General features: G+C 35.4%; 1 protein-coding gene across 2 annotated transcripts; it reads right to left on the bottom strand.

Moving 5' to 3' along the window:
* Positions 1 to 1,995: 1,995 nt before the first annotated feature.
* LOC129243000 (phosphatase and actin regulator 4-like) lies at positions 1,996 to 42,620 on the bottom strand. 2 transcript variants are annotated; one of them, XM_054880004.1, is made up of 6 exons: positions 42,311 to 42,620; positions 37,293 to 37,580; positions 32,999 to 33,347; positions 15,532 to 15,878; positions 15,105 to 15,381; positions 1,996 to 3,695 (listed from the first exon to the last, which is right to left on the bottom strand). In XM_054880004.1, the coding sequence occupies exons 1-6, from the start codon at positions 42,537 to 42,539 to the stop codon at positions 3,680 to 3,682; spliced, it is 1,506 nt and encodes a 501-aa protein (XP_054735979.1). In that variant the 5' UTR covers positions 42,540 to 42,620; the 3' UTR covers positions 1,996 to 3,679. The 2 variants fall into 2 exon arrangements, with proteins under 2 accessions (XP_054735979.1, XP_054735980.1); XM_054880005.1 differs by having other exon boundaries at positions 15,532 to 15,875.
* Between the last annotated feature and the right edge of the window lie 18,328 nt (positions 42,621 to 60,948).

Raw genomic sequence — 60,948 nt, 5'->3', positions numbered from 1 at the left:
AGTATCAGTGAACTTTTCCTTATTCAGGGAGTTTATTTTTATTTTTAAAATTCCACTGTGATGTATAAGGTGGCGCAAAATTAATCACCTAATTACGTTTTCAAATAATTTTATTACTAATTCCCAAGTGTCAAATATGATTGATGTTGGGCACCATTTGCAAAAATTATGAATCTTGGGATTGGGTGATTAATTTTGCAACACTTTGTTGATTACTCACACAGTCAACAACAATTTCATATTTCCTGCTTTTAATTCATTTCACCTTATAAACTCTTAGTTTTCTCTGAGCACTTGTCTGCCTTTTATCGCGCATATACATACATATAATATATATATATTATTTTCCAACAAAATAAGTGCGAGGATCTTCTAGAAAATCAACCAAAAAAGTGTTTTCCAGCAGTTACCAATATTTTCTTTTCACTAATAATGTAATTCAGATTTTAAAACTCAAAGACCAACCAATCTCACACACGTTTTTTAGATTAACGGCTTGTGCGCAAAAGTGCAGACCTTAAATTGGCTTTGATAGGCTAAAAATTACCATTAAAGTGCCAAGCGGAATCAAGTGTGGGGTGACGACAATACGAGTATAATAAAATTGCAATTAATCATGGTGTTGTTATTGTTGTTATTCTAACGGCAAAAAATATTTCTCCGTTTTGTTTTTTGGGATACCGCTAATAGATAGTCCTTGGCGGGATTTATCCATCTCGTTTCGATAATGCAGACCCGACTGTCGCGGGAAATGCGGCTCTTAATTACCACCAAACATAACTACCTGAAGAGGATATAACTAATCTCAAAACTTACTTCAATTAAAGCGAAGAGTAAAAATAAAATAAAAATCAAAATAAGAGGCAGCATCGAAATGCATTGCACGATGTGAAGTAAAATTCTCTGGCAACTTGCGTATTGCCGGGAAGTGATTTCATCATGTTCCATGAAGAGGTGAGGCACATACTTATGTATGTTGTTGTTGTAACTGTATACAAATTTCCCATCAATATTTGGTAAATACCGCCGAGGTTTCAGCCATACATACATAAATTATTGTCATTCTGGTAAAGTAGAACCGACTACTATGAGAATGCTTTAGATTTGCTTGGAGACTGCTGGAGTGGTTGTGACAATTTGTCTCAAATAATAAAAATAATACTTATAGAATGATTTATTTTTTTCTCGTAATTTTTTTGTTAAGAAAAATTTAAATAAAAAAATTTTTTATAAAGTTAAAGTACTAAAAACAATGTATACAATTTTTTTATATTTATTTCTATTGTTATACCTTCTAAAAAAAGTTTTTCTTTTAGCGCATTTTTGGTAAATGCGCATTTTGGTAATTGTAAAAAATTCCGCCAAAATACGTACAGCCTACACAGTGAGCCAGCCATTGACAACACGCTTATTAAACAATTAGTATGTGAAGTATGTAGTGGCTGTTTGCTTCCAGTAATGGAAATTTCTTCTATTACGCTTAATGATAACTTTCAACCAATACATTGAAACTAATTGTCAAATAAGGTGTATACATTTTCTTTGTTTTGGCTACTTGGCTCATTGTATACACTACGAAAATATTTATGGATGTATATTACTTTTTAAAGTCAGCATTTAAAGTCAAGTTAAATATTTATTTAAAACAGCGAAAGGATATTTCTTAACAACGAACCTACATCCCTCGATCATAACCTAAGAAACTTCAGAAATTCGCGAAGAAGGGCTTCAGCGTTTTCAATTTACTATATCTCTCTAAGTAAAAGCAAAGACACATTTACATTTAATTAGATGCTGCTAATAGAAATTGCTGTGAAGTTTTAACGCAACGGAAGAGGGAAAAGCTGGTGGGTTGGTTATGACGTTCTGCTAGCCGATGTACTTTGTATAAATTTAGCTTAAAAGATTTACGCATAAGTTTCTCTTGTTTTGTTCAAATTCTCCTTCCTCTTGGTGAATTCAAGAAAGTAAGCATTTGTGAAACTGTTTTCCCCATTTCATTTCATATGCGGTCATTGTTTTATTTCGACTATGAAACTTTCAACGATTACAAAACAAATTTATTGTATGAATTACAATTACGTTAGCTAGTTACAGATTATATTTAAAAATACTTGCATCTTCAACTTTTTAGAGCAGCTACCATTTTGCGGAAGATGTAAACAAGCGTTACAAAAGATAAACAACAATAAATACGGCTTTAACACACGCAAAGTGGAAAAGTAGAAAATTCTTTTCAAAGTCTTTTGTAGACAAGGAGAAAACTTTGTATTTAGATTTAATGGGCGAGTTGAGTTATTGAATGGATGAATGAATGAATGAAAGTACGTTTGTCGGAAGCCTTTGTTATACACATTTACATAATAAATAACAATAATGAGCTTAAAGGTACTTTAAATGACCGAAAGTGTGCGCCATTCAAGCTTACAGTTATAATGGACAAATTAAAATGTACGGCTATTTGCTTTGTTGCTATTATTTTTGCTGTTGCTGTTGCATTGAACATGGCTATTGCGGACAATATTGTTTTCTGCTGTGGTTGTTGTTGCTTTAGTTTTGCCACCGCTGCTGCTAGCGGGATTTATCGTCATGGCGAATCTTGCAAGCCATTCGCGTATTATAATTATTGTTGTTGTTGTAGTTGTTTTGTAATGGAATGAATATTTTGGCGGCTTTGACTCTTTGAACGAGTTTCGAAGAAATTTTGAAAGTCACAGTTCGCTGCTTATCATCACACACTCTCATTGCAGCTTTTCTATCTACCTGCAGCTGATTGTTGATGTCCTGTTGGTGGCACAAATAGTTTATTTGTTGGCATTTTTGTTCAAAGTGACAAATATGTATGTATTTAAGCGCGCCGGGAATCGTACACTCAATGCCAACAGTCAGAATGGCCGCGTTGCCGAGTTGCCAGGCTACGGTTACTCAATGCTGCTTGTTAGCCTTGCTGTTTCTTATTTTCTTTCTGTTGTTGGTGGTGGTGCTCCACGTACCATGTTGTTACAAATTGCTTGCTGCTTTTAATTTGCTGTTGTTCTTGTTGTTGATGTTGTAATTATCGCTGTATGGTAACGTATGCCGCTTCTGCTGTCGTCAACTTTATTTATTGGCTTGCTTCAATTTACTTCAGTTTTCTATGTTTCTTGTTTTTTTTTTGCTTTTGGTAAACTTCTCTGCTGCTAATTTCTTGCTTTATTCTTTAACTTATTTTCAATTCTTATCAACTTTTTATTTTATATACTTTTATTGTAGAAATAGAAATTTATTTGCCATTTTTTACAATTTGTCTTTATTTTCTCATTTAACTTTCGTTTTTGTTTTTTAGTTTGCCTCCATCCTTTCAACAATCTAATTCGCATTTGTGTATGCGTGTGTGTGTCTGTTTGTTTTTGTATTTTTTTTTTTACTTTACCGCCTTTGAGCTATTATTTTTCAATTTTTTTATTACATTTTTTGATGAAGTTTTGAAGTTTTTTTGTAAATTTTTTTATTTTTATTTTTTTAAATCTCATTTTCTCGTTTTTATGCCATCACGCTCAAACTTTTGCTGCTGCTGCTGCTGCCGCTTTTGCTGTTCAAGCACAAAATTGTATTGGTTGCATTTAGAAAATGAGTTTTTCGCTGATGTTGCTGCTGATGTGGCTGCTGTTGCAAGTGTCGTTTGCTGCCCTTGCATTTGTCATGGCCGATGGAACCTGCCGCAAGCAGAACAAGCAAGAAGACAAAGAAGAGGGTTAGGTTAATATTTTATTGATATGAGAAAAAAACGACAAAAAAGAAAAACAACGAAAATTTGCGAGTGTTCTAAAATACCTACAGTCAGTGTCAAAAGAAAGTGTACAGCATGAAGCAATAATAAAAGACTGTGTAAAGTTTGACAACTGATCTCGGACGTTACCTAACTTATGATGCAATTTAAAAGTAAGGGAAAAGGGGCATAAGTTTATCCCCTAAGGTAGTACAAATTGAAAAAAGGTCGTTGTAAGCCATAAAATAACTTTATGTTATGCGCAGTATAAATAACTTTATGTTATTTTATGAATGACACTTAATTATTTATATATTTAACTTTACCAATCCTGCGGATTTGTTCCATATATATTGACGATGGATGTGACTGGCATCTATATATATATTATAGTTTGGAAAGCTTTAATTTCGTAATGCTGAATATCCTTAATCCGAAAGCTCGTAGTTCGACAAACAATTGTGATAACCAAAACCATAAAATTAAACAAATAAAAAATTGGCACTTACACCCTTATTGGTTGTTTGGTCGAACTATAGGAGGACTATTTATCGTGTGCGTCTTGACGTTGTTCCACAAATAGACGGATTTATAGTTTTAAGCCCACTCTGAATGGCAAATGTGTTTTATGGGGAACGTTTTGATGGCAGAAATACACTCATATGTTTGTCAATACCTGTCGAGGAGCGACCGCTATTAGAAACCACCGAAAACCATACGCAAATAAAATACAAGTTAACTTTGTATTTTCAACTTAATTGTTGGATTTTAACAATTTCTGCAACTTTCGGTATATTTCACAAAAGCTTTGACTACTATAAGTTTCCCACAAAAAATGTATTTTACTCATTCTCAGAAGACCTATATGAATCCACGTACGAATCTTCCAATGTTTTACTCTGCCCCTTAGCAATGATTTGACTGAATTCGTTTAAATAAAACTACACTTCTGAAATACAAAAGGATTTATTCTCTTTGCGCAATATCGTCAACTCAAGCAATGCAAAATTACTATAGTCCTCGGAAGAGCGTCAGTAGAAAAGTGATACTCGCAGACTTTTTCGCCTGGTTTCAGTGAAGTGCCGCCCGATTTTACGCAATCTATTATTTTCATTGCGTCTGTTGAGACATGAACAAACTTAAAGCTCTCTTTTACCTACGTTTTGTGGTACAACAAAAACAGTATTGCCTGCCAACTTTTCTAGCAAAAATTTTCATTTCTATGCTTTTAAGTACTTTTTCTTTAGAATGTGCTCTGAAATAAGATGTAGTTTTTCCGAGATGACTTAACGGATTTATCATATTCAGTAGTTCAAGATGGCCGACACAGGATTAAAATTAGACATCTTACATCACCTTTAATTATTGATTCATGATGTACACCACATATTGGAAAATTTTAACAATGTGCTTATTAATTTAATTTTTAATATCAATTTCTTTTTATAAAAATGTAGATCGTACTATAACAAGACCCATTTTGTATGGCTAAAGTTTCAAACTTTGTAGAAAATTTATAAAATTTCGGCAAATTTTCATCGAAATTTCAAACTTTTAAATCAGATTTTTCGGTAAAATTTGGAGTACGCAATTTTATAGTCCATTGAATTGTGATATAATAAAGTGCAAGTTTAAAGAGGCGCAAAAATCGCGTTGATTTTTGACAATTTTTTCTGCCGACGGTGCTTGAAACGTCGAATGTTTGATATTTTTTTCAGGAGAGGAGGAAGAAAACATTATGACTGCTATGAAATAAAAAATCACGTTGTTTATTTTCCTCACTCGTCGCACATTAATGAATAGCGTGGGGTTGAAAAAATAAAATGGACATCTGTAAAAACACAGTCAGTTTGGTTTTAAAGCTCAAAAAGTTTCCAACAAATGATGTGTGGCTTTGTGGACTAATATCTCTTAAAATAATAGTTTGACGAGAAAAAAACACCACCAACACTTTTATGTAGAATGAAACCACTAATATTTCTTTCATCCGAACTGTTGGTCTACGAGTGTCCGTTCTTGATTCTTAAAGGGTCAATGTAAAGTTTTTAAAAACTAATTTTGTTGAACAGCGAAAATAAATACTTGCAAAAATTATGAGTTATATAAGTTTTATCTTTCTAAATGGAAATATTTAATGCACTTTCATTCGACATACTGATTTCTAAAAGATATGCCTTTTTACAGCTGTGGAAGAGTCTCAAGGAGAAAAAACCATTAATTTAATTTTTTTCCTTTGCAAGTTCCGGAAATAATTTAAATCAGCAAAAATTACAACTAAAAATAATACATGCAAAACATTAAAAAGATTTGCAGTCATCTTGTTGTGGAAAAACTTAAGCATTATAACCAATTTTTTTTTCAAAAACAAAAAGAGTTTGAAGGTTAATATTTCTTAAAATAGTTATTTCAGGACAAATCGAAACTAAAATACTTTCACGTAATGTGAAATAAGCAATATTTATTTTAGATAAACTAGAAGAATTAAAAGTAAAATACTTTCTTTTGAGTATTTGGCTTGGAAAAACTCCGTGGTTTTTAAAATTTTCTTGATTGCTATGACCAAAAAAACTAGTTACCCTTATTTTTAGTTTTTATTTAATATTTACCCATGCGTAAATTTGGTAGAAATGTGTACAGCTTTAAATTTCCCTTAAAAAATGTCTCATAAATTATGCCCTATTCTTTATTAAAAAAAAAAAAACAAAAACAAACAAACAAAAAAATTCAATTGTTTTTACAGAGACCTCGAAAACCCTCAAATCTAAAATAAAAATTAAAAACAAATATATTTTTCTCGTATTTTTTTTTTTATTTTCGGTATGCTATGCTTGTTCTAGTTCTTATCTGTCGAATTTCAAACTAGTTCCAAACACGGTTTGCACATTAACGTTAATTTGATCAATAAACAAAAAGATATTTCTTTTTTATTTCCCTTATCAGTAATGCGAACGGTGAAATGTCCTTAACAAAAAAGGAATCGTTTTGCTGAATATCAAAAAAATGTGAAAAAAAAATTTATTACGCTCTAATTAGCCTTGTAAAAATGGGTCGCAGAAGAAAATACCAAGTGGTTGGATCATGCTTTCGAGTTGATAAGGGGCAATGTGTGTGCAAATTTTGCTGTGGAAAATTTTCAAGGAATCATTTGGATAGCTATAAAAGCCATTTATATAGAAAGCACATGTATGTTTAGCTCTAGCTTCTCCAATGACAAAAAAAAATATCCTCATAATTGAGGGGCACAAAACAGGTACATATATAATCAAGCATATTATGTTGAAATAAATAATAGTTTACAAATCTGGCACTAAATATCTACAGGGTGCACACAATGCGGCGCATTTTAAAGGATGATTTGAATTTGTTTCAATTTGATTCAATTGGCACAAAGAATATTCCCGACAGACATTCACGTCGGAATACGGCCAAACAGTCGCTCGAATGGTTGAAACTGAACCCAATTTTTGGAAGCAAATTTTAATGACTGACATTTTAACCTCTGGAAGAGTGAATAAACAAAATTGCCGCATTTGCGGAACTGAGAATCCACACGAGATCCATGAAACGCCATTGCATGACCGGAAAGTAACTGTTTGGGCCGGCATTTGCGCTAAAACCATCATTGGGCCATATTTTTACCAAGAAAATGAAACGGTCGATGGAAACCGATATCGATGGATGTTGGCTCATTATGCCTGCCCGCAAATGCGCGAGGAAGCTTTAGACGGTTACTGGTTTCAACAAGACGGTGCGCCACGCCACACTGCGAATGCAACAATTGAATTTCTGCAACGACGTCCCGGGACGTCTAGTGTCAAAAAGAGGCGACATCGACTGGCCCCCCAGATCACCTGTCTTAACCCCCCCGGACTTATTTTTGTGGGGTTATCTGAAAGTAAGGTTTACAAACATTCGAGCCGAAATCGATGCTATAAAACCCGAAATGATTGACAAAGTGATGACAAACGCAAAAAAAATCGCAGTTTATGATTGCTAATAAAGGTGGACACATTTTTATGATATTGTATTCAAAAAATAGTTTTAATAAATTGTAAACAACCAAATCAAATAAAAATACCTCACTTACACAAATCAGTTTGTTTTTCAAAGTTATTCAATGTTTTCATAACGACATAAAAGATGGCGCACCCTTTACTCTCTACATTACATCCGTTTACCTTCTATGAATAATATGAAAGCTTTTAGATATTGAGGAAACTAAATTTTTAAAACTAATATGTTTTAGTAATTATTGGCATGCTTTTTTGTTTATAAATTTAATTTATAATTTCATTATTTTATTTTAAATATTAAAACAATTATTGTTTGTTTATTTCGTCCATAGAAAAAGTGATGCAGCAGTGGCTAATTGACACTTCTTACTGCAATGGTTGCTGATGTTGAAAAGTTAATAAACGCCATGGTTATGGTTCTTAATTCATTACAAGTGCACATGTCCTATACTAGTGGATTTTCCTGCAGGCCTTTAAACATATTCTCACACATTCGTATACACAGTCCCTTTTCAAATATAAATTGAGTGCGCTCAGTTGAAAAATTACTTGGTAACTCAACCAAAATGAAAGCTAGGAGTAAATCGAAAAACTACACAATTTTCAAGACCAAAATTGAATAATACATAGATATTAGCAAAAAAAAAAAAAAAAAACAAAAAACAAAAAAAACAAGGTACATAAATAAATGAGTAATGTTTGACTGAAATAGCCGACTCAGAATGTGTTCAACAGAGCCAACTAGAAAACTGCTGTGTCCATTCTATTCGTAGGCGGCGGCAAGGCAGCGAAGAAGTTTTAAGGGCAAGTAATTCACTTATGGTTTATGTAACTCAAAAGGTTCGTATTTTCTATTTCTAAAATAAAAAGTCCTAGCTCAGTGATGACAAATGAAAGGAAAAAAGTTCATACGGTTCATTGCTGCTCTTGCTTTGTCACTTCTGGGTGGGTAGCAGACCAATTAATGAAAATTTAAAATTGAACTATTGACAAACTCAAACGAAATAATATAGGGTTTTTCAGTAAGAGCGCTTCAACTTTTGAACTTTTTTGAATAAAACTCAAACGGTTTGACTTTTTTAACTAATTTTTTTTTTATTATCGAGTTTGAACATATACATTTAAGTACGAAATTCGATTTCTTTTGCATGACCACCGCGTGCACGTTTTACGAAGTCCAATCGTTGAACCCAATTTTCGACTACTCTTTTGCATAAATCGGCCGAAATTCCAGCAATTTCGCGTTCAATATTGGCTCTGAGCTCACAAATCGTCGCCGGCTTGTTATGGTAGACCAATGACTTCACATAACCCCAAAACGGCTTGTTAAATGGACCGTAAAATGGCCGTAATGCTCTTAAAGTAGCAGCAACAGAACGATTATTTTCATAAAAAATTTGCACAATTTGCAATCGTTGCTCAAGTGTGTAGCGTTCCATGATGAAATGTATACTAATGAAGTTTACAAATGACAAGCGAAAAATAAAAAATATTGCGTCGTTCGCCCTCCCTATCGGAAAAAAGTTGAAGCGCACCTATTGAACAACCCTATATATTTATAGGAAAATATACTATATGGAGTTGTATATGAAATGTTAAAATATTGTTCATGAACTGCACACCAAATAGCAGGGGCAGAGGGCAGTTGGTGCTGGGGTTAGTGGCTGCTAAGAAAATATTTTTTTTCATGTAGACCTTCTTTTATTAGTGTTTAGATTCCTAATACTTTTTACGTTAGTTTTCTTTCTAATGCTACATGTAAATATGATCACTACAGTTTCTATACATTGGCGCTTTTGGGACACTTAATCTACCACATTTGAGCACATACATATGTATGCTAGGTGCAAGTAGTATGTGCTGTAAGCGCCAGTTTTGCTTGAAAAATGCATTTTACAACATACACTGGGTGTGGTATACATATTAGCATAGTAGTTAGTAATCAATATTTCATATTCATACTGATGTGGTACGTAGCAACATTTGTGATGATTTGGATCATAAAACCTTAAAAAATAATTATCATCTCGTAGAATTTAAAAAAAAAATCGGTCTACAAAATTTGAAAACTGCTTGATATTTTTTTCAAATTTTGTGTAAAATATGAAACCTGTGTTTAAAAAAAACGGGAGCGCAAGGTTTTTACTATTTTTTAATTAAAAAAAACGTAGTTTACTTCCTGCCAAAAAACTATCGGGAATTATTCATTTAAAAAGCGCGCGTTACACATACATACACTCGAAACTGAAATTGCGCTTAAAGTTGTTTTACTAAAATGGTTAAAAACTTGTGAAACGTACTTTGTCTAAGTGTGTGAGTTTAGGTTAGGGCTCGTCTTAAAAAAAGTTCAGCTTCGCCTAAATCAGAAAAGGCTTCTTTCCTAGAATACCCGATTGTAGTCTATTTTGTATGGGAATGAAGCATTGTTAGATAGACTACAATTGGAGTTTCTTTTCATTTAGAAGAAAAAGTGCTAATTTGAATTATAGTCCTTTTCTTAGAGAAATCTAGACTTTTCCCAGCAAAACTAATTAAAGATTTACATACTACTGTGGGCAAAAGGTAAGGTGAATTTGGTTGTAAAATGAAAAATCTTTATTTATTCTTGTAAATCAATTTCATCCCCTTCAAAATAATCCCCTCTCGATGAAATACACTTATGCCAACGATTTTTCCAATCCCCGAAACATGCCAAATAGTCCATTTCCGCTATAGCCATCAGCACCTTCTTCGATTCAGCTTTTATCTCCTCAATCGACTCGAAACGCGATCCCCGGAGTGATGTCTTGAGTTTTGGGAATAGCCAGAAGTCACATGGAGCCAAACCAGGCGAATACGGTGGTTGCGGAACGATATGCGTTGAATTTTTGGCGAAATGGTCACGAAGAACGAGTGCAGTGTGAGACGGTGCATTATCGTGAAGCAAAAACCAAGAGTTGTTGGCCCATAATTCTGGTCTTTTTAGACGAATTGCTTCACGTAAACGACGCATAACGCTCAAATAACATTCCTTATTAACAGTTTGACCAGGTGAAAGGAATTCATAGTGCACCACACCACGAAAATCGAAAAAAACTGTCATCATGACCTTTATTTTTGAACGACTTTGACGTGCTCTTTTCGGTCTGGCCTCGCCTTTAGCACGATATTCGCTTGATTGGTCGGTTGTTTCAGGGTCGTAAGCATAAATCCAAGTCTTATCTCCCGTAATGATGTATTTGAGCTTGTCCTGATAGTCTGAAAGCATTGTTTCACACACATCAACGCGACGACTTTTTTCCAAGAAATTGAGAGTTTTCGGTACCAAACGAGATTTGACTTTTCGTAGGCCCAAATGGTCTTTCAAAATGGTTTTCACAGATCCTTCTGATATTCCGATCATATCATTAAGGTCTTTAACAGTCAGCCGACGATTTTTTAGCACTAACTCCTTCACTTTATTGACGTGTTGGTCATCTGTTGACGTCGATGGTCGTCCGGAGCGCTCCAAGTCATCAACACGTTCTCGACCCTCTTTGAAGTCTTTGTACCACTTATAAACATTTTTCTGCGACATGGTCGAATCACCAAAGGCCTTCTCCAACATGCTAAACGTTTCCGCAGCCGAAATTTCATTCCGCAAACAAAATGGCACTTCTCTGATCAATCAATTCAGACATTGTAAAAATCGAAAAATGCACTCTTGGTCGTTTGGTAAACACAAGCGTAAATATATTACTGATAATGACATTCATATGAAAGTTGGCCCAGATATTATTAACAGTGCTGCCAACTCATGAAAAAAATAATTAGAGCGAAATTTTAATCCCGCGAAGTTTGACAAATAAATTTACCTTACTTTTTGCCCACAGTAGTAAGTGCAAGGATTTCAAATACATTTTTTGTTTCTATTTTTTGTGGAAATTTACTGTTCCATTGTATGCTACAATGCATAAGTACTATTTAACAACTTCACCATTTATTTCACTCGCCCGCCCATTCAAGTCACTTTGCGACTACAATAAATGTTTACTTTCTAATTTCTTTACATTCTGTCGCCTTGCACTTTATTGAACCAGCTTCAATTGTTTTCGAGTATAGAATACACACATAGCATAGGGCAAAAATGCAAGTGGACTCTATGCAGAAACACTCGCATATACATACATATGTATATATTCACATACTTATGTGAGCTTAAACGGATTTGAGGACGAATGCTTGCAACAAATGTGCCCCTCGACAGTGCCATTGTGTGACAGGAAGTGGCATTGAAATTAAACTTTTGCGCAGAGCAAAGTTAGTTCCCTGTCTCATGCTACAATTGTACAATACTAAATTTCATCATTACAACAATAGTATTTTTTCAAATTGTCCATCTCACACTTTAACTGACCTTTGTTTGAGATGCCTTCTGCTGATGTAAAAGTGCCTGTGTATTGTGTAGATACTTTTGGCACGATGCTTACTCTCTGTTCGTCGTTAATAGTTGGCAATATAAGTTCTACCTGTGGCCGTGGTTTTAGTGGTATTTTATTGGCAAAAGTAATGCCCAAATGACATTTTAATTAAGCCAATTGACAGCGAAAGCTCCCAGTACAAGCTGAGTCTGACTTACTGGTAGTGAGCGAGCTGTGTATGGGATGAGATTGTAAAATGCGGAATCTTTTCCAATTTAAAACACATCAAATTCTTAGCTAGTTTTACTGAAGCGTTTTCTTTTAAAGAGAACTGATATTTGAACTTTGAAAAAAAAAAAAAAAAAACAATTGGATTAGATGCCTGATAATAACGTGGACCGACGGTATACAATGAGGCAAGAAAATGTGCTATAAAATATCCTTTAAAAATAAGTCACCGATTTCATTTTCAACAAGACAGTCCGGGCTTTGCATGTTGATGTTGATGTAATAGCATAAAACATTCCCTATACATTTTTCGGAAATACTGCTAATAGTTCTTGGCCGGATATATGATACTTAACCGTATAACATAGGTGTGATTGTCGGTCGTTTGTCTCCTTTATTGCGTTCGATGATATAATCATTCAGTAAAGTACATATCATACATGCATACGTTTTTTCTTCACAGCTATCGAGCTTGTTGCAGAAAAAATCCAGTGTGGGCAATTGTGAATCACAATGAAGTGAGTGCATGACTGAAATCACTGATGATCTTAAATTTCAAACCACGTCCCTCACCGTGTTTATATTGAATGTGGAGGACAGATGCTCTAAGTATTTTTATGCGTCTTAGAGATTTTAGAAACATTTTCTTCACATTTGAAATAAAACGGTCAACTAAAGGATGATCATCATTTCTTCACAAATTCCATGCAGCCCAAACAGAAAGCCCTTAGCTGCTTTTTTATATATGGTACTGCATCTGCTACCAGTAATAAAAATTTTGGGGAGTGATCCTAAATTCTGCATAATAATATTCGTTTGTGTAAAAATTCTGAAAAAATGTGAAACAAATTCTATTTCCTTTGGTTCTGACATCTGTATTTAAAAAAAAAAAATTGTATTTATTTAAAACTCAAAAAGAAGTGAAAAAATTGGCAATTCAACAAAAATATATGGATTTTAAAACATATGCGAGGTGCAATCTTTTCGGAAATTTTGGGCATGCAGCGCGTGGCAGCGAAGTTTGTTCCAAAATTGCTGAATTTTGAGCAAAAACAACGTCGCATGAGCATCGCTCAGGAATTGTTGAATGATGTCAACGATGATCCAGATTTGTTTAAAATGATCATAACTAGTGACGAATCATGGGTATATGATTATGGCATCGAAACCAAAACCCAATCGCTGCAATGAAAGAGTCCAGGAGAGCCAAGACCAGGTTCGATCAAATGTCAAGGTTTTACTCACTGTTTTCTTCAATTACCATGGAGTATTGCAACAGGAGTTCTTACAAAAAGTGCATATCAGAACTGCTTCAAAGATTGGAAAAAAAGCTGGCACAAGTGGGGGGTCTACTTTGAAGGGGATAAATAGAAATTGATGAATAAATAAATATTTTTTGAGAAGAATGAAATTCACCTTGGCTTTTGAACACACCTGGTGAATATAAAGGTAAAAAGACAAAGAGTTATAAATGTTCCTGCATTCACAATAACAGCAGTGCGACATATTGGAAAGTTTTGATTATTAATAAATTTTTAATTTAATTTTTTTATAAAAATATAGTTTATACTACTTATACAATAGAAACTATATAAAAAAAATTGAGAAATTTTTCCCAATTTTTAACCTTTTGAATAAGAATCTTTAGAAAACCTTCGAGATAGCATTTTTATAGCCCATTGAATTTCGATATAATAAAATACAATGGCTTGAAACTACATTGATTTTTATTAAGATGAAAAGGAAGAAAGTGCATAGCACAGACAACAAATAATTATAGAAAATCAACGCGAATTTTAAGCCAGTACAACTAGTACAACACACAATACAATATCAGAATTGAACGGGCTGCAAAACTGCATGTGAAAAAGTTTCAGATTTTGAGGAAAATTAGTTTGATGTTGTTTTTTTCAATTTGTTCGAAGTTAGAAACTCTATAAAGTTTTTGTTGTAGTATGAACCATGTTTAAAAAAAAAATAGAAATAAAAAATGAATATATAGTCGGGGCTGCTGTTATTGTGAACACAGGTTTAGGGCTCACTAAAGGCAACTAGTAGTCAGGGCTTCACGCAACATGTAATTGAGACGTATGCGTAAATCCTCTGTTGGATGTTTATCTTAGCATATTTGTCAATATCTGTGTATCTTAATGTTATCCTACAAATACACAAATGAAGGAGCCTACAGTTTTACGCCTTCTCTGAATAGGAGCTGGTTTAGGAGATGCTTTTTCATGGCATAAATGTACTCAAAGGTTCGACATTGGCTTCCGAGGGTCGATCATTGTTAAAGAAGTTGATGTTTCAGGTTTAAGAGATTTACAGAGATTTGCAGACCATAGCGCGGCGGCCGATATACTCGCGTAAAATGCCGTTTTCGGTTTGCCACTTCTCTGTTCACTTGACGAAAGAACAACTTCACTTGTACGTGAAAGCAACAAAAATGTCATCGAGCAAGATTCGCCATTTATTATATCTGATGAAACTGGAATAAATCACTACATTCCATCTTGTCAACTCTCTTTTCTGATATTAAGACTAATACTGATTACGTGTCTCCAAACAAATGCCACTTTCCATAACTGCCAAAGCTAGTTTATTTATCCCAATTGCTTCATCTATTCGCCACTCGCTAACACATGGCGAAACCAATACGGTTTATATACAGTTGAAAGTCCAAACTATTAACGTTTTTAATATGGAGCTACTATAGTTTTGTAGTTTATTCTTAATTACCTTGTCAAATGCCGACTACCCTCGTGTACCGCCATTTCGGATGATTTGAATTCATTCAATTCCTTACGTATGGCGGCCTTATCCTTCGGCGTCAGTCTTGTCCATGGCTTATCAGCACGTCGATCATAGTCATGCGCCTGTGTCACCTCAATATAATCGTTGAAACGTATTATTTTCTTCTCTTTCAGTTCCTCGACCGTGGGTCGGAAACTCAGCTTTCGCAACAAATACGATTTCTTCTCCTCCTTTTGTTTCTTCTCTTCGGCGGGTGATTGTGCTGAACCAATAAGAAATAAGCAATAATCATATAAATTCATACAATAAAAACATTTTATTGCATACATAGGTAAGTGTAAGTGTATATATGTATATGTGTATGTTCGTATAAATATTGTAAAATTCATTATTGTGACAATGAAACACTCACTCTTTAATATATTGCGTTCCACCAGCTCCTCAGCTGTGGGCCGCATTGACAGTCGACGTATGAGTCGTGCGCCAATGGCTTCCTTTGACTCCTTCAGCTCATTATCGGTGACCTGATGCAGGATATTTCGATTGATCAAATCCTGTTTATCTGGCCGCAATTGCAACTTCAGCGATAATGACTCTTTGCGCGCAATTTTCGCCTGCCGGTCATTATCATCATCACGATACAGAATACGTCCATCACCTTCATCGCTGTCACTGCTGCTCTCGCGTATCACAAACGGTCGTGTATTCTCCTTATTCTCAACGGTGCTGGGCAGATTGATGTTGAACACTTGCTGCCTGCTGCGTTAAGTGAAAGCCACAAAAATGTGGCGCAGCACAGTTGACAGTTTTGCAAATATATATGTATAAGCGTGAGTATGCGGGTGCAGGTTGTGTGTGTTTGGCAAGTGATGCATGTAGGCAGCGCCATTAAGAGTGTTTTTTATTGAAATAAAAAGAGAGAAAATTGTATAAAAACAAGAGTAAGTAAATATTTTTATTATGATTTATTTGATTACAATTTAATGAGGTTTCCATATTTAGATTTGTGTACAAAACAAATAAGTATTACATATATATGGTGTGGTTGTGTGTGTATAGAAGATTTAATACAAAATGCGCAAAAACAGTTAACATGTAAGGGGTTGGTTGGCATGCAGATGGTGGTTGTGTGGGTTGAAAGCACAAACACAGATTTTAAAAGATGTATGTCATGGAAATATTAAATAAAAATAGCCAATTTTACTTTATTTAGGCAACCATGTTTTTCTCATTTATTTATTTTATTTTTAAACTTTTCACGTCCTCACAACTTTCTTCTTCTTCTTAATTGGCGCGATAACCGCTTACGCGATTTTGGCCGAGTTTAACAAAGCGCGCCAGTCGTTTCTTTCTCGTGCTAACCGGCGCCAATTGGACACACCAAGTGAAGCCAAGTCCTTCTCCACCTGATCTTTCCAACGCAGAGGAGGCCTTCCTCTTCCTCTACTACCACCAGCTGGTACCGCATCGAATACTTTCAGTGCCGGAGCGTTTGTATCCATTCGGACGACATGACCCAGCCAACGTAGCCGCTGGATCTTTATTCGCTGTGCTATGTCTATGTCGTCGTAAAGCTCATACAGCTCATCGTTCCATCGTCTGCGATATTCGCCGTTGCCAACGTGCAAAGGTCCAAAAATCTTGCGCAGAATCTTTCTCTCAAACACTCCAAGCGTCGCTTCATCGGATGTTGTCATCGTCCAAGCTTCTGCGCCATACGTAAGGACGGGCATGATGAGAGTCTTGTAGAGTGTTAGTTTTGTTCGACGAGAGAGGACTTTACTGCTCAGTTGCCTACTTAGTCCAAAGTAGCACTTGTTGGCAAGAGAGATTCTACGTTGGATTTCAAGGCTGACATTGTTATCGGTGTTAATGCTGGTTCCTAAATAGACGAAGTCTTTTACAACCTCGAAATTATAACTGTCTACAGTGACGTGGGTGCCGATACGCGAGTGCTCCGACTGTTTGTTTGAAGACAGGAGGTACTTCGTTTTGTCCTCGTTCACCACCAAACCCATTCGCTTTGCCTCTTTATCCAGTTTGGAGAAGGCAGAACTAACAGCGCGGTTGTTAAGGCCGATGATGTCAATATCATCGGCATACGCCAACAATTGTACGCTCTTATAAAAAATTGTGCCTGAGCGATTAAGTTCTGCGGCTCGTACGATGCTCTCCAACATCAGGTTAAAGAAGTCACACGACAGCGAGTCACCCTGTCTGAAACCTCGTTTGGTATCAAACGGCTCGGAGAGGTCCTTCCCAATTCTGACGGCGCTGCTGGTGTTGAGCAACGTCATCCTACATAGCCGTATTAGTTTTGCGGGGATACCAAATTCAGACATCGCGGCATACAGGTAACTCCTTTCCGTACTGTCGAATGCAGCTTTGAAGTCGACGAAAAGATGGTGCGTGTCGATTCTTCTTTCATGGGTCTTTTCCAAGATTTGGCGTATTGTGAATATTTGGTCGATGGTAGACTTTCCAGGTCTGAAGCCACACTGATAAGGTCCAATCAGTTGGTTGACGGTGGGCTTCAGCCTTTCACACAATACGCTCGCTAGAACCTTATAGGCGATATTTAGAAGACTAATCCCGCGGTAATTGGCACAAATTGCAGGATCGCCCTTCTTATGGATTGGGCAGAGCACACTTAAATTCCAATCGGCAGGCATGCTTTCATCCGACCATATTTTGCATAGGAGCTGATGCATGCACCTTACCAGCTCCTCGCCGCCATGTTTGAATAGCTCAGCCGGCAGTCCGTCGGCGCCCGCGGCTTTGTTGTTCTTTAGCCGCGTTATCGCTATTCTCACCTCGTCATGATCGGGTAGCGGAACGACAATTCCGTCGTCAACGATTGGGGTATCGGGATCTTCACTTTCTCGGTGACATGCGCAGCTGTCACTGTTTAATAGGTTCGAGAAGTGTTCCCTCCATAATCTAAGATTGCTCTGTACGTCAGTCACCAGTTCGCCGTCTTTGTTCTTACAGGAAAACGCCCCGGTCTTGAAACCTTCTGTAAGCCGCCGAACTTTCTGGTAGAATTTTCGGGCGTTGTTCCTGTTGGCCAGCATCTCAAGCTCTTCGCACTCACGTATTTCGGCCTCTCGTTTCTTCTTTCGGATAATACGTCTCTCTTCCTTTTTCAGCTCTCTGTAGCGATCCCACATGGCTCGCGTTGCGCCCGATCGCAGCGTGGCTCTATAGGCGGCATCCTTTCTTTCTGCGGCAGCATGACATTCCTCGTCGTACCAATTGTTTTTTCGGGCTCGCCGGAATCCGATTTCTTCTTCGGCGGCGGTACGTAGGGAACGAGAAATGTTGCTCCATTGCTCGCGCATGCCGGGTTGTTGGGCAGTGCTCTCCGAGAGCAGGAGTGAGAGTCGAGTGGCGAATCTTCTGGCTGTCTGTTGTGATTGCAGCTTTTCGATGTCGAACATTCTTTGCGTAGGTAGATGTACGTTTTTTGCTGCACAGAGGCGGGTGCGCAGTTTGGCTGCAACAAGGTAATGATCCGAGTCGATGTTGGGTCCTCGGATCGTACGTACATCTAATACACTAGAAGCGTGTCTTCCATCTATCACAACATGATCGATCTGGTTTCGCGTTTTTCGATCAGGAGACAGCCAGGTGGCTTGGTGAATCTTCTTATGCTGGAATCTGGTGCTGCAGACTACCATGTTTCGGGCCCCGGCGAAGTCGATCAGCCTCTGTCCGTTACCGGATGTTTCGTTGTGCAGGCTGAATTTTCCGACTGTGGGACCAAAAATTCCCTCCTTGCCCACCCTGGCGTTGAAGTCGCCAAGCACGATTTTTATGTCGTGGCGGGGGCAGCGCTCATAGGAACGTTCCAGGCGCTCATAGAAGGAATCTTTGGTCGCATCGTCCTTCTCTTCCGTCGGGGCGTGGGCGCAAATTAGCGATATGTTGAAGAAACGGGCTTTGATGCGGATTGTTGCGAGACGCTCGTCCACCGGAGTGAACGACAGTACTTGGCGACGAAGTCTCTCTCCCACAACAAATCCGACACCGAATTTGCGCTCCTTTACATGGCAGCTGTAGTAGACGTCGCAAGGTCCCATGGTTTTCTTTCCTTGCCCCGTCCATCGCATCTCTTGGATGGCAGTGATGTCAGCCTTTACTCTCACGAGGACATCAACCAGCCGGGCAGAGGCACCTTCCCCATTAAGGGACCGGACATTCCAGGTGCATGCCCTCAAATCATAATCCTTAGTTCGTTTGCAGGGGTCGTCATCAGTATAGGGAGGTCTCATCCGAGGCTTTTTAAAACTTTTCATTGGGGGCGATTTTTAAGTGGCGGGTCCCAAACCCAACGCACAACCAGCTATCCTGGAATGTTTCGCCTTCTCACGTTAGCTCACTCCCGAACGGATGTTCGGAAGCTACCCAGAGGATACGTGGGCTAATCCCGGCCGTTGTGAGCTGCTTGAACCATATGCAGAAGAATCGTCCTGGCCATTCCCAAGTGAATGGCGATCAGTAACTTTCCCCACTTGCGTGGACTTCTACACATGGAACCATCCTCCTCCTCACAACTTTACATACACATAAAAGTAAAATGAAAGAAAAAAAAACAACAAAAAAAACATGTACAATATATACATATATATAAAGATATATATATACATATATATATATAGGAAAATTACAATAATAATTATAAAAACAATATTAGGAGAATTATTTGGCACAAAAATAGTACTTTTTATTACTTAGTCCAAGATATCATGATTCAAAAAAAACTGTTTACTGTTCGATATGCACATAAATCAATTACTTGTCTTCGAAAACCGAAGTTGTTATAGGTCAAAGAACTTAAAGCTGCGCTTAGTAGGACCGTACCCTAGCACCGTAACCATAACCGTAGTAGCCGTATTTTTGTATTAAATTTTGGTTTTCCCCGGTAACCGTAAACAGCTGTGAAATACTTTACATTTGTTTCGATATTTGCGATAAAAATTTGAATATTAAAAATGAACGACGAAAAATGAATAGACTTAATGGAAAATTATCTGTCAAAATGTGATTGAATGTTGCGGCTATGGTTACTGGTAAGGTTATGCCTAGGGCACAACTAATTACTGCTTAACACGTTCAGCGCGACCCCAGTTCCCACGTGGCCGTCTCCAGTTTCTGGGGACCGTCGTTACATTTATCGTGGAACCAACAGTATTAAGATTAAAAGGCAATGAATGAATATAGTCAATTCTTCTTTCTCGAAGTGGAATTTGTTAATCTACTCGCTGTGTCAGTCAATTTACCAATTGTCTGATATTTTTTGTCCGGTAGAGAGGAACAGAGAATTGATCGCTGATAATATTACATTTTCGAGCGGCCGTTTTCAGCCGGCCGAGAGAAAAAGTCAGAAATATCGGCGCCGCGCTCAACGTGTTAAGCCGTCATCTCCTGGAACATTTTTAAAATCGCTATACTAGTCCAGTGTTACGCTACTGTGAAATAACTATGACGTTGGTATGTAAATAACTACAGCCTACATTGCCTCATCTTTGTTGGTATGTTTTGTACTGCACTCGGAAAATGATTTTCAAACAAAGAATTGCAATTCGCTTTTGTATTAAACTTACCGTATAGTATAGAATCTTATCGAAAGGTGTTAAATGTTTCAAAAATTGTACGGTGTCGACTGTTTATACCATAAGCAAACTTACGTGTGGCTCATGCGGTTTCAATGTGCTAGAGCAAGGCTTAGTGATGACAAAGAGAGGAGGTCGACTAGTCTCACAATGTGAATTATTTTTATAAAATATCAAAGAGTGATGATTCCATCAAAAATAATACAAAAAATCGTCTGCGGAAGCCTTTGAAAAGGAACTAGAGATTTTTCATTCAAAAGTGTATCGCATTTCGAACAGTCTTAGGTATTTTCCCAGCTCAAGTCAGATTTGTGTTACACAAGCTGATAGACGACTAAAAAATCAACAGTGTTACTGATCAAGAGCTGAGTAAAGACATTTCTGACAGAAAGACAATTTATTTCGCTACACCATCAAAATTATAAACCAGTATTACTTTATAATGATAGTTTATACTACAACAAAATCCATGTAGCGCACAGTTTCAAACTTTGTACAAGATTTCATCAAAATTTTCCAAACCTTTAACCGGGAAGTTTTTCGGAATTTTTTTGGCTATGTAGTTTTATATTATAGTCCATTGTATTTTAGTTTAAACCATAGGCGGCTACCATAGCCGAATGGGTTGGTGTGTGACTACCATTCGGAGTTCAGAGAGTATGTAGGTTCGAATCTCGGTGAAACACCAAAATGAAGAAACAATTTTTTCTAATAGCGGTCACCCCTCGGCAGGCAAAGGCAAACCTCCGAGAGTATTTCTGCCACGAAAAAGCTTCTCATAGAAAACATCTGCTATTCGGAGTCGGCTTGATACTGTAGGTCTCTCCATATGTGGAACAACATCAAGACGCGCGCCTCAAATAGGAGGAGGAGCTCGGCCAAACACCCAAAAAGGGTGTACGCGCCAAGGTATATACATATATAGCACTTAGTATGCGTTTCACGTGAAATGGAAGGTGGAATGAAAATTTATACAAACTGCATTGCCGTGAAATATGCGTGAAATTTTGCATCTATCTCACGGCAAAGTACTTAGTCTTACTATAAATTCTGTGACAAATTTTACAATGCATACGGCGAAAACAAATTCGCAGATAAAAGTTCCATTATTTTTCCTTTTGTTCGTATGCATGTGGCAAATTTCGCTCGTTAACAAAAGAGGTGGGAGCTAAGGGAAATAGCATTCTAGTGATTGCATTACATACATACATAGATGTGGTAAAAGTGCAAATGAGATTTACGAATTCTTAAAAAAACTTTATATTTCGAGAATGTTTGTTTACCGTACGGTCAATCGTTTTTCTCAAACGTCTGAAGTGACGGACTGAAAAAGAAGTGGTCGTCCTCGCATCGTTCGAACCTGTGCAGCCATAAAAATCGTTCGAGAAATAATTCTCAGAAATTCCCTTAGAAAGCAGAAAATCATGTCCAGGGAAATGAATGTATCGACCAGATCCATGTCAAGACTAATTAGACATAATACCCACATGAAAGCCTTTCGTTGCTTAACTGGTCAGCATGCGCTTGAAGAAAATTAGACTCGACAGATGCAAGCAGCTTCTCCGGTGGCACGCGGTTAACGACCATAAAAATATTATTTTCACAGATCAGATAATTTTCACTCTTGAAGGAATTTTTAATAAGCAAAACGACAAAAGCTATGCTAAAACTTCTAAAGACGCAAAAATGTTGTTCCAAGGGTTTAGTGTGGCCACCGACCAGCCTCCGTAATAGTTTGGTGAGAAGTGTCTTGTAAAGGCGTTACATCTCTTCATTTCTGCGAAAAAAGAGGTTAAGATGGGGGTAAAAGTGTACTAGGAGGGTGTCTTATAAGGCGTGGTGGAGCAGTTAAGCAGTAACCTTTTCAGTGGAGAGCGTTGGATCTTCCAGCAAGATTGCGCTCCAGCCCATACGGCAAACCCACCCAGCAGTGGTTAAAAACAACATTCATGGGTTCATAGCCGCAGAAGATTGGCCGTCTGGAACCCTAGGTCTGAATCCATTGGGCTACTGTTTGTGGTCAGAATTGGAGAGCATGGCCTGCCAAAGGTCTCACAGAAATTTGGTGAGTCTCAAACAAACTTTGGTTCGAGCAGCGACGTCAATATCCATGGAAACCGTGCGTGCTGCAACAGCTGAATGACCTTATCGTTTGAAGGCTTGTGTAAAATCAAATGGTGACGATTACGAATGAAAATGTAAATTTTTTCTTTATTATTTACAAGGTTAAATAAAATTAACTTCATTAAAAAAACTATTATAATTTCATATCTGCTTATATAACGGACTTAACTTGTAACCGAACTGATGGCAGAACTAAGTACATACATACAATGTGGCGTAAAGTTTATCGCCTCATTGGAAGATTTATAATATTTGCAAATGGCGTCGTACCGAAATCACATTGTAAACCTTTGAAGCATACAGCTGCAGTATACAAAAATACAAATAATGGAGGGTGTAAGCGTCAAAGTAAAGGTCACTCAAAATAATAAAGTAATAGAAAAACACCATGGGATGATTAATTTTGCACCACGTATATATTAAATTTTGCGCGTACATCCTAGTTTCAATGTTTGGCCGACCGAGCTCCTCCTCTAATTTCTAAACATCAAGGCGTTCTAATATTACTGTATCAATTAGTTTTTATATGTACGTTGGCACGTACCCTGAGGAGCTAACAGACCAAGACTCGCAGTATCTGTATCTAAAAACCCTACCTCGAACATACCAGATTTTACGATTTGCCGGGAAAAACTAAATTTTTTTTCGGTTCAGACCCTTTAATGTAGGTACTCATACATACAAGTACAAGGGCCCTGCAGTAAAATTATTCGCGCTTTAATATGAAATGCGGTGAAAAGCGAAGATAAAATGAAAAGCACATACATGTATTATTGTGCATGAGAGCATGCAAGTGTGCGGAAACCATAAAATTTTGTGAATCTGTTGCTGAAATTCGTTGTTGTATTAATGTTTTACACACAAAAGCATACAGCACGTGCATGCATAATAATAAGGAAATCTCAGCATTTGCACTCGTAACGCGCTGAACGAACGATACGCTATGGAGTCAAAAAGTTTAATTTAGTAGTTTCCCCGACGTAAGTATAATAATAAATATTGCACGGCAAAACAAAAAAAAAAACAAATTGCGAACAAAAAGAGCCACAAATACACACATGGAATTTTAGTTCAAGCCATAGGTACATTATCAATGTTCTTCTATAAATAGGAGATCCCACAGATTTTTACCACCTCGGAACTTCATCATCAGCATCATCATCGGTTCCTGTTTCTCGCACTGCAGCATAGGGCCTCAGTAAAACACCTCCATCTGATTCTATTTTTTGCAAGAAGCTTGATTTCCTTCCAAGTTTTTTCTGATTTTTCAACTACCTTCTGAACAGTACTCGTCCAAGATATTTTTGGACGGCCAACCTTGCGAGCATATTGTGGATTCCAATACAGTGCTTGACGACATATTTTATTTGCGTCCTTGCGAAGCGTATGCCCAATCCACCTCCCCTTTCGCAGTTTTATTATGTGAGCTACCGGCTGGATTTTGCACCTCACGTATAGATCGTCGTTACGTATGGTGTTGGGCCACCAGATCTTCAATATCCTTCGTAAATATCTGTTCACACAGCTTTCAATTTTTTTTCGATCCAATTATTGTGAGCCAGGTTTCCGATCCATACAAGAGTATTGATAGCACATTTGTCTTAAAGATCCGTAATTTTGTATGTACGCCGAGGATGCTCGAAAACCAGATAGCTCGCATACGCGCCGTTCGCTTTATTTATTCTGGCGATAACGTCTTGTTTCACATTGTCTTCAGTGGCAATGATACCACACAAGTAGGTAAAGGTGTCAACCTTCTCAATTTGATCACCATTTAAGAAGAACGGACGGCTGATAGTGCATCGAATTTTTGGAACTTAGATAGTTTTTATGAGTAGATTTCTCAGTGTAAAAATACGCTGGAAGTTTTCTATTATCGAACAGCTTATTTCAGTGATTCGAGCAGTTTATTTCAGTGATTTATGCCCTCAACAGATATGGAGTCCCACGCACAAATGCACTTGTTGATGGTGACTGCCGAAGTAAGTGAAGCATTAGAAGTTAACGAAAAATATTTTTTAATTAGACAACGAAATGTCTCCTGATTAAGAGCAAGTCAGTTTTGTCTCTGAGTGTCTGTAATTTGTATAGGTATTTTTATTTTATTTAATTTTTATATATTATAGAGTTATGCACGAAGATTATCTCTGCACACAATTTCTTTGAATTTAATGTATGGTATATAAATGTGAGAGTTTGTGTCATGGTTATCAGGGCAAGTCACTGTGCTGCCACAAAAGTTACTGTATAACCTTAATAAAAGGATGTAACCGAATGCACATTGAGGCAGTGAAATGTTTCTCCAGGAAAAGGTTATTGGCAAATACTTTCCTTCGGGCTCCTGACTTCATATAGCCACTTAAATTATTTGTACATTCTTAGCAAAGCTGGCTGGTAGTCATCCGTTATGCAACCTTCTGATTGAAAAAGTAAAACTAATATAATATAAATACGGGGATTCGTTACTATGTTCGCAAATTAATAAAAAAATCTCTGATACTACAGTAGAGTCAAAATCCTCAATGTATTGAAAAAAGGGGCTGAATACTGCCATTCTTTTTACATAATAATTTCTTTCCTACTCTTGCTAACGTTAGGCTATGTATACCATATATGTAAGAGTGTAAGCCAAATTTACAGAAGCTGCCTTTTACCCTCGTACACAAAGTTAATGACCTGCCTGCCATTGTTTGCCAACTAGAAACTGTTGTACGTATATATGGGGTAGATATAACTTTTGGTTTATGGTTTAAAAAATGAATAATCATTGGTCAGTCAGATGCTAACGGCACCAGTAGTAAAAAGTATGATTCAAAATGTACGGGTGCTTTAATTCAATCTAACACTAATGCATTCCAACTTTTGTGATTTACAATTTATTTGCGTACATATTTACATACAATTACCAGTACACATTAAATAACATAAGCAAAATTAAACAGAAATTGCGAGAGTTAAAGTCAGAAAAATTACGATCACACAAAAAAGGGAAATGCGCAAGGCGTAAAAAATGTTATGCCACAGCAAGCAGTGAAACATTTTTTGTAGCATTTTTTAAGTAGATTTACATGTACACATAGGCTTTCACAGCTTTCGCTCATTTCGTATCAGAGAAGGTAATGAAAAATTACAACTCCAATGTACTCATTTATACACCAGTAAAATTACCGGGCGCCATAGCAGAATGGATTTGCGCGTGGCTACAATTCGGTTGGGCACGTATTCGAAAACCACTTTGTTTTTGTATTTTCCAAAATGGTCACTCTACGGTAAGCAATAGCGCACCTCCATAAAAAAACTTCTTATACAAAACATATAGATATATACATAAATATAGACTAAACTTTCTAAGAAGGCTGAAAGTTAAAAATGCAACAGGATATTTATTAACAGGACAGACGTCGCGGCAAACAGGTAAGTTACCATATAAAAAGGTCCCATCAACTGCACGTTGTACTTTTGTATGTATATTTGATGTGGTAATGCATTTTCCCCTTAAATGCTTAAGTTATTAAATAAATGGCTGTATGTGTGTGTGTGTGAAATTAAGTGCTGTGGGATCTTCTTCCATAAATTTACATTATACATCAAATTTAAGGACGTAATGGTTACGTAAAGTAAAAAATTTAATAGCTCTCAACGTAGCGAATGATATTGAAGTCGAATAAAAAGTTAAGGTGAGTTAACCCACTCGAGACGGACAGCACACCGTGTGTGCAATGATATTGATTTGCAATTATCAGTCTGTCTGGATAAAGCAGGCGTGGGGACAAGACTCTATGAACATAAAAATTATCTTAGAAGTGTGTTAAGATAATATTTAATGTTACATAGTTTCTATTTAACCCCTAAAAGGAGAGACCCAAAGCCAAAGTCATCAGGTTTGGCAGAAAATGAGCAGTGATATTGAAAGTGCTGTAGTTTGCAGAAAAGATAAAAAAGAACCGAAGTGTCATATGTATGTTTAGTGATAGTGATTCGGAATATGAGAAGGAAATGAATATGAATACAGAACAGTTCGATGATGCATTTCATGATATTTTTGAGATAACGATTGGTAAGATTTTAAAGAAGATGAAAGTGAAAGCGAAATTTGAAGAACGTGAAACTGAAGTTAGTGAAGATACTGAGAGAAGCGCGAATGACGGTGATTAAAAAAAAATTTTTTTCTGAGCAAGCCCGGTCTCCAAAAAGTACCTAAAAGATTTGATCCGAACAACTTTTTGAACTCTTATCTGATGATAAACTTTTCTCTATGACTATATGTGAGACAAACAAGTACGGCGAAATGATCTTGAAATAATACAATGCAAGTCCAAAATAAACAAAACTGAGTTAAAATACAACCGGCACGAGCTTTGTTCTGATAACTTCGAGTTTATTTATTCAAAATAGTCCTCTCTGGCCTCGATACACTGTTTTGTCTAATCTAAATGCTTTTCGAAAGAGTGTTGCAGGTCATTGATCGGAATGTCCTTCAGGTACATACAAGCCTTTTGGATGGCCTCTCCTCTCTTTAATTAGGTCTTTCGAATGTTGAATTCTGAGCAATTTTTGGTCCCCAGCTACTTGTGCGGAATGAGACGTGCACAGACCTTTTGTAATCCCAAATAATCAGTTAAAATGCGATAAATCGATGTTTTGGAGATATTCAACTCAGATTCCATGAATTTCAACGATGACTTCGGTTCATTTGTGATAAATTTACGAAGAATTTCGATGGAGTTTTCGGTGGTTACTGATTTTGTTCATTGCCATTTACCGATGTTCTCCCAACCAACTCTGAAACGTGTAAATCACTCGTGAACTCTAGCACGGGATAGACAATCATCGCTATAAACTTTTTTCATCAATTTAAATGTTTCGGTAAACATTTTACCGATTTTAAAACAAAATTTGATATTAGTCTTTGTTCGAAACTTAGTTTTGTACCGATGACACAAACATACTGACACTTTAGACTCAATAACTTTATATTTTTTGTGACGCGGGTCTTGTTTATTTTGGACTTCACCTTGTAATATATATATATAATAATATAATAATAGAGAATAAATAAAATTATGAACTTAAAATTTGGATTTCATGTTAACTGACTATTTTTGGATTGTTGTTGATTGGATGAATATTATTCAATTTAATAAGGATTTCATATAAAATCCATCCCTCGCAATTAAAATATTCAGAGAAGCTACCTACACACACGGCGTGCAATCATCTTATTTGTACAAAGAAAGTTACAAAGCGATTCATTTTTATTGCAAACACTTTTTGAAATTTGAATTCTGGGGATGGTCTCTAAACATAAGTGCTGTCTCGAATGGGCTAACACGCAACATGTGCCACATCCATTTATATTCATGTAGATATTAGTGGAGCAAAATTAGTTATCCAATTTTGTTTTTGAATAAGTCTTTTTACGTGTTCCTTTGCTTGTCTGTTTGTATACTCTAACAGTCCAGTTCACAAGTGTCACTTGTGATTGATGTATGGCGAAAATTATAAATCTTCTGACTGGGTGATTAGTTTTGCGCCTCCGAGTATATTTATTCTTATCGAAAGAACGAAATATGCTTAATAAGTGAGTTTCGTAACGCTCGCAGCATATTGCAATTGCAAAACCAGGCATCTGTTGTTGTAATTCTTTCAGCATTTGAAGAAAATGAATCACACCAGAATTTATTTTTTCCTCATAATTCATTTTCGTGTGATCCATTTAAAAATTCTTTACATTATAATTCTTTATACTAAGAACATAAACATACATATGTTTAAAAAATCGAATAAAAACTTAATATCCGTTACATACATAAGAGTACATAAGCGCTTAGGCTTAGATTTGAATTGTTTCTTTATTTTGATTGCAAGCTTGCAGAGTTCACCATAATTTCAATTTTATATTTGTGTACATATGTATTTATGTATGTGTGCTTGTGAAATGTTGCAAATAATTTGAAATATAATATTAAACTGGTCTGTGCATCTTTTGTTGTGATACAAATAGTTCGGCATCATGCCAATAAAGGATAATGCAATTTCCATCAAAACATTTTCGTTGAAAGAAAATGTATGGTATGCCCATTAGGGTGGACGAATTTTTTTGCGCATCATTACTTACAGATTAAAGAAAAAGAAAAAATTGGAAGAAAGTTATATTGCAGCCCACAAAATTTTGAAAGAAGTTTACCTTTAATTAATACAAAATTTATTAGTTCGGAGAAAAAGAAAGACATTATTTTTGTAATTAGTTGCACCATTCACAATTTCAATGCCTTTAAATGTAGCCAATTATAATTTTCAAGAATATTCTTACATTCATAAATACTTAACAAACTACCTGCTTTTATTTAAACTAATTGTTATTATATCGACGGCAGCTGCCGTTGCCGAATAGCTTGCTGCGTGACTACCATTTGGAAGTGCAAGGATTCAAAGCCCCGGGCCTGAAACACCAAACGATAGGAAATGTTGCTTGTAATAGCGGTCGCTCTTCGGCGGGCAACGGCAAACCTCCGAGTGTATTTCTGCCATAAAAAAGCTCCTCATAAAAAGCATTTGCCATCCGGAATCTGTGATTAATTACATATTGCTAAATGAGCTCTTGTTGGTAACTTATGTATTTTTAAAATAACCTAGTAAGTACTTTCCCAACCTATAAGTCCATCTTTCAAGTTCATTGCCCCCAAAAGATGCGCTTTCATATTCTGATTTAAGCTGTATGTCAGGAAGTTTTCCATATCGTCTTAGTTATAGACATACCGAGCAAGTTCTTGTGCTTAAAAACCCTTTTCAAAGCAAAATTTTTTTACTACAAATTTTACTTTTCTTTCTCTTTTGATAAAAATTTCTATAGTTAGCAACTGAGTGTCTTACTAAGGGAGCCGATTTGACACGAGGAAATGGGAAAGCTGCTTACTGAGCAATCCTTTTTTATTGAATCATGGTCATAAATAAGCAAATCAAGAAAATTTGTGAATTCAAGTCAATATTTTTCATGTTTTATTTTTAGAAATAAAAACATAAAAAGTCTGCACAACATGTAAAGTCTTATAAAAACTGCTCTATAAAGATTGATTTAAATAACGCCCGTCAAATCCGTGATTGATTACTTATGTTTGAAGTGCACTTCACTCACGCACATTTGCTGCATTCTTTTGCATTCGACCTGCAAAAAGAATACCCAAAATCGGTTATACTTTACATTTAGGTGCAGTTTCACCATTTAGTATTCTTTAACAGGTCATACACTGCACTCAGTGCGTAACTAAGCCTTTAAAATAGCTGTTTGTCGTTACCCCGTTGGCTTTTCGGAGAAATATGCAAATGCATAAATATGTAAATATACAATTAGGCGAAGTATTTAGAAAGGTCTGGATAATTTTTCGGTTTATTTCAACGATGCAAATTATTCCAAATAGTTAGTGTTCTGACAAATTCTTATTTCCTGAGTGGCGCTCACATTCACATGCTGGTCTGACTTGCAGTTTTATATGAATGTAATGACAATTTCGAATATCCTACTAGAACGGAATCGTAGAAGCCATCGCTTTACTGCTGCATTAGATACTACATTAGGCCCATTAACAGCTATCATTTTTTTAGTCATCTAAAACGAATTTTCACCTAGGTGGAAAAACTACCGCTGCACGCGCCGCAATCAGCTATATTTTACATGCATACTAAAGCAAATGAAATGTACGTTAGGCAAAAAAAAAAATCAATAAAACATTTATTTGGGCATGCTTTTAATACATTCAAGTGCAAGTGTAGTAACAATTGGCAAAGTGACTTCGCTAGTCTACACACATACACGTAGAGTTAGGTACATACAAGTGGAATGATTTCTAGCGAAAAATGAAGGGTTCAATAAATGTGAAGGGATATTTGTATGGAAACAAGGACGTAGGGCTGGGTATTGGTTGTTTTTTTTTTTTCAATACTGCTAATAAACAAATAAAAATGAAATAAAAGTCATAAAGGAGTTAGCTTTGGAAAAATGCACGTGTTACTTTATAGGTAAATATAATATTTATGGAAAAAATTAAATACTTTTTAATTTGTTTATTTTTGTGGATTGACTTTGTTTTGTGTGCGACTGATATTGGTGGACAGCGATAGATAGACAGAGTAAGTAAGAAAGTAAATACACACAAAAAACCATTCAAATTGATAAAAAGAATCTAAATTATTACCATATTCTAATCCGTGGTCGTAGTATTGGCCTAATTCGGGGATAGTACGAATACAAAACAACAAATGCGGTTTATACCGATTTTTGTTTCATTTTTATTTTTTGGTTTTTGTTCGATTCGATATCGTTTTGCATTCATTTTAATTGTTTTTATTTTTTTTATTTTTTTTTTGTTTGCAAGTGAAAATAAGTAGGAAAAAGAAAGAAAAGAAGAAAATATAGTGAATAAAATTATGCAAGTTTATTTTTATTTGCAGGGAGGGTAGCGTTTGTTTGGTATTGCGTTTTTTATATTAGTACAAAAATTTGTAACGAACAAATATTTGTTAAAATATTTATAAGATTTGAGCCAAAGAGGGAAAAGTAAAACAAAAAAAAATGTAAATGCAGATAAGGAATTAAAAAACAATGTATGGGGAATGGACTGGGCAAAAAATCACTGTCATTTGGGAAAACTAAATTTAGGTCGACTTTTTTTTGTGAATTAAGTCTAAAAATAAAGTAAGCTCAAAAGTTTTTACAAAAAAAAATTTATGTTTTCACAATTTGGGTTAAAATTTTATGAAATTATTTTTATAATTGAGTTTTGATTAAAAAGTTAATGTGAAATTAGTTTTTTTGAACTTTTCCTTTCCTACCCTTATCTTAACGAGAAAAATACAAGAAAAAGAGAGGGGAAGGATAGTGGTTTTCTTTCTTTGCAGCTAAGTTTTAAACTAACCTCTCATTTAAGCGCCACACCCACTGATAGCTTCTCAGAAAACATAGTTTTATTTTTCTTCGTTCGCGGCTACAATCATGATAAGGCTCAACTCCACTGACTGAGAGAAACGCTTGACTCAATCACTCAAGCAGAAGACAAGACAATATATTGTGAGAATAGGACAATTGCACACTTTCCGATTTTTCATTGCCTCCACAACCACTTATGAAGGCAGTGGAAGGAGTGGATATCCATGACGTAAAGTCTTCGTACGCACACAGGAGTGGAACCTAGATTCAAGAACCTATTGTGTCAATAGACATAAACGCGGCTTCTCCTTAAAGAAATGCTCAGGCAATTCCAGGGTGGAAATCAGCCGAGGAGGATGAATTTTATAGTGTTAGTGGTAGCATACCGCACATAACACTGGTGTGATTGACCTTTGATAATGTTTCTGACATTTCGACTTCAACACCTCATTCAAGTTGCACGCAAGCCTCTTTTATTTAAGGCAAAAGCCGTACTAATCTTGAAGTGCATAGAGAGACTAAACCGCTCGAAGGCTCATAACTTTCGGTTCCTCTGGATACCGGATTGCAAAGGTATTCATGAGAAATAGAAAGCTGATAGAATAGCTACAGAGTGCGCTATAACGGTATACATATATCAATAGGCCTGGATCCCTTTCTTGTGGTGGGGCAACTAGCCATAAAAGAGCAGAGTTCAAGCTAATTTACTTTTACTGTCACTACAAATTTTCCTATGAATAAACCCAAAGTGCTTACAGGCATCCCCATGAGCCATGTTCAAACTTACTGAGAAGTGGTAAGCAGCTCATGACACTTTTGCGACTCATCTCCAGAGACCTCTACTATGCGACTGCTTCTTGAGTGCATTCATTTACTTTTCTAGTTAATAGAATTTTTCGAAGCCTACATTTTTTTCATACGATGTAAGAAAAGATATTTTAACCCAAAATTGTGTAAACATTCTTTACGTAAAGTAATGATTTCAATGCATAACAATAATAATAAAAAAGAAGTGAAAACGAAGCGTTTTTGGAGTTACGCAAATCACGATTTTATATTTCATTTTTTGACGCAAAAACAAAGAAATTTGTAAGCCGCATGCATATAAATTTGTAAAATTTACTCTCCCGGACTGATTTGTTATGCGTTGCAATCATTGACTTTTTCAATATTCAATTCGATGCCCTCTCCCCGCCATGATTTCTATAAATACTCACTTAAGCGAATAACTGTTGGTTGCATCCTGGCGCACTACCAATGGTCGCTGACTAGCCGATGTGGCTGCGCCACCACTACCGCTACCACCACCCCCACCACCTTGTTGTACATTGCCATTGGCGTTACTGTGATCCTGTGTGGGCGTGGCTGGTGATGAGGTGGACGTTTGGCCGGTCTTCTTCTTCAGTGCCGACTTAAGAGGAACTGCATTTGGTTTTGGCTCTTTGGCTGGAATTTCCTCAACGCGCTGTGTATCGACATGATTGGGATGTAATGATTGTTGTTGCTGTCGCAACTGGAACATATACTCCTCATCGGAGTCTAGTTGATCATCGTCAGGTTCATGATCTGGGAAATATAGATAATTGTACAAATGCAACTACTCATATATGCATGTAAAGATAATTTAAATTAAAATAATATAGTATATATTTCTACAAGCATTGGAAATGACAAGCGAGCTGTTTGAAATTTGATTGAAAATCAAAATAAAATGTAATTTGTATGTATGTGTGTACTCATAGGTATTGCTAAAATGAATACAGTACAAGATTTGTTCATAAAGGAATCCTCAAGAGCATCATTAACACTTTAGCACAAGTAAATAATTCGCAATAAAAATTGTTTTAACGACGCCCATTTAAAGCTGATGACATGAAAATGGAACAATGACACTTTTTATGAGCTTTAGAGTTGTGTGGGCCGATGAAGTAAATGAAATTAGTAAAGAAAAAAATTGAATGGGCATTAAAACAATGGAAGAAGTGAATGAAATGCAAAATTTAACAAAATGAATGAAAGAAAAAATTCTGCAGATATACACGAATTTCGGTAAGAACTTTTTAAACTAAAAACGTGCAGCATAAATTAAACGATATTCACAAAACGTAAGGTAAAGAATCATAATAAAGGTTAAAGATAAGAGAACAAAGGACCATTTGTAATAAATGTAGGTAGCGTAACTGTTACGCTTTTTTCAAAAGAGTCACTAAGTAATTCCTATATTTTCACCGATATGTTTTCAGTCAATAACAAAAAACAACCAAAAACAAAAAAAAAACAGTCTGTCTTATATCTTTTCGTTAAAAAAATTGTTAAATTTTGGTTTTTGTTTTTTCAGTCAGATATAAAATTTAAAACTTGCTTTTATTTTTTCCCTGAAATATAAAAGTAAAAATTTGACTTTTATTTTGGCGGTCGAAAGTAAAACTTAAAAATGTATCCGCTCTTTGCAAAATAACATTAAAAGTTTAAATGTCATTCGTATTTTTGTTTTTTTTTTTTTTTTGAGTAAAAACTAATACTGAAAATAATTATATGTAAAATCTGTCATCGGTGGCCTGAAAGGGGAACAACGGAGTATTTTTTTATATATTTTTTTTTAAATCAAAACATGAAGTGCTGTTATGAAAATGTTAACTGCTATTTTTGATTGAAAAAGTTCAGCTAAAAAATTCACTGTTATTTTTGATCGAAAAGTAAACTAAAATTTCAGCTTTTATTTTTGACAGGAAAAATTGAGCTGAAATTTTAAAAGTTTAAATTTAAAACGAAATGTGAAATTTTAACCGTTACTGTTAACCTAAAAAATTAACTGTTATTTTTGATCGAAAAGTAAACTAAAATTTCAGCTTTTATTTTTGACAGGAAAAATTGAGCTGAAATTTTAAAAGTTTAAATTTAAAACGAAATGTGAAATTTTAACCGTTACTGTTAACCTAAAAAATTAACTGTTATTTTTGATCGAAAAGTAAACTAAAATTTCAGCTTTTATTTTTGACAGGAAAAATTGAGCTGAAATTTTAAAAGTTTAAATTTAAAACGAAATGTGAAATTTTAACCGTTACTGTTAGGTAGGTAGGTGAAATAGTTGAAATGCCGGTCTGGCACTCCTCAAGTAGCACTAAAGCGCCGTTTTGATACCATTATGAGACCTCCAACAGGCAGATATCTGCAGCCAGCCAAAGCTGTTGATATAGTGGAAGAGATTGATTAGATTTAGGTTGGCGCATTGCCCCAGACTGTCGAAGAAAGGAGCCCCCAGTGACCTTAGTCGTCTAGCTGCCAAACCTGGATATTTACAGAGAAAATTCTCTACAGTCTCCTTCTCTGAAAGGTCCCCACAGCTTCTGCAATGTGTGTGTGCCGATCGTCCAGTGACCGGTAAATACAGCTACGAGCTTGGAACTTGAATGGCGAGGAGTCCAAAAGGCTTTCTGAGTCTTTCGTATATCGTATTGGGGCCAAAGGGTTTTCGAAATAGCACATGAAGAAATGGAGCTCCATCTTTTCTGTGCTTTCCTGAGAAATAATTTGAGCAGTTCCCCTTTAACAACTATCAAGGGGATGCCGATGACCAGGTAGGAGGTCTCTGAGGCATATTCACTGTTAATAAAAGTCAAATTTTAAGTTTCCATTTTGACTGGGAAAATTAAATTATTAATATTTTATTTTATTTTTGTTTTGTTGAAAAAGAAAACGAAACTAAAATCTTAGCTTTTATTTTTCACCGAAAAAAACCAAAGTCATTTTTAATTTAAAAAAATAATAATTGGTCAGAAAATGTCGGTTAATTGCTGACTTTTTGAAGAAATCAAGAAAATTAATATCATATAAGATTTATTTTCCTTGGCTAACAAGCATCCAAAATTCCTACATATAAGGTGGGGCAAAATTAATCACCCCACTGAACTAGACACCTGTCGTATACAAACAGACAAACAATGGAACGCGTGAAGGTCAAATTTCCATCATTCAAATTCATTTTGTTTTTTACTTGGTAAAAAAGTTATTCACAAACAAAACGGATGATTAATTATGCGCCACCTTGTACCCACGTAAAATAAATAAATTTGTTCCGGCAATTTTTTTGATTAGAAATTACGGTTCGAAACCGTAAGAAAAACACTCGATTTTTAAATGTTTTCAAATTCCACATGTTTCCCGTTTTTACGTTCACTCAAATACGGCAAACCTTATAACTTTGATTTCAGTATAAAAGCAAAATGTCGTCAAGTGAATTTATGTGATTTATAAGTCAATAAATGCCATATTAAAATTCCCAACGAGTTCGAGGTGGCCCACCTAGCGTTTAGTTTGGCTATAAATGAAATTTTTCGCAAAATTTTTTCCAATAAACTTTCTTCTATATAGAAAGAGCAGACCTTGCCAATAAGCGTGGGAAACCAAACCATTTCGTTGCAAATGCTTCCATTTGCATTCATGACGGTCACCACAATTTTTCAGTATATTTTCGCACATATAAATTTCGATTTCATGGATGGCCATCATTTATATCTGGGTGGCTAGCGTAGGATATACATTTCACGGCATACCACAAAAAATAAATTAACAGAGTGAAAATGCAGCTTCTGGGTGGTTAACTGGCCTCAGCGTTTGGCTAATCATAAGACTTTCGCAGAATCCGAATGTTTTTAATACTTCTACTTCACAACTTTGTTCAAGCGAAAAACTAACCATCTTATCAATGTTAAATCATTTTTCCATTTTTTAATCGATAATTCACATTCCAAACGCTATATGGACCAACTCGCATATTAAAAATATTATTTATTTAACACTATCTCTGATAAAAAAAGTAGTCCATAGGATACGAGTGTATTTATACTTTTTCTCCATCACTTCCTTGAGTTTTTTTTTTAATATAATTCTTACAAGTTTCACCTTCAAGAAGTTTTTTGACCATGAAAAAGTATTCAACTATTAGTTGATTTTTTTAAAACCGCACATAAAACCAGTTTTCCAAAACTTATAAGTGCATTAAAATCGTCTGTATATTTCTTTGTTTCGTAAAAATGTTTGGGTTTACAAACGTTGTCGTAAAATAACAAAGTTATAAATTCTTGAAATTGTAAACTGCAGAATACCAAAGTATCAAAATATCTGTCAATAAAAAACAAGCCTAACCGAATTAAAGGAGAAGAACTATCAGTACACTCGTGTCCTATGGGCTACAAAACAGTAGAATTTCTATGAGAGAGCACCACCTGCAAAAAAAAATGTTCAGTGAAAACTTTGAACGACTTTATAACAGCATTTTTTTTAAATTGAACTAATCAAATTTCCCAAACTTCAATGTAATCTAGAGGAATAACGTTTTAGGCGGACTCAGTTGATGATGCTTGCATGTAACATATGCATAAAAAATATTAAAAAAAATTAAATCTTATATTCCTTATTTTTCAAATAAACGTTTTTCTTTTTCTTCAAATCGTATGCCATTTGTAGAAATATATTTTATGTATTATATTTAATAAATCTCGCAATGCCTACCATCATAATCATAATCCTGATAGCCTTGATCATTCATCACACCCGGCCCATGTGCGCGGCCAGCTATCAAGGTTGGACTCGGTGTGGAGAACATGGGCGGCGGTGGGATTGGACCAATTTCCGACACTGGTATCGGTGGTTCTGGCAATTCGGAGAGTAATACACCGCCAGCACCTACATTGCCCCCACCTTGGGCATTCGCCATTTTGCCATCGGACGCGTAGGGTGGTGGCGTACTGCCGGGCGGACCGCCGATAACATTACTCACTACAGCGCCGCCATCTGGATCTGAAAACGGAAAAGATGGAGAAAAATAGCTGATAATAAGTGCAGGGAAATGAGTGAATGTGGGAATAATTAATAATAATTAATTACGTATGTATGTATATTATTTATGTTCAAGGAAGATATCTGTAAATTGGGTTAGTGCGTTGGAATTTGATACTTAACAAGTTAGTAGATACAGATATTCATCTAAAGCTCATATTTCTTGTTCGATGCTTGTAAGAAAATTAAAACCAAATAATCACTGATGAAAACGAACAATGAAAACAAGAAGCTGCAAATAGGTTTGTTCTGCTAGCACAACGACAGAAGGAGATTTCGCTATAACAAAAAAACTTTGTAGTTAATTAATTAATTTTAATATCCTACTTGAAGTCCTTTCTTCGAACCACATACGTAAAAGTATTGCAGCTTCTTGTCTTTATAAATTCTTTGCCAACGACTAGGTATTAAGCGTAAAGCTCTTAAGACTATTTGCTGAATAGGTATTTGATAGTTTTATTACTATTTTAATTAGTTAATACTCGCATTTGAATACTAAAAAAATATAATAATAATATAATATAATGTGCATCTGTGTTCATGAAAAAATACATATATTTTTTATAAAAATATATTTTAATGCATACTTCAACTTGACCTTAGTTGCAAACTTTTATAAAATTTTAAAAATTTAAATATTTGTAAAATTGTTTTAAGTTTTAAATATTTAAAATTTGTTCGCCAAAATTTGTAGCAAAATTCTGGATATGCTGTTTTGTAGCTCATTGAATATTATAAAATATTGCGGCAGTTTAAAGTTGTTAAAAAACTCGCGTACATTTTTTATAATTTGTTCGGTTAAGGGTGTTATACAATTTCTTCTATTTAAGGATTGCTCGAAGTTTGTTATATGAAGAAAATGCACAAGACAACCAGAAAAATAAATCTCAAAAAACAACGTGAGCTACTACAAGTTTGGAAAATTCAATGAGCTATAAATTTGCAATTTTTTTTTAAATTCTGATTAAAAAGTTTTGTAATTTTTATGAAAATTGGGCACGAGTAAAGCACAAAATATTTTAGACGCCTATTGAGATTAGCGCGCCACAAATTGGAGCACTGCCATAGAGTTATGATATCATAGAGCTTTATGCCCGTTAGTGCTCGAATTCGAAACTCTGCGCACCAAATTATAAAACCATTTGCCCTTTGGAAACGGAATAAAAATGTAGGTTTATCCATCAAAACGCGCACCACAAATAGCAGAAGGAGCTCGGCCACTAAACGTCAATTATTATTATTGTGTTATGCTAGCTGTAGTATGCAGATACCCTTGGATATCAAATGACAAATTTTTAGATTTCAAAACCGTTAGCAAAAACTCTGTCGTTCGCTAGATCTAAGATTGGTATTTTCGCAAAACTAAAGATATTTAACATAATATTGAGTAACAACTTTGATCAGAATAGGGAAGGAACACTTCGCTTATTCTGATCCCTATGCGTTTGGTGTGACTTCTTTGATCCAATGTTTGCAAAATATTATTCGAGCTACAAAAGTAAAACACATCTCCAGCATATTTTATAAGAGCAAGTCATTAAAGAAGGTGAAACGAATGGGTCTGGAATGGAAGAGAAAAATAAGACAAAGTATCTGTGTTCATCAAGTAAACAGTGAGTGCACGCAAGTCTCCATACCCATGTCACTGTTGAGAGTTATAAATGTGCAGTAGTAAACGACTTCGTTAAGCAGCATTAACATAGATAATAGTACCAGCATTGAAATCCCAAGCATAATCTCTCTTGTCAACAAGTGCGTTTTTGAACAAAGTAGGCGATTTGGCGGTAAAGTTCTCTACCGTTCAATGAAAATACATTTTCTTAGTTTCGCATTGTGCTCATTTTATTGTGTATGTAATGCAGAAGGACGAACTCTAAGAGTATCCAATTGGACGGACCTTGGAGTGTTTGAAAGTATGTTTTTGTGGATAATTTATGTAAATTTGCGAGTTATCGATGGACAAGTGGTATGAGTTACATCGTTATAGTGCAGAGGATAAGCATCCAGCTCTTCTACACAGATCATATCGAAGCAAGCAAGGCAGCCCAGAAATCCAATTGCTAGAATTAAAAAGTTTTAAAGCGGTTTAAAACGGTAAACAATTTTAACGGTTGGGTACCCGTTCATATGTATTAAATGGTCTTTCAAAAGTGACCCCTATATGTCAGTAGTGAATAATTCCTAGACGGTACCATTTTTTATGTCATCTTTGACACTTGCCAAGTAGAAAAATATACAATTTTACACAATAGAACAACACAAAATTATTATGAAAATGGCCGATTGATTGTTCTTAAAACAACATAACGCAAAATGCGTGATTTGTTTGGTAGAAGTAATTGTCCGAATGAGTCAAAAATCAAAGGCTAGGGAAATAATTTCAAGAAACTGATTCTGTCGAGAATAGAAAAAGGACTGGCAGACCACACCATATCACAAAGTTAGCAATACTTTACAAATTTCAACATCGATATCTCGACGTTCGCAACGACTAAGCATTCATGAATTGACTGTTAGGTGAATACTAAAATAATGACGATGTCATTTTTCATAAACAAAAATGCTAAAAGCATTATTTTCAGTAAAAATAGTGAAACCTAAAAAAATCTAAATGTTTAATTTTTATTTTAAATTATTTACTAAGCAAGAATCCAGTAGAATATAATCCATGAAACGCTATCAGAGCATAAGATCCTAACAAAACCCTAGACATTCTAAAGACATAAGAACTTCCAAAACAATTCATACTGTTGAAGTGACCGTCCTTTACCAGATATAAATTCGACAAATGTTTGACGGAAAACGACGTGATTTTTTTGACCTTGCTATATTCGGAGCTCTCCACTTGCACGCCCGAGGTCTGGATAGCGTGTCGTACTCATAAACTCATGAAACCATGCCTCATCTCCAGTAATGATGCGTTTCATGAAAGTTGGGTCGGATTCGGTCTTGGGAATCATGTCTTTGGCGATATCAACGCGTTCCCTTTTTTGCATGAAATTCAGGTCCTTTGGGACCAATTTTGCAGCAAGATTGCGCAAACCCAAATAATTAACTACAATGTCCTCAACGGATCCATAAGTAATATTCGAGTACTCTACCAGATCTCTGATAGTTAATTTGCGGTTATTGCTCAATTTTTCTTGCACTTTCTTGAGGTTTTTTTTTCAGTTTTCGATGTCGACGGCCTGCCTTTTCGACGCGTTTATGCGACTCGTAAACGGCTGTCGGCTATTTTCTTTCGAGTAGCATTATCGAAACAGTTTCCCAACATTTCTAGGTTTTCACAACACACAATCCATTTTTAACGCAAGGTAGATTTACTCAAGACGGTGTAACTTTTAGAAATGTCAAGCAGTGACGATAAAGTTGTGGTAGCAATTTTAATCACAGATGTGGCAGATTAGCAACAAACAGAACTTAAATCAGTTGTTCAACAGTTGATTCAGAGTGCATTCTGGCGTTTGTTCCAGGTTACAAATCCGATAAGTTCCAGTAACGTAAAAGTGATTGTCGTTGTCGTGGTAATTCTAATTGGAGTCGGTTACACCGCAATGCTAAATGGCCATGCATATTTTGTTGAACTCGGCCAAAGCCCCACCAAGTAATAAAATGTATCCATCCTGAAGCAGTATGGGCGCTAGATGCATCAGGTTCACAATACACGAAAAAGTATGTAGATTACGAACTTTGTTGTATTCCTTCTAAAACTATCAAACACGTACAACGTTTACTTTATACCCCACTTATCCGCCACAGATTCTCTTAAATGTTATGTAACTTATGTACTCGTATAAAGCAAACAGGGCAATAAAACGTTTGCCTTAGTTCACAAGAATATGATTTACTGCATCGCTATGTACCAAGTATAATCTTATTGCTGCAATTTTATGGCGGAAAAATGTTAATAGTGCAGGCAATTTGCATAATTGGATTGCACTGTACACTTACGTTGTGTTAGTATGCACGCCACGTACAGTTGTATGTAAAATCGTTCTACTTTTAAGTTTTAATCAAATTTATATTTGTATGTCAGCTTCTAAGACTTCTGCATACACATTTAAATACAAACTGAATTTGAATTAAATTTAGTAAACGATTAGAATCAATAAAATAAATTGCATGGTGGAAACAGTAAGTTGATAAATAAGCTGTGGCCGTAAGCCGATTAAAATGAAAATGATATGAAATGAAATAATGTAATAATTATTGAAAATTGTTTAAATGATTTGCGCTTAATTTTCTTCTCGCCTGCATGTATGTAACAAGTTGCGTTTAGGTTTCTAATTTCATTTTGGTCAGAGTTCACTTACACTCACACCTGGAATATTTACGATTTTAGCACACAATATAATATTTTAAAATGATATTTGGTTTTTGTTAGAAAATATAGTTTAGTGCCCAATTCTACTGAGTTAATAATTCAAGCAGTTTCAAAAATACTTTCTACATTTGCATATTTGTATGCTTATAAGTGTGTGTGTGTGTGTGTGTGAGTGTATTAATAACCGTGTATGATCTCCTTTACAAATCGAGCAATATTTGCTGAAACTACAAAATTTGCGCTACTTTTTTGTATGTGTGCATTACATACAGTGTAACATAACGAATACAATTCTGTGTATTCGTAGTTCGAAAATCCTTAAATGCAACAAAAAACTACGAGTAAGAAATGCCAAAAAGAAACTTACAATGCTCATTATGATAACAAATGTTCACGCGACGTGACACTTTGTTGGTGCCAAGCGTATTGGGGCGTTCCAATTTGGAATTCTGTGTATGACCGCCATCATGCTGATCACGACCGCCAGTGTTGCTACTATTTCCGCTGCCGCCACCGCTACCGCCACCAGTGACATGTGTCACGTGAGTGTGATTTGATTGCGGGCCGCTACTACCGCCACCTGGTGGTGGCAGCATCGAACTCTGACATGATGGCTGTTCGGTATTGGGTGATAGTGTGCCATTACCACCGTATGGTGCATCAGTCTTGTCTTTTCGGGGTTCTGTTGGGGAAAAAGAAAATACGACGTGAGAAACGTGTGAGCATAGACGAGTTCGGAATGTGTGAGAAAAGTTTGAGAATATTACTATATTATTTAGAAAGTTGATACTTTTTTACAAAAAAAACAAAAAAATTATCCTTGGATTTTGGATTAGTCAATCTATGTCGAATTTAGATTATCTTACATTGAGATAAGAATTGGGTAGTATAAAGAATATTTCTACTTTACAGAACGACCGGTGACAGCTGCGCTGTTCCGGTATGATATTCTAAGTCTAACATGGACCCCATCATTCCGTCAGCACAATAAACAGTGCCAGTGATTCAATATATATTTCGAATAGCTCGGAAAGTTTATAGGTTATGATTATACATTGCTAGCACTTTACATACTATAAAAAAAACGAACACGGAGGAGTTTGAAGATGCGCGACACGTTCACTTCTACTGTCCACAGTTCGCAAGTGAACGTTAGGAGTTAGCCACGATCTTTGGAAGACAGCCAAGTTTGACAAATTTAATTGGCAGTATGAGCAATTCAAAACATTGCTGGGATGACACGTGCAAGTTTGTCAAGCAAGTGTTGCGTACGCTACACAAGCAGGACGAAGAAAGGCGAACAATAGAGCTGTTTCAGCAGCGGCAGCTAAAGCTATATAATATAAATACCCTGGTCCGCATCTGATAACACCGAACTTCCCGTCAAGTGCTGAATTGAAGATGAAATAGTGTTTCAGACGAGATCAGCTCAGACGTACCGGCGACAACTAAAAACGCTTGAGTTAGCGACTCACAACCGTATCATACACAGACAAGGCATTATCGCACGAAGTTCTATCTGCTTCACAACGAACGTAATGGAGACCATCAGCGACATATAACATCCGTATGTCATAAGTAGACAGCCTGGACGCACGTTTCTTTTGGGGTTCATAGACACAATCACGGCTCCAGTGAAAAGTCAGGTGAAGTTTTTAGTGAGAACATCCATAAATACCCAAAATGCTTCTGACATTTGCATCCTTTCCATTTCCACAACAAAAAGAAAAAACCCAAAAACCGGGAGGGAATTAAAAACGCCTGTTTACAGGAATTGCCGAACAAGGGCCCGCAGATAAATAAAAAAAAATATTTGCCGAAAGTTGGGTGGCGTTTGTGATTGCGAATTTGATGAAAAATGACAAATTTGTGGAGAAGAAACTCATGGATTTTACTTCATAATAATGCACCATCTGATAAAGCCGCTATCTTTGTTAACGAGTTTCCGATCTATAATTCAATATCAAAAGAACATCATATTCAACTGATACGGCTCCGGCTGACTTTTGTTCTCTTTCCAACCTCAAATTACCATTTTGAGACACTCAGTTTTAGTGATTAGCTTACTCATTGACAACAGGTCACTATTTCAATAGGAGCCTACTTTGGAGGCTATACAATACAATACATATTAGATAGTTTCTTTCATGTTGGATTCAGTGTTTCATCTCATTTGATAGTACATCAGTTATGTGTAGTTAAAGGAGAGAGACAATTACCTAAATTTTCAAAAAGGAGCTATATACAAGGAACCCAAAATACTCCCTCCGTTTCAAAGATAATGCGCTCTAAGTTATTCAGATTGGCAGAAACGCGCTGTCTGTCGAGGCCCAACGGCTGTTAAAAGAAATCGCCTGCTATTTAATGACCGCATGATAAAATGAAATATATATAACCATTATATCAGAATCTGCAAATACATCCAGGCAACAATAAAATCGCCATAATTATAAATTTATAGCATCACTACCATTTCAAAATGTATGTGTGGTTTGTTTTTACTTGCACTCCTCGTACTGCATGTGCATACACGAGTTTCTAATGCTAACCAATAATTATGATTCATGATCATCAACACCAGCTGGCCATCATAAAACTTTTAACTGCTTTGTGGTCAGATAGTAAGAGCGAGGGGGCGTGTAAGAGCATTTAATATTAACCGACTGTGTGGTTTATGAGACATACTAAATGACATGACATTTGTCCACATATAAATCATTCATGTTCGCCATCAATCGCCAACATATCCACATACAGAGTTGAGCAAATATATAATATTTAAACTCATACTCATTGCACGTGCTTATGTATATATAGCATATACATATATATATATATATAATTGGCGCTAGAATATACATGTAAAGGGTGCTTAAAAACTTCAGATGCAGTTGATGCGCTTCTTTAAAATATTTCTTCTTAAGGTTTGCAGCTTTGCCACTAATAGAGTCGAGTTTTAAAATTTTTTAAGTGCTGGGCCCGAGTTTCCGCGGTAAAATGGTAAATATGAATTTTAAAATTAGTCCTATGATTTATATTGGCTTTGCACAACAGGAAGAAAATAATTTATTGGTTGAGTTTTTTCTACTAGATATTTTATATTGGCTGACTGTAAAATTTAAAAAATTTTTGATTTTCTATGAAGCCACACGTTGGTAATAGTTGAACGGGTAAGGCTAAGGCCTATATGCACTGCAATCAGATTGATCTATTGTGCGCCCCTAATTATTTAATTATAATTATTTAATATATCGAGGAATCGAACCAGCTCCTTAGGATGGAGCAATTGTAGGTCTTCCTCCTCTAGTAGGTACGAGCCCAGGATTCTGTGTCTCCTGTGGCCTAATGCTTCACAGTTGGTGATTAAGTGTTCCATAGACTCCTCTTCATCACAACAGAACCTACATGATCTTGTACTAGAAAACCCTATTGCGATAAGTGTTTATTACAGGGAAAGTGACCTGTAAGTGCTCCACAGAGTAATCTGAGACCCTTTTTATCTAGGGTTAGAGCAGATTTTGCTCTGTTGGCATTGAGATGCAAACAATTTTTTGCGTGATTAAGGCCGCTTGTGTCGTTCTAGTGTTCCCTGATTTTAGTTTTTATATTATTTTTGTTAAAGCCGAAAATGGGGTTGGCCCAATAAATAGCCCTTCTGCCGGTTTTTTGGCATAAAAGTCTGTCTTCTCGTTTTTTTCGTGTCCCTCATGTCCTGGTGCCCAAATCAGTGAGACCTGATTAAGAGTATCCAGTTTGTTGAGTGTGTTGTTACACTCTATTAGGACTTTCGACTTAAATGTGAAGCTTTTCAAGGCTTTGAGAACCGATTGGCTGTCCGAAAGTATTTTAGTTTTTACTTTCTCAAACCCTCTTTCCATGGAAAATTGTGGTATCTGTACCTAGTGTTAGGGATTTGTGTGCTTTAGGCACCACTATTCCTGCTCCTACTCCTTGAAGCATTTTGGAATCATCTGTGTACCATTTTTGTGAGTCATCATTTAGCCATGCTCGGTTAGTGTTCCACTCTTCCTTAAACGGGAAGATAATCTTGTATCTCTTTTCACGTTCGTACTAAAACGAAATAGGTACAAAAAAATTACAAATAACAAGGAAGGCTAGGCTGGTTCCGGATCAAATTTTCTACCCGCACACATTTTAGTAAAATTTTATATGGACCGGCTTGTTATTTTTGGAGTCAAACAAACTGACAAAAAATGAAAGTTATAGCTGTTAAAATCAGACGGATGCACGGATTAACATAAAAAGCTAGCAAAAGTCGGGGTGGTTTTCTTCGATCTCAATAATATTAAAGCCGGGCCACAATGAAGTGGACGCAATACATACATATACAAATTTTGGGCGAGTTTTATTAAATCATTATCGAGATATACGCATTTACCCAAAAGTGGGCACGACTCAGCCTATTTTTCAAAATTTTACTGGAGTCGTGTTTATATTTTTGAGTTAATTCTTCTTTTTCTTGATTGGCGCGACAACCGCTTAAGCGATTTTGATCTAGTTTAACAAAGTGCGCCAGTCGCTTCTATCTCGTGCTAACCGGCGCCAGTTGGACACACCAGGTGAAACATTTTTAGATTCCAGCAATATTCCAGCTAAATATTTATTACATATTAGTTGAGGTTTGCGCTCGACCTAAGGATCAAATGTGCTCGATTTAAAAGCCACGAAAGCAAACATTTACAGAAATTATAAGCTTATTTGTATAGAAGTATTTACTTTATGTACTGAAACAAGGTGAACTCAATTCAATTCTTCCATGCGAATTCTCTGGAGGATGGAAATGAGATAAAGATGATTGCCTGCTATTCTTTCTGGTATTTTCACTTCACTTAAAGTAAGCGGCAACCAGAAACACAAAGTAAAAACTAAAACAGCTGATTTGAGTTTTTCATTTGTACTACATATACAAAGTGGCACAAAATTAAGCATCCTATTTGTTTTTGAATAAATTTTTATTAAAAAAAAAACACATAGATAGATATACAATTTTACTCCATAGTCCAACGCGTTAAAATGATTGCAACTTATTATGAAAATTGTTGATCTTTAAGAAGTATAGCAAAATTTGTGACTTTTTTGGTGGAAAAAATCGACCGAACGAGTCGCCAATTCAAAGGTTGGTGAAAAAACTTCAAGAAACTGGTTCTGACGAAGATCTGCACAGGACTGGCAGACCAAAAACTGGACGTTCTATTGAGAATATTACTGTTTTGGTTCTTAAGAACCTTCAACATCGATATCTCGACGTTCTCAACAATTACACGTTCATGAATCGATCGTTTGGCGGCCCTTATCTATAGACGTGTTCATATCATTTTTCACTGTTAAGAGCCGAATTTTGAATAAAAATAGTGAAGCATGGGAGAATAAAAATGTTTACAGGTTTTATTTAAAAACAAAATCTAGGCGCGTTTTTTGAAATATCCTTTATATAATTGGCGCTTACATTCGTTACATAGAAATATTTAAAAATTACTGTGGAATCTCGAATTTTTGCACGATTTTTGATATTTACGGTAGTTATAAAAGTCCAACAAAGTCCAAAATGAAATGGTTAATCAAAAAATTTCAGTCAGCTGGCTGGGTATAAGCTATAAAACGCTAGTGCACATTCCCGTCGATCTTTCAATTGGGAATGTCAAACTCGGCGACAGCAATAATTAATTACTTACCTATATGTGTAAGTATAAATACAAGATCCTTGTCTTTGGAAACCGTATAGTATGTTGCTGTCCAAAAACAAAACTAACTAATGTAACCGGCAACACAATACTTACGCATGCTTTAGTATAGTAAAAGTATCTACACATTTACTGGGTAGAAATTAGAAATATATAAATATGTATGTAAGTAAAGTTATGAAATTTTATTCCATATTTAAACCAATATTCCTTGGTAATACAGTATACAAGCATGTGAGTTGTATACTCCTTCAAGAATCCACATAAACGTGCGGTTAAACCACAGCAATGCATACACACATACACATCTAGACACACGAGGAGTCGTAAAAGAGCTAACTTTAATTCACACACTTAAAACAAATTGCTTCATTGCCAGGCTGCACCGCAAGCACACATATAATTCTCGGTAAGAGGCTTAAAATTGCTCCAACTAATTGAGATGCGATATCTGAGGGGATGTACAATATGTGTAAGCATGTAAGTGAATGAAAATTGCGTACTACGTTTGAGCTGCAGGTGAGTGGACAATGAAATAAGGATAGCTGATTGTGAAAGAAGAAAGGTAAAGAAGAATGAACGGAAAGTTATGTGTTGTGTATATAAATTCAATGCACATCAACATCAAACAATTGAAAAGTATATTCTTATACTGATCGCCATGGGCAGGCAATAAACAACCTCCGAATGCATTTCTGCCGTGAAAAAGCTTCTCATATAAAACCATTTTCAGTTCGAAGGTAGCGTAAAACTATTAGTCCCTCCCTATGTAGGACAACATCTACAAGTACATCATACATTTGAAGCAAGCGTAAGAAAAATACTGAATCACTCAATATACTCGCGTATATTTATATGTATAGAGTTTTCCAATAGGTATACTTCGTTGTTGACCGACTGTGACGACTATATTACTTTGTTGGGGCCTGTCAAAACTGTTGATTATTATTTAGTCACTGTTGTCAAATCATTGAGGCCTGTTACAAAAAATGAATATGCGGGCTTTAAGTCCATTTTACAGCAAACGCGATGTATCCTGAATAGTTATGTTAACCAAAAATAGAAATGTCACAAAAATGTATCATTCACGACATTGCCAAAAGTTATAATCGGTGGCATCATTCCACCGTATTGTCTTGTTACCAGTTAATCAATTTTTGCTTAACCATGTTGCTATGGATGTTCATGACAAGTGCTTTCAGCAGTTTAACGTTTTCTGCCGCTTTCAGCCAACGCAATTCTACATGAACAATTTCATGTTATTGTTATCATTCATGGAGGTCACGTAAATTGGCGGATATTTAAAAAATGTCAAATTCCAAGCAAAGTAGGATATTTGGGCCATAACAAAATAAAAAAATCGTTGATGCTTCACACACGGCTTGCTTTTTTTCATTTCTAGTACAAGCAAGCTCTCGTATTCATAGCGTCAACCATCTAACCTAAACTATGGCCCGTTCATTTTTTAAAAATCGTTTCTTTTCTTTGTTCATCTTTTATTTTCATTTACGATTGAAAGAACACATTGATAGTGTACAAGATTGTACCTTCCCAATTCGTCGAGACATCGGCGCTGCCTTGTATTCTATCATTTTTGCATCAATTTTCTTCTAGAACGAAGCTTCAGCTAGCAAAATTGCATCAAAATTGTTAGGAGATATAGGTTTGGAGTAATTAAGTAAATTAGAAAACCACCATCCCATCGTTCCACTCTCCAAAGCCACAAGTATATGCATAAATATATTTAATAGACTTATAAATAAAATTTAAAAATATTGCTGATAGGCGCTAATGCTCAAATTTGTCAGCTCTTTTTTAATTCACCTATATTTTAAATGTTGGGAGTTTGGCTGAGCTCCTCCTTTTATTTGTGCTGTGCTTCTTGACGTGTTTACACACATGGAGGGACCTATAGTTTTAATCCGATTCCGAACAGAGGAGGAGCTTTTTCATGGCAGAAAGGCACTCGGAGGTTTGCCATTGTCTGCAGCAGCAGTGAGCGGTATAGCAAATAATTTTTTGACTTACAAATATAATTTTCAGTAGTAGTTTTGGTAGTTTTGACATTTTTGCTCCGCGGGTATGTGGAGCGGCGATGTCAATTTTTGATCGCTTTGGCTTATTCGGCTCAGCTTCTGCCTCCTGTTACGTTTCACTTAGCTGAACGACTAGATATATTATTAAAATCTTTTAAAAACATTCGTCAATATTTCTTGAGGTGGGACTGCACTAGAGGCATTCACATACATTTAATGAAATTTACGTCGACACAACTTCCCTCTATGATGGATGAGTTCCAAATACTGAGGCTCTTGGCCATTGCTATATTAAAAATCGCTCCGAAGCGCGCATTCAAATGACGAGTTTTTACTCCAACAGAAAATGTTGCACATTTCTAATCGAGCGTCATTTTATTTACACAAAAAAAAAGCACTACACAAGACGGTAGGTGAAAACACTAACGCAAATATATTCGAAGCTGTTATTTGATCTAGAGCGACACACGCCCGCATGCTGCGACACAATGACAACTGAGATTACACGACACGGGGAGTATAAATTTCTATTTTCGTTGTCAAGTATTTAATTACGCACATTTTATGATTCTCAATAAAACGAAAAGACTAGAATATATAAATGGAAAAAGTAAAATATTTTATTAGCATTTCTCTCTTTTATTATTCTCAAATTTTCTGCATTCAACTGATTAAATTACCATATGTACGAATTATCAACGCATGGATGAACATTTTAAGCTCCTTAATAATATTTCGAGTTACATTGAGTACAAATAGTTATTTATGTATTCAGTATATTAGGGTGATCCGACGTACGAAAAATCTCTTGAATTGCATTGGCGAGTTCTTTAAGGCAGAAATGTCCCTCACTCAGAATAGGCTATGTGAGGTACTTTCAGGAGATCCATATTTGGCTTTCACATATAAAACATAGTGTACAGGAAATCAGGCACTGTGTGCTCATCTCTAACTTGTATGTAGTTCTTTGGAAAATGATGCACAGTATTGTCATAAAACACGGTTGTATGCTAGGGTACTTAAAAGTGAGCATCACCAATAGAGTTTTTTTATGAAAACATGAATCGCTTATGAGTTAATTTAAGCCTGCGAGTAGGTTATTAAGGGGTTAGGGGTAGTCAGAGGCCCGAAAAAATGATGATTTTCACGAATTTTTTTTTGCTACTTAATTAATTTATTTAACAAAAATAAAAACATAGCATAAAAACATCATGTTTTAACTTGACTTCACCAAAATTTCAAAAAAAAAAAATTAATAATTGCAAAAGTTATCGCTGTTTGTGTGAAGCCCGTTTCTCCAGAAGTCCCTTGCGGTGAACATCACAAGTCCTTGCAGATTCATCTAAAACCAATCGGACAAGAAAAATTAGTTTTATTAATAGATAATCTTGTGCCTGATCGAAGCTTTTTTTTTTTTTTCAAAATGAACAAAATGGCGGCCTCAGAAAATTTTTTCCAGATTTTAGAAAAAAAACCAACAGTTAATTGTTAAAAAAAAATTGAAATTTTTGAAAAAAAAAAAAATCCTTCGATCAGGCACAAGTTTTTTATGTTTTTCAAAAGCTGTATAAATTTTATTGAAATCTACGTAGCGGTTTTTAAGTTACAGTGTTCACCAGTTTGAAAAACATAGTTTTGAGAAAAACGCATTTAAAGTTTTGCTATCGACTCCGGAGCGGTCGAGCGCCCTTTGTTAATTGTTGAATAACTTGAAAAGTATATTATTTGTCGGATTCACTTCAAATTTTTACGCAATATTTTTAAAACATTATACTTTAAGAAAATGCAAAAAAAAAAATCGATTTTTTGAAAATTCTGACTACCCCTAACCCCTTAATGCATAATGTAATTTAATATTGGATTATGGAATCGTAAAATAGAGCTATGTTAATTTTAATGTAGATTTCCGGTTAATTGTTTGGCAAGAGTGGCCGAATGGTTTGGTGCGTGACTAGGCTCGAGTCTCTGTGCATGAAACAGCAAAAAGTTAGAACAAGTTTTTTTAATAGCGCTCGCCCCTCGGCAGGCAATGGCAAACAGCCGAGTGTACTTACATATATTTCTGCCATGAAAAAGCTCCTGAAAAAACCGATTTGCCGTTCGGACTCAGCGTAAGGTTTTAGGCCCCTCCATTTCTGGAACAACGTTAAGACGCACACTACAAATAGGGAGAGTTCAACACAGAAGTTTACGCGACAATTATTGTATGCGTTTACTAAGTAATGCCAAGTGCCCTTATTTGTCCTTGTTGTCTTGGGGAATGGTTACATTGTTCAAAACCATAGCTATTGCTCATTCACTTTAATACGCCATTTCCCCAGCCACAACTCCACGAGGTATAAGTCTTTTTGTAAGACTTTTGATGTTTCTGTTGGAGATTTCTTTCCCTGCATAGCTGCAGTATCATCCGCGAATGATGAAATTAATATATTTCCACTGAAGGGAATATTAGATGTAAACAAAAGTTATAACGTTGGACCTAGAACGCTTCCTCGAGGCACACCGCTAATTCTTCTGTAATAAAATCATTTACTCTTACTGTGAAGCGTTTGCCAGAGAGGTACGATTTGAAGACGCTATGGAAGTTTGATGGTAGTAGTTTGCTAATTTTATGTAAAACCACTTTTTTGCCAAACCTTGTCAAATACTTGGGCAGCATCAAGAAAGATGGTATTTTTCTTCAAAGGCATTTTATATTTCATTGGTAATGCCATTAACACTTTCAATAGATACATGTTTCTCATGAAATCCCAACTGATGTCTTGATATTATATCATGACTATATTAGATATTTTTTCAAAAGTTTCAAGACGCAAGACAGTAATCTGACTATCCGAATTTTAGTATAAGATTGAAAAGATTTGTCGTAAGGCGGTCAATATTATGAAGATATTTAGTCCTGCGACCGGCAAGATCTATTGAGTCCCTTCCTGAATTCAGAGTATTCCCCAACTCCCAATGCTGGGGGATATAACATTTGGGATAGGCTTTTAATTTCAGTGTTATCTGTTATGGCGCATCAAAACATGCTGTTTTAATGTTCGTTTTAGTGGGGAGTGAAAAATGTGTTAAGTCTCTGTTAGGTTGAAAACCCGTCTTAAGATGTTTTACAAAATTACTGACTTTTTCCTTTGTGCTTCGAGCGCAAATGTTATTATGTCTTCAGTGTTCACTGGTGGCTTAAAGTTGGGTTCTAAAAGATGATCATTTCTTCACGAGATGTTTCGAAATATTGCTCCTCTTCGTTTTTCAGATTTTACTGTAGTTTCTTCTTCGTAGTTCTCAATATAGTTTTTTTATTTTTCCGACATTTTCAATTCTCCCTAACAAAACGCTCGATCTGACCACTAAGTTTTTTTTTCTTTGAGCAAGTTCTTTACCCTGTTATAGAACAGAGTTTATGATTCCCAACAATAATGTTTATGACTCACAACTGATAACCGGCACATATATATATCCACAGCATTAACATTGAACCCCGCGTGCCTGGTTCTCCTGCGTATTTTATATAGTAAGCAAAAAAAAAAAATGGAATAGATATTTTAAAAACTGATGCTTCTGATCGACATTATCACATTTTGAAGTCACGATGTAGAGGGTTTTCCACCCGATCGGCCACCCTAATGCACATAGTCCAATATATACATAAGTGCATACACTCTCAATCTCATTTTAAATTCCTTGAAAATACTTAGTTGGTAAGTTGACATTTTTTTGGGTTTGATTCTACCGCATTACTCCCACTTGAGGTAGTAGGAAAAAAAAGGCTTATTTGCTACGAAGTCTGCCCATCACCTGTCGCAAAGACTTGGTTCTATATTCGCAGCGGTATTGCTTGCCGGAAAATGGAAAATTCCAATAAAAATGCAAATTTTCTCTTTTCTATTGAGGTTGAGTAAATGCGGCGGAAAAATTGTATGCTTATTTGATTGTTTAAGAATTTAAGCTTCAGGAAATTGCTAATTTTACAGACAATTTAGTGGTCTAAATATAACGAAAGCTTGCCTCAGATTTTTTTCGTGTTTAAGCTTTCGTTTGGCCCGGAGTACTTACTTTACTTTAAAAGATTAAGTTAAAAAGCGGAGAAAATAACTGAAATGAAAATTACCGAAGGAGGGCTTAAATGCCTTTAAATATCCTAGACTTTATAATGTAATTTTGATTTTGCTGAACATTATTATATGTAAGTAATATGCACAAATTTAAGGTTGGAGGATAAACAAATGCTTTGTTATTTGAAATTTCTATAAACGTTTAAAGCTTGGACTATTGTGAGAACATGAATATATGAGACATAACTACTACATTTTTCATGTAGGTATACAGCCATCTTCTCTAAATCAAGAGCGATCCATGTGAATCTTCCATTTTTCGAAACAGTGTTAGAAGCCAACTGTGAACTCCATCAGTACGCTTGTCACAGCATAAACGGACTGCACTTCAATGCAGAGTTCTTCTCCAGAAACAGAGAGAAGTCCGACGAATATGGTGGATATTCTAACACTGTAAGTATACATTGTTACACTTAACACTATTACTATATCTTATATTCACCGGACTAAAAAAAGCGCTAGTGCGAACGAAATCTATTGATAGATTAACTTGTTTCAGAAGCGAGAGGTACAGCATTCGAAAAAGAAAGTTGGGTATGCATAAGATATGGTGTAAAAATGAGATGTAATTTAGTTGTACATATATTTGCTTTCCTATGCACACTTTTCCAGAAAAATCTACGCAAAAAGTGCCCAACCCAAAAAAAAGAGGTTTTCCGTGATAAAGGAAACCTGCTGTAGAGACATGCGAATAAGAAATCCGCTTGACGAGGTATTGTTTTGTTGATATATGTATTGATGTGAAGTGTTGCCGTTATTGAGAAATCTAAAATGCTGTCATGTGCGAAATAGAGGAAAATTAGTGTTGGATAAATTATTTTCACACGCTTTACTATTACATGATGGTTGTCCTATAAACATCTTCCTTTCATCGCTTGATGTACCCAATTCAAAATGGATTAATCTCCAACGACAGCCTTATATTCGTTTTGTATGTATTAGGTGATTTATCGATGAGCGATGTTTAAGACTATCCAAGAGTCAACCGACCCTACAGGTTGCTTTACATGATTTCTGACCTCGTCAGTGAGGCTTACTATAAATGTGCGAGTTCAGTTCAGTTCAGTTCAGTTACTACCTGGCAGCGGTTTTGGTGATATTAGTGGTTGCTTGGAGTCTGACGTGACTTTGATAATTTACCAGTAAAATCGACCGGCCGATTGAGCGCCCACTGTGTTATCAGCAAATCCTTTGAGCACTTTTCCCAACTACTAGCCATTAATTTGAAATTTGCAGGTAGTGTCTTTCCTGTTACAACAACAACAACTGTAACATTTTCAACCTGACAAGTTTCAATTCGTAACAAAGTGGCAGCAAATATAGATTTTTAGAGAAAAATGGACATGTTTCAGCTTTGAGTCTAGGAAACAAGCAATACAAAATTATAGATGTTTGTTGATACAATCTGAAGAGTTAAGATTCTGAGGGATGCTTGATGAAAATGTTAGTTGAAGTAAAACGTTCTGAGCATTTTTCGACTTTATTTTCGATAAAGTGAGGATGATCCCATTCAGATCGAAGACTTTTCTTCTCATTAATCTGCAAATTAATAATGGAGAGACATTTTGGATATTGAATAATATCTGCTAACGCAACGAAATGAGTTCACTGAAAAGGTCATGCCAGCGACTGTGTACAAAATATTGTGAAGAACAGATGATTTTTTTTTTGGTTAAAATATTCTGTTAACTCACATTTGTGTGAAAGATTTAGATATGTACGTATGTATATGGAGAAATATGTCTACTTCCAAAGATCTAAATTATGTGGCAAACAATTCATCAATTCATTTTTTTGTAAACAGTAGTAAGACAAAAATAATAAATCATTTGTGTAAATATAGCACACTTTTTAGTGTCAATTGATAATTCATTTACATACATACACACAAATATGTATGTGCCCATGCATAGGAAAACTTGTTTACACATGTTATCCCCGTTTCAGACTGTCGCACTTCTTTTTTGTTTTCGTAATCAAATTAGTGCTGGAATCGCAAACATCTACATCTACTGCAATGTGCTTTCCACCCACCAGCGCATTTCTTGTGGCGAGCAGTCATTCATCAATTCAACCACACATTCATCAACACATTCATCAACAGACCTGATGTACCTGCTTTGGAATACTTCTTTTCTTGTTTTTATTTGTTGCATTGTTGCCATTTTTTGTGTGGGTGTGGACTTGTCAGAAGTAAATTGAAAATTCTGATGAAATGTTGGCAAGCATACTTGCAGGCGCAATAACATATTCGTTTGCAAGGGGAGAATTGTTCGTTTTTTTGATTGCTCGCATTTTCAAAGATTTTTTTTTTCTTTTCAACAAGTATGTAAATATTAATTTCGGGATTTGTTTGAGCACGAAATAAATGTCAAATATGTGAAAATAAATAGGAGGATATAAAATTAAATTATATGCATATATGGCTTCTAGCCAGATAACATCTTCGTTCGTACATTCAGGTTCAGCAGGTTACATTTCGCTTAGAAAAAAATTCCGTTTATATTTGGTTACATATTTTCAAAACAAATATGTAGATGCGCCTACTGAACATAAAAATTTCATTTGTTCTGGAATGAAAGGAGATTTGCAATGAAAAGAGATTTGTTTTAAAGACGAACGGTGTTTCGCTACCTTCTACTTGAGTTCACCCGTCAAGAACATTAAATACTATTTTTCAACTAACACTTTCTTCTCTTCGTATTCATATTTCAGATACCAATAATTTCAGCTATAATTGCATGTACATACAAAAAAAAAAAAACGAGAACATGTTTAGAAAGAGAACAAATTATGAAAGAGTCAGGGTAATATTCCAGATATACCTCAGTTGAAGATCATTTTCACATATTTAGTGTAGTCGTAAATACGACTTATCAAAAACATAACCGGAACGAACGCAAGGTATTTTTTTGTTAGGCTACCACATTTGTGATTTGTAAAAGTTACGCCGTTTTGAGTAAGTCTATCTCTGAACATGCTTTCGAATTCTTACAATTTTAAAAATGGATTCTAATTTACAACAACGAGTTTGTATTAAATTTTGCGTTAAAAATAGATTCAATGGAGTGAAAACGTCACCAATGTAGGAAAACTGTTTTGGTAATGATAAGAAAACATTTGTTTACGGGTGACTTGAACGCTTCAGAAGAGACCGTGAGTCCATTGAGGATGAGGTACGTAGTGGTGGGTCGTCGGCATCGAAAACTGATGAAAACATCAATAAAATGGGAGAAAGGTGGATCAATAATCGCAAATTAACCATCAGAGAGTTGGCAGTGGACTTGAACATTGCTTATGAATCCGCTTGCATTGTATTGGATCTCGCAAAAAAGAATCGCGTTGATATCGCCAAAGACCGGATTTCCAAGGCTGATTTTGGCCCATTTATTTCTCAAACGCATCATTACTGGAGACGAGACATAGGTTTATGTATACGACACACAATCCAGACATCAGCAGGCGAGAACATGGATGCCCCGAATGAACCAAGACCAAAACGCAACACATCGTTTTCACCAAAAACAAAAAAAAACAAGAATATCAGACAGTTAATAAGAATTATAATTTCGGTCTTACGAGACGTTTACGTGAAGCAATACGGCAAAAAAAAAAGGATTTGTGGGAAAACAACTCGTGGATTTTGTACCATGAAAACGCGTTTTCGTCACTGTCTTTAGTATTCCTGAATTTTTGACTTTTGACAAAGAACGAACCGAATTCACCTGATATGGCTCCCTGTGATTTTTTTCTATTTGATCGGGTCAAGAAATCATTACGGGAAACATGTTTTAAAAGCCGAAACGGAAGTAATGGAACAATCGAAGACGGCTCTAATGGCTAAACTATTTTCAAAAACCGAAAATATTTGCTCGACCAAATGCTGGCATAAGTGCGTTTCAGTTGACGGGCAGTACTTTGAATGCGACACTATCACTTTTGAGGAATAAAATTGTATTCTCTATTTTCTAAATATATTTTGGAAACTTTTAGAGCAAGGTAAAATATGCAATTTTTTATAATTTTTTTCATAAATGGACTTCAAAAGGTATTTATAAAAAGGTAAGACTTGCGAGAGTGGAATATCTAATAGTTTGTTAAAATAAAAGAAAGGGACAAAAAAAAAACATTTCACAGACTAAGCGCTCTAGAATAAGATCAAAGATGAAACACAAAGACAAAATAGATCGCCGAGCCTCAGAGATTTCAAATTGAGAACCAGGAAACTTTTTGGACAGTTAAATTCGAGTTATATGATGAGCGAGCGTAACGGAAACAGATCCTATGTTTAAGAACTGGGTTTAGCTGAATATACTGTGGGGTACACTTACAAATGCCTTCTTAAGAATTTCATTAATAATGTTCATAAGCATGAAAAAAAAATATTTTTGTCAGATCAATTGTTAAATATTTCATTTCGCACACTTTAACGAAAGCTAAAAAAGAAGAGAAAAGTAGTTAAGATGTTTAAAAAATATATTTTTTTTCTTGATGCTACCCAAAAATTTGTTCTGTGTCCGAAAAAAATTAAACACCTATTTTTGATTTTTTTTGTTTTTGCCTCTGAATCAAAAATAGTTCATTCAACTGTTTACTTATATGTATGTGATTAATGAATAATCAATTACAAAAGACATAAATATTAAACTGTAGCTGGTTTTCCCTTCTACCTCTATCTACCATTCCGAATTAACTATTTTATTTATGTATCGAAACCAAAAAAAAAAAAAATAAACGAAACAAGATTTATAGCCACCATAAAGCTTTTATGAAACATTTAATGGAGTATGGAAGAATTAATTGTTTGTATTTAAGCGAACACCCCCTCACTTCTAAACGCCAGTTTAAGCAGCATGCGTTACAAGGAAAGCTGAAATTTTGTGTTTGAATTCTAACTTTGATGGCCTAGCCAAATTTGCAACAAAGAAGCTTTGCACGTGTTAGTAGGATCGTAACACGAATCAACTGCAAGCGTTATAAAAAATTAATAATAATAAAATGTCGGCAATAAAATAGACACCACAATTAACAAGCCTACACTTGAGTGGTTCTATCTAAACGCAACATGATTTTCATTTTATAAAAAATACCATCAATTTACCTTGACATTCCTCGCATGACAGCGACACGTCAAAGCACAAAAGCAATAAAATAAAGAGATTTATGAGTTTAGTATTCAGTGAAAAAATAAAAATTACATAACCAAAGAAGAATAAAAAAAAAAGTAAAATGTACACGTTGCAGAAAGTTGCGGGCACAAATGACAAATGTCACTTAAAAGGCATGCATACCCTTGTGGTATGTTTGTACAAAAACAAATATACAGAGAATATAGCGATACAAAAATTTTGCCTACTTATTCTTGCTTCTTCCTGCCTATATTCCCTTCATTAGACAAATTTGCACAGGCATAAATAAATATTTCTACAGCTGCCAACGTCAGCATTTGTTTTTTCTTCACAATTTGCGTAAAAGTTAATTGATGTCACACAAGCCTATGCATCTATAAGCTTACACAAATGACAGCAGCCAATAAAAAACAAACAAAATAAAAAAAATAAATAATAGAAAATCGAACACTCAACAACAACCGTTTGCTTTTCGATACCAGACACTTCGCAAATAAATTCTGCATTCCTCATACGCACTGTAGGCCACCACCCAGTCACTGCTCTGCCATAAGTATATAAAAATATTTCTAAATACTAAATGAATTTGTACATTTATTTATATTTGTAGAGAAACTATTACCAATCGAACGGAAATAAAGAGAGAAAAATTTAAATAAGAAATAAACAGCACTGAGTTGAAAAATATTTAGTGGCGTTGGCAGGGGAAAACACGCGAGAACAAATATGCGAGTTGATGCCAAAGAATTTCAAAATATTGAAATTATATGCACGTGTGTGCATTAGTCTGGTACGAAATTGGAGTAACAAAAAATTTGGGTATTTGTAATATGCATCGTATTTAACGCCATTCGGATTTAGGATTAATAAATTTAAGTTTTATTCGATTTTTCGAGCTGAGAGTCCGTGATTTACGTAAATTCTCAACTTAGTAAAAAACAAAAAAACCCCACCCCATACAATAATAATCCCATATGAAAACTATTTAGAAATAAGTTTAATTGGGGTTTTCATTTGCCAGTGTCATGCCATCAGTGCTGAGAATTAAAAACGAAATTTATTAAAAGCAAAATATTATATGCAGCTGTCAAAATGTTTGGAATGCTTCGACTTTCATTTAAGAAAGTGGTTTGAATAGCGTTGTTTTATGCCCTTAAAAGCAAGGAAAATTAATCCAAGTTATTAACAAACACTATTACAATATATAAATTTAAGAAAAATGTTTAGAAATTGATCTAGAAAAATAGTTTTAATAGGCTTGCCTATGCTCTCATTTAAGGCACCTTTCTGGTCTAGAGACGTGAAAATTGAACTTTCAACGTGTTTAAGAAAAGCAATAGGTATCAATTGAAAATCGTTTTTATTCATTAGATCAATTCTTTATTTACAAAATATATATATTTTATATATTATAAAGGGTGGTTAAATTTCAAGGGCCGATGTTGAATGTGAACCACACCTAAACGTCAACGACACCGTTGGTCTTCTTTCTTTGGGGTTATTTGAAAAGGTCTACGTCGATAAGCCAGCAACAATTCAAGAGCTAAAGAATGAGATAATTCGGCACATTAACGGCATAGAACCTCAATTATGCCTCAGCGTCATCGAAAATTTGGACCATCGGATGGAGGTGTGCCGCCGAGCCTGCGATGGCCATTTGGTCGATATTTCCATACGTAATTGAGCCATACCAATATTATCATAATAAAGAGAAATGACAATAATTTCCTAAAAAAATTTAATTTATTAAAAATCAACACCGGCCCTTGAAACTTAACCACCCTTTATAACATATAATTATTAAGGTGCCTTAAAACAAAATATTATAATTTAGCTTCGTACTAATTAAATACATATAGTTTATTTATATTTATACATATATATTTTTTTTTATGGTTTTGAAGCAGGACCAAGAAACGCAGCAATTTATTAAACGTCGATACATAAAAATTTTCTGCTGCAGAGAAAATTCATACGCTTGAGGTGTGTCCCTGTCAGGCATTTGTTGAGAAAAGGTACAATAGTA

Source organism: Anastrepha obliqua, chromosome 3 (assembly GCF_027943255.1).
Source record: "Anastrepha obliqua isolate idAnaObli1 chromosome 3, idAnaObli1_1.0, whole genome shotgun sequence".
Classification (NCBI taxonomy): Eukaryota; Metazoa; Arthropoda; class Insecta; order Diptera; family Tephritidae; genus Anastrepha; species Anastrepha obliqua.
The sequence above is the reverse complement of the archived record's forward strand: the minus strand, read 5'-3'. Positions and strand labels throughout refer to the sequence as shown.

Bases quoted from the DNA above. Each gene is read 5' to 3' on its own strand.
- LOC129243000 (XM_054880004.1), bottom strand. From the start codon at position 42,539: ATGCTGCCACCACCAGGTGGCGGTAGTAGCGGCCCGCAATCAAATCAC. The intron at 37,581-42,310 runs GTAAGTTTCTTT...TTCCGTTTTCAG, and splicing joins TTGTTATCATAATGAGCATT to ATCCAGATGGCGGCGCTGTA. The intron at 15,382-15,531 runs GTGAGTGTTTCA...TTATTGGTTCAG, and splicing joins GGAACGCAATATATTAAAGA to CACAATCACCCGCCGAAGAG.